Source organism: Aquarana catesbeiana, linkage group LG07 (assembly GCF_042186555.1).
Source record: "Aquarana catesbeiana isolate 2022-GZ linkage group LG07, ASM4218655v1, whole genome shotgun sequence".
Classification (NCBI taxonomy): Eukaryota; Metazoa; Chordata; class Amphibia; order Anura; family Ranidae; genus Aquarana; species Aquarana catesbeiana.
Genome location: NC_133330.1, coordinates 177358843 through 177430931, shown reverse-complemented (window position 1 = coordinate 177430931; position 72089 = coordinate 177358843).

The window sequence follows — 72089 nt, the reverse complement described above, 5'->3', positions numbered from 1 at the left end:
AACCTAATTAACATGAGCTAGTTTACTAAATCATTTACTCAGACTCAGAGATATGACCTTTAGGACACAGACTTGTGGTCACCGAGTTTCACACAGTAGTATAAACACAATAGCCGGAGCTAATTACAATTAACAATACAAACAACAATGAGTTGAATACTCTTATGCCGCGTACACACGGTCGGACTTTTCGTCTACAAAAGTCCAACGGACGCTGACGGACTAAAGCTGGCTGGTAATCCGATCGTGTGTGGGCTTCTCCGGACTTTCAACGGACTTTTTTAGCCTAAAATCCGACGGACTTTAGATTTGAAGCATGCTTCAAATCTTTACGTCGTAAGTACGACGGACCCCGAAGTCCGCTCGTCTGTATGCTAGTCCGACGGACAAAAACCCATGCTAGGGCAGCTATTGGCTACCGGCTATGAACTTCCTTATTTTAGTCCGGTGTACGTCATCACGTACGAATCCGTCGGACTTTTGTGTGGTCGTGTGTAGGCAAGTCCGTTCGTTAGAAAGTCTGCTGCAAGTCCGCTGAAAGTCCGCCGGAAGTCTGTCGGACAGGCTGTCGGACTTTTGTAGACGAAAAGTCCGACCGTGTGTACGCGGCATAAGAAGCTGTGGTAAGCCAGACTAGACTTATTTACAATAACCACATTATAGCAGACAACAAGACAGGTAGTTGGAGTTGATGATATTAGCATCTCCTCACAGTATGTGTCCCAACAGTATGAATCAGTCACTATTGCTAATATGGAAAATACAGGGTCCCCAGAGTCTGTGTGTCCTGGGGGACAAGGACCCAAATCCAAAGTAACAACACCTCAAGGGTACCCCAAATGCCAGGGCCCATAATCTGTAGGCAAGAGGCTGACATTTAGTCCTCTCCAAAAGCCTCTGTCCCGGGTGAGTCTGTCACATTTCTCCCCCATCAAAAGTTGACTAACAAGGTCCCAGACCTCCATCTGGTCTGGACATGAATTAGTCAGGCAGAGTGAACTCACAAAGTCTGTCCACATGATCGCCTTTCTTGGCTGCAAGGAATAGTTGACCTCAGTAGGTGTGGGGCAGAGGTCGTTGACTCTCTGTCCGGCTGTCAGCGCTTCAGCTGGGTGGCGTTTACCATTCCATGGCTTGGCCTGTTGCTGGGCAGAGGGGCCCACTGTCCCAGTTCCCTGAAGCTGAGAAGAAACTGTAGGTGCTAGGCAGAGGCCAGCAGCGCTCTGCCCTGTTGCCAGTGATTCAGCTGGGAGTAACAGCTCCACTACATCAGCTTGTTGTCGGAGAAAGGGGCCGACTGCCCCGGCTCCCTGGATCTCCACAGTTGTTGCCGGTGCTAGGCAGAGGTTGGTAGCACTCTGCCCTGTTGCCAGCACTTCTGCTGGGGACTTCAAATCCTCTACTTCGCGCTAACCGTTGGGGCAGGAGGCTGGATTCCTCCACTCCCAAACTGTGTAGCTGCCATTGGCGAGGTGGGCCGACTGCTTCCTCTTCCATTCCCTCATCTGGCTGCTGGGACGACATGTCTGTGGTACTGTCTCCCAGGTACACGGATCTTTGCTGGGGAGGAAAGACCGCTTCCTCTACCCTGGCCAACTGTTGGGGAGGGACGAAGAACACCTCCTCTCCCTTCTCCCCTGTATCTGCTGCTGGGAAATGATTGCCACCTTTTAATCCTGACCCCAGATGTGGGGCAGAGGTCTTGGACCTTCTGTCTGGTGACCAGCACTTCAGCTGGGGAAGTTTCCTGTAACTCCACAGATACTGCTGTTGGTGCTGGGCAGAGCACAGTGAAGTTTGGCCCTAATACCAGCTCTTCTGCTGGAGGCTCATCAGGTTGTTCTTCTTCAGCAGAAAAGTCTATCAAATCCCCTGTCTCTATAACTGGTGTCTGGGGATAGAGGTTCACCATCTCCTGTCCGTGGAACTCAGAAGATGCAATCAGTGCTGAGCAGAGCACAGTGACGTTTGGCCCTAATACCAGCTCTTCTGCTGGAGGCTCATCAGGTTGTTCTTCTTCAGCAGAAAAGTCTATCAAATCCCCTGCCTCTGCAACTGGTATCTGGGGATAGAGATTCACCATCTCCTGTCCATGGAACCCAGAAGATGCTATTGGTGCTGGGCAGAGGTTAGCAGAGCTCTGCCCTGTTGTCAGCACTTCAGCTTTGGGGATGGCAATCTCCAGATTTTCCACTGCTGATTCTCTGGCATGCTGCTGGACAGGCACATTCCTCCATCCAAGATCATCCCATGCAGACAGGATCATCAAGGTCAGTCAGCACTTGCTGCATCCACCATAAGACCTCCGCCTCCATAGCTGCGGGGGCAGGTTGGAAAAGCACACTATTACTCTGCCACATTGCCGACTCTTCAGCCAGGATTTCAGGGTTGCCAACTGGTATTTCCTAATAGTGACAGGCAAAGGGAGCCCAGCCCTGGCACTGAGCAAAGTCTAGCAGCCGTCTGTAGGTGATCTCCAGCTCCCATTCCTGAAAGGCCAGAAACTCTATATCTTCCAGTGCCCAGTGCACTTCCTGCCCTTATCCACACCTTCAGGTATGATTTTTCCCACTTTCATCATTCACTTTTTCACTTTTCTGATTCTCTTTTTGACCGCTTTAATCTCCTCTTTCTTCAGCTTCCATCTGTATTTTCTCCTCCCTCTGTTTCATTGCTCTCTTCCTTTCTCCCTTCCCTCATTCCTCCTCTCTTCTTTCTCCTTCTTCCTAGATTTTCCTCCTCTCCTCTTTTCATTCCCCCTTTTTCCCTTCCCCCTCTGTTTCATTATCCGTTTTCCTTTTCCTTTTCCTCTCTGTCTTTTTTTCTTTTCTTCTTTTTTCCCCACTTATTCCCCATCTTACATTTTTTTTCCTCTCTAATGTCACACTCAATTTAATTTAATTATCCACACTCACTCCCTACACTTGGTTGTTTTTTTAGGTTGGAATCCTTTCCATTTTTTCCCTCCTCTCCATGAGGTAACTTTCACCACCCCTTCATTCTGTTCCCCTACACTGCTCCAGTCTGGGGGGCTCTCTGCGATGGGGTTGCCGCCGGGATATGCCCCCTCAGCTTCGGACCCTGGCAATCTGGTTGGTTAGGCGTGTGGGGCCACGCTTCCTCTGCGCATACGTGCTGTAAGTCCATGTTTTAAGTGAAAAATGAGAAAGGTATGTTCCACCACTACCCATTTTGCCTTTCAAATGATTCAATACTGCTATCTCCCCTATTCATAGGTGGTTACTACGGTTATGCTCCTGATGAGTGACTATAAGGTCCCGAAATGGCATAGAGCTTACAACTACCGTTATGTGCACACAATGATCAATCCATGAGTATGAACGTTAATAATTTCTTGTATATTTATGTTTGTAACAGAAATCTTGTCGGAATGTATTTTCTTGATGACTACAGATAATTCTTATAGAGCTATGTGCCAACATATGTAGAGCTATGTGCCTAAATATGTAAATATATGAATTCTTGTATCATTTTATAAATAAATCACATTCTTATTCAATTCATACTTCTGCTCCCTTGTGCCTCATTCAAAGTCCTGCACCTGTTCTCTCCTAATTCTATTATTTGACCAGGATGGAGGAGGGGTTTTGAACGGCCCCACTATCCTCATGCAAAGTCCCAAAATGCATTTTTTTATCCTCTTAGATTAAACTAAATAGGGATGGAGACACAAGGTCGCATTCATGAGTATCATATTTTGTTTTATTTTGCATTTTATTTTTCATTCAATATTTCTATCTCAATTGCCCATTTCTCATATATTATATAAAGTTTATTTATTAACTATTCTGATTCCTCTTATTGAACAAATATTGGGTTATTAATTGATTCGTTTTATCCTCTGAAATGCTGGGGCTCTCCTTGTGTGTGCGTTTGGGTGGCTCTGGCCGCTGCTTGTCCTGGCCGGCTATTCCTTGCTATGTCCTGAAGCTGCGACGCGCACTGTGACTTGATCCCCCCACCCCTTTCCTTTTAACTAGGACGGGCGGGATCCTCCCCACTGCGCGTCAACATCATGCTTCTCGCGCCGGCTGTTTGGTGTCCTCGTGGCGCCTTATAGCGGCAGCTTGAGACAACACTCTCTAGCGCTTGGTGGGCTCGTTGGCAGACCTACGACCGGCCAGTCTAGATGTCTAGCTGGCTGAATCAGGGCGCTTCCCAGCCCCCCTTTGGGCAGCTGGTGCCTGACGTTGGGGGCTCTTTCCTTGGCGGCGACCCCCGCGGTGTCCTCTCCCAGTTTGGGATCCCACCTGCTGCTTTTCCCCACCACTCACTTGCAACCACAAGTCTGCCGGCAGTCCTGCCCTTATCCACACCTTCAGGTATGATTTTTCCCACTTTCATCATTCACTTTTTCACTTTTCTGATTCTCTTTTTGATCGCTTTAATCTCCTCTTTCTTCAGCTTCCATCTGTATTCTCTCCTCTCTCTGTTTCATTGCTCTCTTCCTTTCTCCCTTCCCTCATTCCTCCTCTCTTCTTTCTCCTTCTTCCTAGATTTTCCTCCTCTCCTCTTTTCATTCCCCCTTTTTCCCTTCCTCCTCTGTTTCCTTATCCGTTTTACTTTTCCTTTTCCTCTCTGTCTTTTTTTCTTTTCTTCTTTTTTCCCCACTTATCCCCCATCTTACATTTTTTTTTCTCTCTAATGTCACACTCAATTTAATTTAATTACCCACACTCACTCCCTACACTTGGTTGTTTTTTTAGGTTGGAATCCTTTCCACTTTTTCCCTCCTCTCCATGAGGTCACTTTCACCACCCCTTCATTCTGTTTCCCTACACCGCTCCAGTCTGGGGGGCTCTCTGCGATGGTGTTGCCGCCGGGATATGCCCCCTCAGCTTTGGACCCTGGCAATCTGGATGGTTGGGCATGTGGGGCCACGCTTCCTCTGCGCATACATGCTGTAAGTCCATGTTTTTAGTGAAAAATTAGAAAGTTATGTTCCACCACTACCCATTTTGCCTTTCAAATCATTCAATACTGCTATCTCCCCTATTCATAGGTGGTCACTACGGTTATGCTCCTGATGAGTGACTATAAGGTCCCGAAACGGCGTAGAGCTTACAACTACCGTTATGTGCACACAATGATCAATCCATGCATATGAACGTTCCTAATTTCTTGTATATTTATGTTTGTAACAGAAATCCTTGTCGGAATGTATTTTCTTGATGACTACAGATAATTCTTATAGAGCTATGTGCCAACATATGTAGAGCTATGTGCCTAAATATGTAAATATATGAATTCTTGTATCATTTTATAAATAAATCACATTCTTATTCAATTCATACTTCTGCTCCCTTGTGCCTCATTCAAAGTCCCGCACCTGTTCTCTCCTAATTCTAGCACTTCCGAGATGTTCAGTAGCCCTTCTCTGAAATCCATGATTTCGTCCAACTGCCACTCGAAATCACTCCCAAAGTTAGGGTCCCCTGTCAGCTTCACATACAACAGTCCCAGGCCACCGTAGCTTAAGCCTTCCATTGGGCTGCTTGGGATATATGCCACCGGAGGGCTCTGTAGCTCTCATCCAGCTTCATCTCTGCCCAGACCAGCCTGCTTAATTCAGCTGTCTGCTCCTTGTGCGTTTTTTCTCCCAAAAACAGCACCCGCAATCCATACTGTGAACGGTACCTTTCCTGGATGGAGGGGAGAACTTTTCCCTGGTGTCGCTGCTCACGGGCTAGCGCTTCTTTCCAGAGTTTGCAGCGAATAGAATCAAACCATCCCAGCAGGACCTGCTCTGGTACTGGTCCTCCGTGCTGTATCTGCATCTCTCGCAACCTCCTTCTGAATTCCTCTTCCATGGCGGCTGGTGTCTGTACCTCTCCTCTCCTGCTATCTGGACCTTGGATCCAGGTGGAAGTTTTAATGTCCCAGACTGCAGGAAGCGTCCCGCTGCTTGCCACCAATGTCACGGAACGTCCCACACTCCGCTTGAGTGCTTCCGACAGTATACCACTTCCTCCCAGTCTAGATATAGATATCAGATATTCCAACCGCTCATAAGCACAAAACAAGATGAGACTTGTTTCACTACTAACATGGACTGTTTTTATTAGAACCAAAATTACAAGTCTTTATATACCGTTAGAGGAGGTTCCCCCCTCCTGCTCATATTACTCTAACAATACAACTGTAACCTAATTAACATGAGCTAGTTTACTAAATCATTTACCCAGACTAGGTGACTCAGAGATATGACCTTTAGGACACCGAGCTTCACACAGTAGTGTAAACGCAATAGCAGGAGCTAATTACAATTAACAATACAAACAACAATGAGTAGAATACTCTTAGAAGCTGTGGTAAGCCAGACTAGACTTATTTACAATAAACACATTATAGCAGACAACAAGACAGGTAGTTGGAGTTGATGATATTAGCATATCCTCACAGTATGTGTCCCAACAGTATGAATCAGTCACTATTGCTAATATGGCAAATACAGGGTCCCCAGAGTCTGTGTGTCCTGGCGGTCAAGGACCCGAATCCAAAGTAACAACACCTCAAGGGTACCCCAAATGTAGGTAAGAGGCTGACATTCAGTCCCCTGCAAAAGCCTCTGTCCCGGGTGAGTCTGTCACAGTCATGATTAGCTGTGGGTGATTACAAGGCTTACTTTGGTTGGAGTCCATAGTGCAGAGATGTATGCTCACCCTTGCAAATACACACAGCCCACATTAAATAGGTAAAAGGCTATCTGGGCTTGAAATCTGAGCACAGGGGCTTGACAGGGAATTTATCAAAGGATTGTCGAGGTGAAGCCGTAGTCAGGGATTCCAGAAGTCAGATTTAACAATGAACAGAGCCGGGGTCAGTCTTGGAACACTGAAACTTGAAAATAAGAATACAGGAAACCAGGAACCTTTGGCAATACAAGAGACAAAGAACTGACACAGTTCTTAGGGTGAGGCAATGTTTTATAGCCAGCTGATTTGATAAACTGCCTCAGCTGAAGCAGGAGTGACATGTGCTAATTGCAAAGCAAGATCCAGAGTATAGCCCTCAGTGCTGCATGCAGGACAAGGCATAGCTGGAAACCAGGCTGAATAATGAACTGAGGTGTGGCTCAGAGGTAATAGAGCAGGAGCAGTACACAGAAAATCCTGGGTTCACTACCTCCTTGAGCCACTTGGGGCATGACCACACCTGGCTGTTTGCATGGCACGGTAGAAATTGTGACAGTTCCACCCCTTAGAAATGCCCTCTGGGTGTGAACAGGTAGTTTGTCATAGGCATCCATGCCATATGTACAGTCTTCATCTAGTTCATGAGGCAACAATGCACTAACGGTAGTGTTAGAAGACCTTTCCTTATTCCCTTTGGGCATTGTTGCTTTTGAGGTTCTTGCAGGGGAGACATTCATCACTTGCAAAGCTTTTTCAAACATCTCCAGTTCCTGCTTACAGACTATGGTGCCATTCGAGGCATACATGCAGCCAGGTGGTAGAACTTCCTTGGCAGGACAGGATGATGTTACTGCACTTACCACTATAGAGCTTGGGATAACTACAGAAACTGGTTTGTTGTCAGAAGGTTGCATAGTTGCCTCTAGGCCATATGGTAAGCGCTTCTCAGGGGTATTGGTTTCGGGTTCCTGACGGACACTAGTATCGTTAACCACCGTAGTCTGGATACCCACTTGTGTCATTGAACATGGACAGGTCTAACAGCAACCTTGGCAATTTACGGGCTGATAAGCAGGGATAGCAGGATGGATCCTAATAGTACCCACTTGAAGAACCTTTGGCCAAGGTGGGCGAGTTGAGCGAGTTGGGCAGAGAGAGATAAAGTGCCCTCTTTCTCCACAAAGACCACAGCCTCTCCTACGCTCTCTTTCACCTTTAGACAGCTTGGACTGAAGGACGCCGATCTTCATGGGTTCCTCATCTTCCAGGGTAGGTGTGTATACAGTATCTCATAAAAGTGGGTACACCCCTCACATTTTTGTAAATATTTTATTCTTTTCATGTGACAACACTGAAGAAATGACACTTTGATACAATGTAAAGTAGTGAGTGTACAGCTTGTATAACAGTGTAATTTTGCTGTCCCCTCAAAATAACTCAACACACAGCCATTAATGTCTAAACCACTGGCAACAAAAGTGAGTACATCCCTAAGTGAAAATGTCCAAATTTGGCCCAAAGTGTCAATATTTTGTGTGGCCACCATTATTTTCCAGCACTGCCTTAACCCTCTTGGGCATGGAGTTCACCAGAGCTTCACAGGTTGCCACTGAAGTCCTCTTCCACTCCTCTATAATGACACTACGGAGCTGATGGATGTTAGAGACCTTGCTCTCCTCCATCTTCCGTTTGAGGATGCCCCACAGATGCTCAATAGGGTTTTCTGGAGACATGCTTGGCCCATCCATCATCTTTATCCTCAGCTCCTTTAGCAAGACAGTGGTCATCTTGGAGGTGTGTTTGGGGTCGTTATCATGTTGAAAAATTGCCTTGTGGCCCAGTCTCTGGAGGGAGGGGATCATGCTCTGCTTCAGTATGTCACAGTACATGTTGGCATTCATGGTTTCCTCAATGAACAGTAGCTCCCCAGTGCCAGCAGCACTTATGCAGCCCCAGACCATGACACTCCCACCACCATGCTTGACTGTAGGCAAAACACACTTGTCTTTGTACTCCTCACCTGGTTGCTGCCACACATACTTGACACCATCTGAACCAAATAAGTTCATCTTGGTCTCATCAGACCACAGGACATGGTTCCAGTAATCCATGTTCTTAGTCTGCTTGTCTTCAGCAAACTGCGGGCTTTCTTGTGCATCATCTTTAGAAGAGGCTTCCTTCTGGGACGACAGCCATGTAGACCAATTTGATGCAGTGTGCGGCGTATGGTTTGAGCACTGACAGGATGACCCCCCACCCCTTCAACCTCTGCAGCAATGCTGGCAGCACTCATATGATGCTGAGCACATGCACTCAACTTCTTTGGTCGACCATGGTGAAGCCTGTTCTGAGTGGAGCCTGTCCTGTTAAACCACTGTATGGTCTTGGCCACCATTCTGCAGCTCAGTTTCAGGGTCTTGCCAATCTTCTTATAGCCTAGCCATCTTAATGTAGAGTAACAATTCTTTTTTTTCAGATCCTCAGAGAGTTCTTTGCCATGAGGTGCCATGTTGAACTTCCAGTGACCAGTATGAGAGAGTGAGAGTGATAACACAAAATTTAACACACCTGCTCCCAATTCACACCTGAGACCTTGTAACACTAATGAGTCACATGACACCGGGGAGGGAAAAATTGGGCCCAATTTGGACATTTTCACTTAGGGGTGTACTCACTTTTGTTGCCAGTGGTTTAGACATTAATGGCTGTGTGTTGAGTTATTTTGAGGGGACAGCAAATTTACACTGTTATACAAGCTGTACACTCACTATTACTTTATAGCAAAGTGTATTAACTTTTGTGAGATACTGTATATCCTCAGGAGCATCTAGGCTTTGTGGCTTTAGAGCTTCATAGCTTGGCACGTACTGGAATGGCTTGAAGTAGTATCTGTACAGGGTATTCCTGTTCCTGGGTCCCTGTAGGCCACGTGAACTAGGAGCAGACTTGGGAACCCTGGTTTACTTTAAAACTGTAATGTGAGAGTCCAGGGCAAACATGAATGCTTCTCAGCTGTCCAAAACTGGACTCCTTTCCTGTAGTAGTTGATGAGCCCATGTTATGATTTGCCCAGTAAGCAGGTTGATGGTAGCACGGACCTTTATATAATCGATGGCATATGACCAAGGCTTAAGAGCAAACAACAGCTTGCAATCCATCCTAAAACACAAGAAGGATGCACAACTACCGTCAAACCTCTGTGGCATCACAACAAATGGTTCAGGACATGCTGGTTCCGGGGCTGGGCGTACTGTAGTTTGAAACAACAGGACTTCTTGCTGCAGCTCTGAAACGGTCTGGCCCAAGCTGGAGACTTTCTGAGCAAGGGAGATGAGCATCTTGAACATCTCTGCGGACTCCATGAGGGTCAGTTCATTATGTAATGGCTTACCTTGGTTGGAGTCCATAGTGCAGAGAGTCCACCCTTGCAAATACACACAGCCCACATTAAATAGGTAAAAGGCTATCTGGGCTTGAAATCTGAGCACAGGGGCTTGACAGGGAATTTATCAAAGGATTGTCGAGGTGAAGCCGTAGTCAGGGATTCCAGAAGTCAGATTTAACAATGAACAGAGCCGGGGTCAGTCTTGGAACACTGAAACTTGAAAATAAGAATACAGGAAACCAGGAACCTTTGGCAATACAAGAGACAAAGAACTGACACAGCTCTTAGGGTGAGGCAATGTTTTATAGCCAGCTGATTTGATAAACTGCCTCAGCTGAAGCAGGAGTGACATGTGCTAATTGCAAAGCAAGATCCAGAGTATAGCCCTCAGTGCTTCATGCAGGACAGGGCATAGCTGGAAACCAGGCTGAATAATGAGCTGAGGTGTGACTCAGAGGTAATACAGCAGGAGCAGTACACAGAAAGTCATGGGTTCAATGCCACCTTGAGCCACTTGGGGCATTATCATGCCTGGCCATTTGCATGGCGTGGTAGAAACCGTAACAGGGAGCTGGTAGCTTCTTATTGCTTTCAGTGGAGGTTCCATGTTCAGCCAATTGCAGGAACCCCTGGGTTCTTGCATCTAAATGGAGAGCGGTTGCATTTGCAGGCGTGAATGTGCCTTTTAGAAAAGTCTGCTGTGCTGTTTTGGACTCTCCTCCCAAACTTTAACAGTTTGTGATCCCAAATGAAGAGTGTGTCTTTGCATGTTGCAGCTTTTACCTGACAGGGCAGTTGAACAGAAATTGATTAGTAGATCAACTTCTGTTCAACCACAGTGGTTGCACGTAGATCAAATTTGGCCGGTGCCTGCTGAACCTCTTAAATTTCGATCCATGTATGGCCAGCTTTGACCACAGCATATCAGTACTGCTTGGATAAGAAAAAGGGAGTGGATTGCTTAAGACTTTGTCCTAAAAAGATTAACGGTAATTACAAAGGTATCATGTGTAGGGATGAGTCGAACACCCCCTGGTTCGGTTCGCGGCAGAACATGCGAACAGACCAAAAATTTGTGCGAACGCGCGAACCCTGTTAAAGTCTATGGGACTCGAACGTGAAAAATCAAAAGTGCTAATTTTAAAGGCTAATATGCAAGTTATTGTCATAAAAAAGTGTTTAGGGACCTGGGTCATGCCCCAGGGGACATGTGTCAATGCAAAAAAAAAGTTTTAAAAACGGCAGTTTTTTCTAGAGCAGTAATTTTAATAACGCTTAAAGTGAAGCAATAAAAGTGTAATATTCCTTTAAATATCGTGCCTGGGGGGTGTCTATAGTATGCCTGTAAAGTGGCGCATTTTTCCCGTGTTTAGAACAGTCCCTGCACAAAATGACATTTCTAAAGGAAAAAAAGTAATTTAAAACTGCTTGCAGCTGTAATGTAATGTTGCCCCCCCAGCCCACTACCGGGCCCTTTGGGTCTGGTATGGATATTAAGGGGAACCCCACACCCAAATAAAAAAAAGGCGTGGGGCCCCCAGGCCCTATAAACTCTGAACATCAGTATACAGACAGTGCCTGGGTTACAAACAAGATAGAGACTGTAGGTTTGTTCTTAAGTTGAATCTATTTGTAATTTGGAACAGGTACATTTTTTAAGTGTAGCTCAAGCCCAAATATCTATTTTTAAGCTTTTTGTATAATATAGGGCAGGGTTATCACCCCTGTAGCATTTTCTTTGCTGTCTGAGCCCCTGTTCAGAAGATTTCACCTCACTTTCTGTCCCAATGACAATTGGACTTTGAAAATGTTGGGTTATTAGGGAAACAAGGATTGGTGATAAAGCATCAATGGAGAGACATTTTTTCCCATAATAACTCTTACAGGAGAGAATTTCCCTTCCTAGGGATAGATTTCCTCTCACTTCCTGTTGTCTCCCTCCGTTTGTAAGTAGGAGTCGTTTGTAAGTCGGATGTTTGAAAATAGGGGACCGCCTGTATATACTATACGGCCTGCCCTATGCACTCTACGGAAAATTGGGCCTTAGGTGTTGGTGGTACCAGAACACTGTAAGCCCTCACAGTTACTCTTGGTGGGCGCTGGAACAGGCCCTGAAATATTGAAATATGCGAAATATTATATCAAGAATTATAATTACATGCCCCTGTTAAACAGGGGCAGAAATATTGGGCCTTAGGCGGTGGCACAACACTGTAAAGCCTCACAGATACTCTTGTTGAGCGCAGGAACGGGCCCTACAAAATACAGTGTAGTGCGGTGTTGCAAAACAAAATATACATCATGTCCAGAAGGCCACCAAGGAGAGGCAGACGTTCTCAGGCCACTAAAAGAGGGCAAGCAGGCTCTGTGTCTACAGTCAACAGTGCTGGTCATGTATAGGGATGAGCCGAACACCCCCCCGGTTCAGTTCTCACCAGAACCTGGGAACGGACTGAAAATTCGCATGAACGTTAGAACCCCATTGACGTCTATGGGACTCAAATGTTCGAAATCAAAAGTGCTCATTTTAACCACTTGCTTACTGGGCACTTAAACCCCCCTCCTATCCAGACCAATTTTCAGCTTTCAGTGCTCTCACACTTTGAATGACAATTACTCAGTCATGCAACACTGTACCCAAATGATTTTTTTGTCCTTTTTTTCATACAAACAGAGCTTTATTTTGGTGGTATTTGATCACCTCTGGGTTTTTTATTTTTTGCGCTATAAATGAAAAAAGACCGAAAATTTTGAAAAAAAACGAATTTTTCTTAATTTCTGTGATAAAATTTTGCAAATTAGTAATTTTTCTTCATAAATTTTGGCCACAATTTATACTGCTACATATCTTTGGTAAAAATAACCAAAACTTTGTGGAAATTATTTGTTCTGTGTGAAAGTTTTAGAGTCTACAAGCTATGGTGCTATATATGGCCTATCTCATTTCCTGAGACCCTAACAAGCCAGGAAAGTACAAATGCCCTCCAAATAACTGCTTTTTAGAAAGTAGACATTTCAATGTATTTAGTTAGAGGCATGGTGAGATATTTGAAGTTGTATTTTTTTCCCACAATTCTCTGTAAAATTTAGATTTTTTTTTTCCCCACAAAATTGTCATTGTAATAGCTTATTTCTCTCACATGGCATGTGTATACCACAAATGACACCCCAAAATACATTCTGCTACTCCTCCTGAGTATTACGATACCACATGTGTGGGACTTTTTCACTGCCTGGCCACATACAGAGGCCCAACATGCAGGGAGCACCATCAGGTGTTCTAGGAGCATAAATTACACATCACATTTCTCAACCACCTATTACACTTTTGAAGGCCCTGGAGCACCGGGACAATGGAAACATCCACAAAATGACCCCATTTTGGAAAGCTTACACCCCAACGTATAATCTATGAGGCATAATTAGTCTTTTGAATGGTTTATTTTTTTCCAGAAGTTTTTGGAAAATGTGGAAAAAAATGAAAACGCATTTTTTTTTACAGAAAGTTGTCCGTTTATAAGATATTTCCAACACATAGCATTTAGATAGCAAAAATGACACCCCAAAATACATTCTGCTACTCCTCCTGAGTATTATGATACCACATGTGTGGGACTTTTTCACTGGCTGGCCACATACAGAGGCCCAACATGCATGGAGCACCATCAGGTGTTCTAGGAGCATACATTACACATCACATTTCTCAACCACCTATTACACTTTTGAAGGCCCTGGAGCACCAGGACAATGGAAACACCCACAAAATGACCCCGTTTTGGAAAGCTAACACTCCAACGTATAATCTATGAGGCATAATGAGTCTTTTGAAAGGTTCATTTTTTTCCAGAAGTTTTTGAAAAATGTGGAAAAAAAATGAAAACGCATTTTTTTTACACAAAGTTGTCTGTTTACAAGATATTTCCAACACATAGCATTTAGATATTAAAAATGACACCCCAAAATACATTCTGCTACTCCTCCTGAGTATTACGATACCACATGTGTGGGACTTTTTCACTGCCTGGCCACATACAGAGGCCCAACATGCATGGAGTACCATCAGGTGTTCTAGGAGCATAAATTACACATCACATTTCTCAACCACCTATTACACTTTTGAAGGCCCTGGAGCACCAGGACAATGGAAACACCAACAAAATGACCCCATTTTGGAAAGCTAACACCCCAACGTATAATCTATGAGGCATAATGAGTCTTTTGAATGGTTTATTTTTTCCAGAAGTTTTTGGAAAATGTGGAAAAAAATGAAAACGCATTTTTTTTTACACAAAGTTGTCCATTTATAAGATATTTCCAACACATAGCATTTAGATAGCAAAAATGACACCCCAAAATACATTCTGCTACTCCTCCTGCGTATTACGATACCACATGTGTGGGACTTTTTCACTGCCTGGCCACATACAGAGGCCCAACATGCATGGAGCACCATCAGGTGTTCTAGGAGCATAAATTACACATCACATTTCTCAACCACCTATTACACTTTTGAAGGCCCTGGAGCACCAGGACAATGGAAACACCCACAAAATGACCTCATTTTGAAAATCTAACACCCCAACATATAATCTATGAGGCATAATGAGTCTTTTGAACGGTTTATTTTTTTCCAGAAGTTTTTGGAAAGTGTGGAAAAAAATGAAAACGCATTTTTTTTTTTTTACACAAAGTTGTCAGTTTATAAGATATTTCCAACACATAGCATTTAGATAGCAAAAATGACACCCCAAAATACATTCTGCTACTCCTCCTGAGTATGGGGATACCACATGTGTGAGACTTCTACACAGCCTGGCCACATACAGAGATCCAACATGCAAGGAACACCGTCAGGTGTTCCAGGGACACATAGCATGCACATACCAAGAATTACACCACAAAATATATTATGCTGAGCAAAGCGTAAACAAAAGATTACCTGTGGTTGTAGTAGCACAGTTGTACACAGGAGGATAGCACTGGTCCAGGCAGCAGGCAGGGACTTGGTCAGCAGCGGCGAACACAATTGTCCAGGCAGTAGGCAGGGTTACTGTCCATATAAAGTCCAGGGTCAGTGCAGGCAGAGATATTGTCCGCAGTGCCAAAAATATTGGTCCTGGTAGTAGGCAGGTCCATGTGGTGTGGTCAGTGCAACAGGCAGAGGCATGACGGCAGTAAGTCCTACAGGCAGAAGTAGGGCCTCGTTCAGGACAGAATGGGGACAGGGGTAGAGGCTTCTCCCACCCAAATCTCTTTGAAGCCTCCGAGTCTCCAGACCTTAATCTAGGATTGAGAAAACAAAAAAATTGTTTTCTTCATCCAGAAAAACAATTCTGGAGCCCCTCACATATGTGAGACCCCTGTGTTGAATCCCACTAGTCCAGTATCAGGGTACAAGATCAGTCCAAGAGGCAGGCAAATATCATGGTCAAACAGTCCAAGGTCAGTTCCAGATCAGGCAGATGTATGTACAGAATCGTTAGGCAGAAGCATGGTCGAATAACAGTCCGGAGTCAGTTCCAGATCAGGCAGAGGTATGTGCAGAATCGTTAGGCAGAAGCATGGTCGAATAACAGTCCAGGTTCAGTTCCAGATCAGGCAGAGGTATGTACAGAATCGTTAGGCAGAAGTGTGGTCAAATAACAAGCTAGGGTCAGTTACAGAGGAGGCAGTGGCATAAGGGTAAATTGCAGGAACGGAGGCTTACGTTTACCATATTTCACTAATAATTTAGTGAAGTATGGTAACGGCGAAAACATTCACCTACGCAGAGGCCTGGTTCAGAAGGACATTGTGCACAATAAAAAGATGTGTCTCTTCTGAATCCTGCTCTGGTACACATCTTACATTTTTTTTGCCATCGTTGGCCTGTTGGTTTGGGAGGGATTTTATCGGGAAAGTGGCGTTCGGAGAGTCGACTTAGAACATCTGATCGGATATTTTCTGGTGGGCCGTTCGGGAATATAAGGGCAGTGAAAACTTCCTCCTGGTAGCCAAGGAAGCGTTTGGGGTTTTGGGTGGAGTTATGATCAATTACATATGAATTGTAGATGGCCAAATGAAAAAAATTAATTGCGACTTTCTTATACCAATGGTATGTCCGTCTTGTGGCAAGGTACGGTTCCAGCATCTGGTCATTCAAGTTGACTCCCCCCATAAACAAATTATAATCATAGATGCATTTAGGTTTCTGTATGGCGCCATTTCTTCTGGGGATTTCCATGAAGGTATCATCGTGGATTGAAAACAACATGTACACATCTCTTTTGTCCCTCCAATTCACTGCCAAAATCTCATTGTTTCGTAGACTTGCCGTTTTTCCTTTTCTCAATTTCTTATTGACCAGACTTTGAGGAAAGCCCTTCCGGTTCTTTTTTACGGTACCACATGCAGGCGTCTTCTTCCGATGAAGTTTGTGGAACAGGGGCAGAAATGTGTAGAAGTTGTCTACATACAGGTGGTAGCCTTTCTCCAGTAGGGGGTATGTGAGGTCCCAAACAATTTTCCCGCTTGATCCCAAGTAGTCTGGGCAATTAGGGGGTTGCGGCTGGGTGTCCTTCCCTTCATACACTTTGAAGGCATACATGTAACCTGTGACTCACATAATTTGTATACCTTCACCCCATAGCGGGCCCTTTTACTGGAAATATATTGTTTTATTTTAAGCCTGCCACTAAACTTAACAAGGGACTCATCCACACATATGTTTTGGTCCGGGGTAAATAGCTGGGGGAATACTGCAGAAAAATAATTTTAAAGTGGCCGAATTTTGAAAAGCCTGTCATAGTTTGGGTCATTTCAGGGAGGGTACTGGGTATTGTCATTGAAATGCAGAAACCTCATTATCATGAGGTATCTGTTTCTGGGCATTACCTTGGAGAATACTGGCATGTGGTGGATGGGGTGGGTTGACCAATAGGTCATCAAAGTGTTTTTTTTTTGTGAGTCCCATATTAAATGTGAGCCCTAAAAAAAACCTTCAACTCCTCCACCATTAGGTCTCTCCACTCATAGGGACGGGCATAATAGGACATTGGATTATTCAAAATAAATTGCTGTTCATAAAGGTTGCACTGAGCCACAATATTTGACAGCATGTCCTCGGTAAAAATTAAATTAAAAAAATTTATTGGGGAAAAATTCTCCGTGTCCACCTGGACTCCTGGCTGGGCAGTGAAAGGGGCAATGTTGGCTTCTCCTGAATTAGGAGGAAGCAACAAGGGGTTCTGCAGGGCATAGGGAAGGCTGGCATGGGTCCTTGGCCTTTCTTGCCGAGGCACTGCGGTGCTGGTGGATGGCACTGCGGTGCTGGTGGATGGCACTGCGGTGCTGGTGGATGGGACTGCCGTGCTGGTGGATGGCACTGCGGTGCTGGTAGATGCCACTGCCTCCTCACCAGAACACCTTCGTTTGGCGGGCCGAATATCTTCCTCCTCTGAGTCACTCAGTGTTCCACTACTGAGGACTGGCTCATAATTTATGTCCGACTCAGAATCGGAGTCGGAAAGGGAATCCAAAAAAGAGAGCTCCCCGTTGCTCTTGTCGGCCTGGGACAGTATTTGGTACGCCTCCTCGGCGGAAAAGCTTCTTTTGGACATGGTTGCTAAGCCTGCACTGATGGGCACTGATGGGCACTGATGAGGCAGCACTGATGAGCACAGATGGGCACTGAGGTGGCACAGAGGGGCACTGATGAGGTGAAACAGATGTGCACTGATGAGGTGGAACAGATGTGCACTGATGAGGTGGAACAGATGTGCAGATGTGCACTGATGAGGTGGCACTGGTGGGCACTGATGAGGCGGCACAGGTGGGCACTGATGAGGTGGCACAGGTGGGCACTGATGAGGTGGAACAGATGTGCACTGAGATGGCACAGATGTGCACTGATGAGGTAGCACAGATGTGCACTGATGAGGTGGCACAGCTGGGCACTGATGGGACGGCACAGATGGGGTGGCACATATGGAGTGGCACAGATGGGGCGGCACAGATGGAGCGGCACAGATGTGCACTGATGAGGCGGCACAGATGGGCACTGATGAGGCCGCACAGATGTGCACTGATTGCACAGATATGCACTGAGGCAGCACAGATGGGCACTGATTGGCACAGGTGGGCACTGATGAGGTGGCACAGGTGGGCACTGATTGTGCAGATGTGCAGATGGACACTGATCACCACTGGGCAGAAAGGTGGGCACCGATTGGCACAGGTGGGCACCGATTGGCACAGGTGGGCACTGTACTGATGGTGCACTGTACTGATGGGGCACTGTACTGATGGGCACTGTACTGATGGGCACTGTGGGCACTGTAGGCACTGTAAAAACGTTATTGAAATTCACAGATTGCTGACAGTTTCTCTCTCTCCTCACACGCTGTCTCTGTGTGAGGAGAGAGAGCCGGCAATGAGAGATGATCTCAAATGTTTACATTTGAGATCATCGCTCATTGGCCATGGCGATCATGCTGTAAATGGCCGCTGTGATTGGCCATTTACAGTGATCTGTGATTGGCTGTGTCGAAGGGACACGGCCAACACAGAATTTCCCCGATGTGCGCTCATGAGCGCGCACGGGGAGCAAGGAAAGGGGAGGCCGTCATATGACGGCCTCCCGGGAATTGACATCCGCGCTGTAGCCGTCATTCGACTACGGCCGGATGTCAGGTGGTTAAAGGCTAATTTGCATGGTATTGTCCTAAAAAGGGTTTGGGGACCCGGGTCCTGCCCCAGGGGACATGTATCAATGCAAAAAACTTTTAAAAACTGACGTTTTTTCGGGAGCAGTGATTTTAATGATGCTTAAAGTAAAAAAAAAAAAGTGAAATATTCCTTTAAATATCATACCTGGGGGGGGGTGTCTATAGTATGCCTGTAAAGTGGCGCATGTTTCCTGTGCTTAGAACAGTCCCTGCACAAAATGTTATTTTTAAAGGAAAAAAAGTCATTTAAAACTGCTTGCGGCTTTAATGTAATGTCGGGTCCTGGCAATATGGATGAAAATCAGTGAGACAAACGGCATGGGTACCCCCAGTCCATTACCAGGCCCTTTGGGTCTTGCATGGATATTAAGGGGAACCCCGCATCCAAATTAAAAAAGGAAACAGCAGTATACAGGCTCTGTACTCTGAACAGCAGTATACAGGCGGTGCAAACAAGATAGGGACTGTAGGTTTGTAGTTAAGTAGAATCTGTTTGTAATTTTGAACTGGTACATTTTTAACGTGTTTAGCTCCAGCCAAAAAATCTATTTTAAGCTTTTTGGAAAACATAGGGAAGGGTTATCAACCCTGTGACATTTGTTTTGCTGCCTGTGCTCCTCTTCAGAAGATTTCACCTCACTTTTTGTCTCAAACAAATGTTTTTTGAAAATTTGGGTTTTTTTGTGAAACAAGGATTGGTGATAAAGCATCACTGGAAAGGAGAAACGTTTTTTCCCATATTAACTCTTACAGGAGTGAATTTCCCTTCCTAGGGGAAGATTTCATCTCACTTCCTGTTGTCTCCTTCTGTTTGCAAGTAGGAGTCGTTTGTTAGTTTGATGTTTGAAAGTAGGGGCCTGCCCTATATACTCAGCAGAAATTTGGGCCTTAGGTGTTGTTGTGGCCACAACACTGTAAGTCCTCACTCGCTCTTGGTGGGCGCAGAAACGGGCCCTACTGTGAAATATTAGATCAAGAATTGTAATTTCATGCCCCTGTTGGACAGGGGCTGAAAAATTGGGCCTTAGGCACTGGTGCTGGTGCCACAAAACTGCAACCCCTCACAGATACTCTAGTTGGAACACAGGAACGAGCCCTGCTGCAAAGTATTGCATCAAAAATTGTAATTACACGCCCCTGTTAGACAGGGGCTGAAAAATTGGGCCTTAAGCACTGGTGCTGGTGCCACAACACTGCAACCCCTCACAGATATTCTAGTTGGAACACAGGAACGAGCCCTGCTGCAAAATATTGCATCAAAAATTGTAATTACACACCCCTGATAGACAGGGGCTGAAAAATTGGGCTTTAGGCACTGGTGGCGGCGCCTGGAACCAAAAATGTTCTTACAAGCTATCAGTGTGATCATTGAGGAGGAAGAGGATAATTACTCAGGATAGTCACTCAGCATCAGCATAGGCAGTCTTTGAAGGAATCTGAGATTTAAAAAAAAATTATTTGGTTTCATCAGCATCAGGTGCTTGGTAGCTGGTGGTGATCCAAGACTGATTCATTTTTATGAAGGTCAGTCGATCGACCGAGTCGGTGGACAGACGCACCCTGTGATCGGTTACAAAGCCTCCAGCAGCACTGAATGTGCGTTCCGAAAGAACGAAGGATGCAGGACAAGCCAGTAGCTCAATTGCATACTGTGCAAGCTCTGGCCAGTGATTCATCCTCAAGACCCTGTAACCCAGAGGATTTTCGGTGGGAAAGGTGTCCAAGTCAGATCTAGCCCCTAGGTATACCTGCACCATGTAAAACAGACGCTGGTGATGGTAGCTGGAACCGATCATACCTTGGGGCTGCGGACTAAAAAATTGTCTGAACGCATTGGTCAGATGGCCACCTTCTCCACCGCTCCTTCTTTGACTGACCGAAGCCTCAGCAACACGTTGTCCAGAAACAGGAGATTGTAACCTCCCAGTCTCTGGGAAAGCGTTGCACAGACCTTTCTGCAAGGCCTCCCGAAGATATTTCATCCTCTGCTCCCTCTGCGATGGCAAGATAAGGTCCACAACCTTACCCTTGTAACGTGGATCAAGGAGGGTTGCCAGCCAGTATTGGTCCTTCTCCTTGATACCACGAATACAAGGATCCTTACGCAGGCTTTGCAGGATCAGGGAGGCCATGCAGCATAGGTTTGCTGAGGCATTCGGTCTGGAGTCCTCTGGGTCACTAAGGATGACATGGTCCGCAGCCACCTCCTCCCAGCCACGTACAAGTCCATGTGTTTCTTGGGACTGATCCGTTAAAGACTGCTGCTGATGCTGAGTGCCAGGGTCCACCTCTATACTGACACAATCCTCCTCCTCCTACTCCTCTTCCTATGTGATAGGCGGGCAATGTGCAGGATGAAAAAATTCGTTTAGTTTAGTTTCGTTTCGATTCGTTATTTAACTTAATTCGTTTAGTTAAATTCGTTGCATTCATTACATTCGTTTTCGGAATTCGTTTCGTTTCGTATTTGAATTCGAATAAATTCGTCCGCATTCGAAAAAATTCGACCGTATTCGAAAAAAACTATCAAATTCGAAAAAATTCTAACACATTCGAAAAAAACTGTCAAATTCGAAAAAATTCTACCACATTCGAAAAAAACTATCAAATTCGAAAAAATTCTACCACATTCGGAAAAAACTATCAAATTCGAAGAAAACTGTCAAATTCGAAAAAATTCTACCACATTCGGAAAAAACTGTCAAATTCGAAAAAAATTCTACCACATTCGAAAAAAATTGGGCCTTAGGCACTGGTGCTGGTGCCACAAAACTGCAACCCCTCACAGATACTCTAGTTGGAACACAGGAACGAGCCCTGCTGCAAAGTATTGCATCAAAAATTGTAATTACACGCCCCTGTTAGACAGGGGCTGAAAAATTGGGCCTTAAGCACTGGTGCTGGTGCCACAACACTGCAACCCCTCACAGATATTCTAGTTGGAACACAGGAACGAGCCCTGCTGCAAAATATTGCATCAAAAATTGTAATTACACACCCCTGATAGACAGGGGCTGAAAAATTGGGCTTTAGGCACTGGTGGCGGCGCCTGGAACCAAAAATGTTCTTACAAGCTATCAGTGTGATCATTGAGGAGGAAGAGGATAATTACTCAGGATAGTCACTCAGCATCAGCATAGGCAGTCTTTGAAGGAATCTGAGATTTAAAAAAAAATTATTTGGTTTCATCAGCATCAGGTGCTTGGTAGCTGGTGGTGATCCAAGACTGATTCATTTTTATGAAGGTCAGTCGATCGACCGAGTCGGTGGACAGACGCACCCTGTGATCGGTTACAAAGCCTCCAGCAGCACTGAATGTGCGTTCCGAAAGAACGAAGGATGCAGGACAAGCCAGTAGCTCAATTGCATACTGTGCAAGCTCTGGCCAGTGATTCATCCTCAAGACCCTGTAACCCAGAGGATTTTCGGTGGGAAAGGTGTCCAAGTCAGATCTAGCCCCTAGGTATTCCTGCACCATGTAAAACAGACGCTGGTGATGGTAGCTGGAACCGATCATACCTTGGGGCTGCGGACTAAAAAATTGTCTGAACGCATTGGTCAGATGGCCACCTTCTCCACCGCTCCTTCTTTGACTGACCGAAGCCTCAGCAACACGTTGTCCAGAAACAGGAGATTGTAACCTCCCAGTCTCTGGGAAAGCGTTGCACAGACCTTTCTGCAAGGCCTCCCGAAGATATTTCATCCTCTGCTCCCTCTGCGATGGCAAGATAAGGTCCACAACCTTACCCTTGTAACGTGGATCAAGGAGGGTTGCCAGCCAGTATTGGTCCTTCTCCTTGATACCACGAATACAAGGATCCTTACACAGGCTTTGCAGGATCAGGGAGGCCATGCAGCATAGGTTTGCTGAGGCATTCGGTCTGGAGTCCTCTGGGTCACTAAGGATGACATGGTCCGCAGCCACCTCCTCCCAGCCACGTACAAGTCCATGTGTTTCTTGGGACTGATCCGTTAAAGACTGCTGCTGATGCTGAGTGCCAGGGTCCACCTCTATACTGACACAATCCTCCTCCTCCTACTCCTCTTCCTATGTGATAGGCGGGCAATGTGCAGGATGAAAAAATTCGTTTAGTTTCGTTTCGTTTCGATTCGTTATTTAACTTAATTCGTTTAGTTAAATTCGTTGCATTCATTACATTCGTTTTCGGAATTCGTTTCGTTTCGTATTTGAATTCGAATAAATTCGTCCGCATTCGAAAAAATTCGACCGTATTCGAAAAAAACTATCAAATTCGAAAAAATTCTAACACATTCGAAAAAAACTGTCAAATTCGAAAAAATTCTACCACATTCGAAAAAAACTATCAAATTCGAAAAAATTCTACCACATTCGGAAAAAACTATCAAATTCGAAAAAAACTGTCAAATTCGAAAAAATTCTACCACATTCGGAAAAAACTGTCAAATTCGAAAAAAATTCTACCACATTCGAAAAAAATTGGGCCTTAGGCACTGGTGCTGGTGCCACAAAACTGCAACCCCTCACAGATACTCTAGTTGGAACACAGGAACGAGCCCTGCTGCAAAGTATTGCATCAAAAATTGTAATTACACGCCCCTGTTAGACAGGGGCTGAAAAATTGGGCCTTAAGCACTGGTGCTGGTGCCACAACACTGCAACCCCTCACAGATATTCTAGTTGGAACACAGGAATGAGCCCTGCTGCAAAATATTGCATCAAAAATTGTAATTACACACCCCTGATAGACAGGGGCTGAAAAATTGGGCTTTAGGCACTGGTGGCGGCGCCCGGAACCAAAAATGTTCTTACAAGCTATCAGTGTGATCATTGAGGAGGAAGAGGATAATTACTCAGGATAGTCACTCAGCATCAGCATAGGCAGTCTTTGAAGGAATCTGAGATTTAAAAAAAAATTATTTGGTTTCATCAGCATCAGGTGCTTGGTAGCTGGTGGTGATCCAAGACTGATTCATTTTTATGAACGTCAGTCGATCGACCGAGTCGGTGGACAGACGCACCCTGTGATCGGTTACAAAGCCTCCAGCAGCACTGAATGTGCGTTCCGAAAGAACGAAGGATGCAGGACAAGCCAGTAGCTCAATTGCATACTGTGCAAGCTCTGGCCAGTGATTCATCCTCAAGACCCTGTAACCCAGAGGATTTTCGGTGGGAAAGGTGTCCAAGTCAGATCTAGCCCCTAGGTATTCCTGCACCATGTAAAACAGACGCTGGTGATGGTAGCTGGAACCGATCATACCTTGGGGCTGCGGACTAAAAAATTGTCTGAACGCATTGGTCAGATGGCCACCTTCTCCACCGCTCCTTCTTTGACTGACCGAAGCCTCAGCAACACGTTGTCCAGAAACAGGAGATTGTAACCTCCCAGTCTCTGGGAAAGCGTTGCACAGACCTTTCTGCAAGGCCTCCCGAAGATATTTCATCCTCTGCTCCCTCTGCGATGGCAAGATAAGGTCCACAACCTTACCCTTGTAACGTGGATCAAGGAGGGTTGCCAGCCAGTATTGGTCCTTCTCCTTGATACCACGAATACAAGGATCCTTACACAGGCTTTGCAGGATCAGGGAGGCCATGCAGCATAGGTTTGCTGAGGCATTCGGTCTGGAGTCCTCTGGGTCACTAAGGATGACATGGTCCGCAGCCACCTCCTCCCAGCCACGTACAAGTCCATGTGTTTCTTGGGACTGATCCGTTAAAGACTGCTGCTGATGCTGAGTGCCAGGGTCCACCTCTATACTGACACAATCCTCCTCCTCCTACTCCTCTTCCTATGTGATAGGCGGGCAATTTAGACATGTGCAGGATGAAAAAATTTGTTTCGTTTAGTTTCGTTTCGATTCGTTATTTAACTTAATTCGTTTAGTTAAATTCGTTGCATTCATTACATTCGTTTTCGGAATTCGTTTCGTTTCGTATTTGAATTCGAATAAATTCGTCCGCATTCGAAAAAATTCGACCGTATTCGAAAAAAACTGTCAAATTCAAAAAAATTCTACCACATTCGGAAAAAACTATCAAATTCGAAAAAAACTGTCAAATTCGAAAAAATTCTACCACATTCGGAAAAAACTGTCAAATTCGAAAAAAATTCTACCACATTCGAAAAAAACTATCAAATTCAAAAAAAATGTTACTACATTTGAAAAAAATATTAAATTCGAAAAAATTCGACCGTATTCGAAAAAAACTATCAAATTCGAAAAAATTCTAACACATTCGAAAAAAACTGTCAAATTCGAAAAAATTCTACCACATTCGAAAAAAACTATCAAATTCTAAAAAATTCTACCACATTCGAAAAAAAACTATCAAATTCGAAAAAAATTCTACCACATTCGAAAAAAACTGTCAAATTCGAAAAAATTCTACCACATTCGAAAAAAACTATCAAATTCGAAAAAATTCTACCACATTCGAAAAAAACTGTCAAATTCGAAAAAATTCTACCACATTCGAAAAAAACTGTCAAATTCGAAAAATTTCTACCACATTCGAAAAAAACTATAAAATTCGAAAAAAACAATAACTGAATTTGAAAAAGTAAACTATATATAACCATTTTGCGAAATTTGAAATTCGTATAGAATGAAATCGAATTCCAATAGAAAAGATTAGGATAGAATAGAAAGTATAAAAGAATAGCATAGAAAAACAATAGATCAGAATAGAAAAAGATATAATATATTGTATTCTAAGCTTTTCTATTTGAATTCGAATTCATTCTGTACCAAATTCCAATTTTGGAAGATGGTTAAATATATATATTATATTTTTTTTCTATTCTGTTCCATTGTTTTTCTATGCTATTCTTTTCTATTCTATTCTAAACTTTTCTATTCGAATTTGAATTAATTCTATGCGAAATTCGAATTTCGGAAGAGGGCTTCTAAAATTAGAATTTCGTATAGAATGAATTCGAATTTGAATAGAAAAGATTAGAATAGAAATAGAATAGACTAGAAAAACAATAGAACAGAAGAGAATAAAATATAATATATATATTTTTTTCTATTCTGTTTCATTGTTTTTCTATGCTATTCTTTTTTATTCTATTCTAAACATTTCTATTCGAATTTGAATTCATTCTATACGAAATTCGAATTTCGGAAGATGGCTTCTGAAATTCGAATTTCGTATAGAATGAATTTGAATTTGAATAGAAAAGAATAGACTAGAAAAACAATAGAACAGAACAGAATAAAATATAATATATATATTATATCTTATTCTATTCTGTTCTATTGTTTTTCTAGTCTATTCTTTCTACTCTATTTTAATCTTTTCTATTCAAATTAATTTTATACGAAATTCGAATTTTGGAAGATGGTTTTATATATATATATATATATATATATATATATATATATATATATATATATATATATAAAATATTTTTTCTATTCTGTTCTATTGTTTTTCTATTCTGTTCTATTGTTTTTCTGTTCTAGTCTTTTCTATTAGAATTCGATTTCATTCTATTTCATTCTGTTTCTGTATAACCATTTTCGGAAATTCAAATTTCGTATAGAATGATTTTGCATTCAAATAGAAAAGATTAGAATAAAATAGAAAAGAATAGAAAAGAATAGAAAAACAATAGACCAGCATAGAAAAAAAATAAAAATAAAAAAAATATATATAAATATATATACCGTATTTATCGGCATATAACACGCACTTTTTTCCCCTTAAAATCAGGGGAAAAGCATGGGTGCGTGTTATACGCCGATCCCTTGCGATCCTGAGCTGACAGATCTTCAAAATCGCTGACCGCGATTTGAAAATGGCGCCGAAATACACAGAGCCGGTCCTCGGCTCTTCTCGGCCACTTTTGGCTTCACTCGAGTGCCGCCTGAACCTAGCCGAGTGTACTCGGCTAGGTTCGGATAGCTCCGCTCACAGTCACGCCCATCCCGGGCGGGACTACGAGTGGAGCCGAAAGTGAACGAGAGCCGCCGAGAAGAGCCGAGGACCGGCTCTGTATTTTGGCGCCGGCGGCACCATTTTCAAATCGCGGTCGGCGATTTTGAAGCTCAGGATCGCAGGGGATCACAGGATTTTCAAACTGCGAGCTGCAAGGCTGCACTGGGAAGGCTGCACTGACAAGGCTGCACTGACATGGCTGCACTGGGGCAAGGCTGCACTGAGAAGGCTGCAATGATGGGCATTTAAATGTAAGTTTTTTTCCCTTAAACTTCCCTCCTAAAAGTTTTTTTTTCCTTAAAATTCCCTCCTAAACTTGGGGTGCGTGTTATACGCCAGTGCGTGTTATACGCCGATAAATACGGTCATTTTTTTGTATTATTCTCTTCTATTGTTTTTTTATGCTTTTCTTTTCTATTATTTTATATTCTATAATAGTCTTTTCAATTCAAATTTGATTTCGGTCTATATGAAATTCGAATTTTGGAAGATGTTTTATATATATATATATATATATATATATATATATATATATATATATATATAAATATATATAAAATTTTCTATTCTGTTTCATTGTTTTTCTATGCTATTCTTTTCTATTCTATTCTAAACTTTTCTATTCGAATTTGAATTCATTCTATACGAAATTCGAATTTCGGAAGATGGCTTCTGAAAGTGGAATTTCGTATAGAATGAATTCGAATTTGAATAGAAAAGATTAGAATAGAAAATAATAGACTAGACAAACAATAGAACAGAATAAAATATAATATATATAATTTTTTGTATTCTGTTCTATTGTTTTTCTAGTCTTTTCTCTTCTACTCTGTTCTAATCTTTTCTATTCAAATTCCAATTCATTTTATAAGAAATTCAAATTTTGGAAGATGGTTTTATATATATATATATATATATATATATATATATATTATACATATACATATATATATATTATACATATACACACACACACACACATATATATATATATATATATATATATATATATATATATATATATATATATATATATATATATATAAAACCATCTTCCGAAATTTGAATTTCTTATAATATGAATTCGAATTTGAATAGAAAAGATTAGAATAGAGTAGAAGAGAAAAGACTAGAAAAACAATAGAACAGAATAGAATAAATTATGTATATTATATTTTATTCTGTTCTGTTCTATTGTTTGTCTAGTCTATTATTTTCTATTCTAATCTTTTCTATTCAAATTCGAATTCATTCTATACGAAATTCCACTTTCAGAAGCCATCTTCCGAAATTCGAATTTCGTATAGAATGAATTCAAATTCGAATAGAAAAGTTTAGAATAGAATAGAAAAGAATAGCATAGAAAAACAATGAAACAGAATAGAAAATTATATATATATATATATATATATATATATATATATATATATATATATATATATAACATCTTCCAAAATTCGAATTTCATATAGACCGAAATCAAATTTGAATGTAAAAGATTAGAATAGAATAGAAAATAATAGAAAAGAATAGACTAGAAAAACAATAGAACAGAATAGAAGAAAATATAATATATATATTATATTTTCTTCTATTCTATTCTATTGTTTTTATAGTCTATATTTTTTTATTATTTTCTGTTCTAATCTTTTCTATTCAAATTCGAATTCATTCTATACGAAATTCAAACTTCAGAAGCCATGTTCCGAAATTCGAATTTCGTATAGAATGAATTTGAATTTGAATTGAAAATAATATTATAGAATATAAAATAATAGAAAAGAAAAGCATAAAAAAAAAAATATATATATATATATATATATATATATATATATATATATATATATATATATACATATTCTATTGCTTTATTATTTTATATTCTACCTTATTGTTTTTTTTAGAAAAACGTTTTCTATTTTTTTTTAATTTGATTATGTTTTCGAATTCGATTCGAATATGTTTTCGAATATGTTTTCGAATTCGATTCGAATATGTTTTCGAATTCGATTCGAATATGTTTTCGAATATGTTTTTGAATTCGATTCGAATATGTTTTCGAATTCGATTCGAATATGTTTTCGAATTCGATTCGAATATGTTTTCGAATTCGATTCGAATTCGTTCGTTTTTTTTCGGATTCGTTTAAATTCTTTACTTTTGTCATTCGGAAATTCGGATGCATCTGAATTTCCGAATAATGAAAAATTCGTCCGAATTTCGATTCGGAACGAAACGTAATGCACATGCCTAGCGGGCATGCAGGAACGCTGTCTGGATAAAAGGGGCCTTGAGAGCTAAGGAAGTCCTCCTCTTCCTGCCTCTGTTCTGCCTCAAGTGCCCTGTCCATTATTCCATGCAGTGTGTGCTCCAACAGGTGGACAAGGGGGACACTGTCACTGCTCACCATCCTCGTGGCTTCCTCAAATGGTGACAGGACAGTGCATGCATCCCTGATCATGGCCCACTGGCGTGGGGAAAAAAAACAAGCTCCCCTGACCCTGTCCTGGTGCCATAGTCGCACAAGTACTCATTGATGGCCCTCTGCTGCGTGTGCAGCCGCTGCAGCATGGAAAGGGGAGGGACACATGCTGAGAAGATATAGAGTGCTGCACACCCCGATAAATGTCAAAAAGAAAAAGAAGATATCCCCCATGGGGTTTTTAGGCAGCAAGAAGTTATAAAAATGATAAGCTGTGACTTGAAAAGGTTTTTATTTTGTAGGACTTAACCATGATGGTTAAAATAAGAGCTGTGCTGCAGGAGATAACACAAATGAAGCTGGCACAAATTTATACAATGTTCAAGCGCTATAATAGGATAATAAAGTTGACACGTTTCGACCCCGTTAGGTCATCTTCAGAGGATTCAGGCGCTGTAACAAGATTTACGTATTAAAATTTATGAGTGTAACCATAAAAATGTGATATAATATATATATGTTTAACAGTATAATTACCAATCCCATTGTGTTTGAACAGTTTCTCCTGAGCCTAAAATTCTCCGAAGTCTCCCCCACCGGGTCCCGGCAGGGGTCCCTGGCCGTCCACCACGTCAACAGGGGGAAGAGGGGGGCTAATCGTCCATGCAGGTGCAGCCGCTGCAGCATGGCCAACGTTGAGTTCCACCTGGTGGGCATGTCACAGATTAGGCAGTTCTTGGGCAGGTTAAACTCCTTTTGGAGGTCTGCCAGCCGAGCACTGGCATTATATGACCAGCAGAAATGCACACAGACTTTCCTGGCCTGCCTAAGGACATACTGTAAGCCCGGGTACCTGCCCAAGAACCGCTGCACCACCAAGTTAAGGACGTGAGCCAAACAGGGCACATGGATCATTTGTCCCTGTTGGAGGGCAGAGAGGAGGTTGGTGCCATTGTCGCAAACCACCATTCCTGCCTTAAGTTGGCGTGGTGTCAACCACCTCTGAACCTGCCCCTGCAGAGCTGACAGAACCTCTGCCCCAGTGTGGCTCCTGTCCCCCAAGCACACCAGCTTAAGCACCGCATGGCATCTTTTGGCCTGCATACTTGCGTAGCCCCTTGAATGGCTACAGAACACCACTGGTTCTGAGGACAAAGCACAGGAAGAGGGCATGGAGGAAGAAGAAGAGGAGGGGGTGGAGGAGAGAGGTGTGTCACAATCATTAGTAGTGGCATTTTGGAGGCGTGGTGGCAGAACAACCTCCAACACTATTGCACCTTGTCCTGCATCCTTCCCAGTTGCCAGCAGAGTCACCCAATGCGCGGTGAAACTTAGGTAACGTCCCTGTCCATGCCTGTTGTACCATGAGTCAGGGGTAATATGTATCTTACCACTGACCACCCTGTCCAGCGAGGCCAAGACATTGCCTTCCACATGCCGGTAGAGAGCCGGAATCGCCTTCCATGAGAAAAAGTGGCGTTTGGGTACCTGCCACTGAGGAACCGCACATTCCACAAACTCACGGAAGGGGGCAGAGTCTACCAACTGAAAAGGCAGTAGTTGAAGTGCTAGCAATTTTGACAAGCTAGCATTCAACCGCTGGGCATGTGGATGGCTGGGAGCGAACTTCTTTCGGCGGTGCAGCAGCTGAGGTAGGGAAATTTGCCAGATACAATCTGACGTCGGTGTACCGAAAGCAGATTGCCCACAAGTACACACCTTCATTCCTCTCAGTGCAGGTCTCAGAGAGGACTGAAGGTATAGTGGGGTTGGAGATCTCAGCTGATGAGGAGCAAGGAGAGGTCCTCTTTGTTCTTTGGTGTGGGTCTTTTAGATACGCTTGCCAATGAACTGCATGGCAGGTCAACATATGTCTGGTCAAGCATGTGGTGCCCAAGCGGGAGATGTTTTGGCCACGCGAGATACGCTTGAGACATATGTTGCAAATAGCAGCGGTGCGATCTGATGCACTGGTCTCAAAAAAGGCCCACACCAAAGAACTTTTGGAATAACGCACAGAGACAGCAGCACACTGCACATGCGGAGCTTTGGGGTGTGATGCAGTCAGTGTGCTGCCCTTAGGCTGGCCCCTGGAGGGCATCCTGCCTCGTTGGTGATGTGCCTCCTCCTCCTCTCTCCTATCAGGCACCCACGTTGAGTCAGTGACCTCATCATCCCCTCCCTCCTCATCACTGGAGCAAACCTGGCAGTATGCTGCAGCAGGGGGAGCATGACTGCCATATTGCTGTCCTTCTTTGGCACCCCCTCTGTCCGTGCTCACGTTACTGCCTTCATCTAGCTCAGTATCATCATCAGAGCCTTCTAAATGCTGGGCATCCTCCTGGAGCATGTACCCAACACTGTGGTCAAACAGTTCGAGGGACTCCTCAGGAGGACATGGTGGGGCTAGGGAAGGAGTCACTGATGCCATTGAGCCGAGGGAAGAGGCCGCGTTGGCAGCTGCTTTGCCAGACAAAGTACCCTGAGCATGGGTGAGAGAGGATGAGGAGGATGAGGATGGCTTGGTCATCCACTTGACCAAGTCTTCCGCATGTTGCGGCTCAACACGGCCAGCTGCCGAAAAAAAGGCCAAGCGTGTCCCAGGGCCACGTGCTGATGAGGATGCACCAGGACCAGCACTGTTGCCTCTAGACACAGAGCGTGCTTGCCCTCTTTTATTGGCTTGTGACTGTCTGCCTCTCCTTGTTGGCCTTCCAGACATACTAATGGCCTGTAGCTGCACTAAGCTGGGATATATATATATATATATATATATATATATATATATATATATATATATATATTGATACTGCAGCTAGCAAAATCAACTGCCTGCCTGTAGTATGAGAATACCACCAACCTTCGACAGGTAGCTTTAGGTGAACACTGTGCAGAGCTCGCAAAAAACTAACTTGTAGCTTATTTACCTGCCTGCGGTAGTGATAGGATCAGGAAAACACCACCAACCTTCTACAGGTAGCTTTAGGTGAACACTGTGCAGAGCTCGCAAAAAACTAACTTGTAGCTTATTTAGCTGCCTGCGGTAGTAATAGGATCAGGAAAACATCACCAACCTTCTACAGGTAGCTTTAGGTGAACACTGTGCAGAGCTCGCAAAAAACTAACTTGTAGCTTATTTAGCTGCCTGCGGTAGTGATAGGATCAAGAAAACACCGCCAACCTTCGACAGGTAGCTTTAGGTGAACACTGTGCAGAGCTCACAAAAAACTAACTTGTAGCTTATTTAGCTGCCTGCGGTAGTTATAGGATAAGGAAAACACCACCAACCTTCCACAGGTAGCTTTAGGTGAACACTGTGCAGAGCTCGCAAAAAACTAACTTGTAGCTTATTTAGCTGCCTGCGGTAGTGATAGGATCAGGAAAACACCACCAACCTTCGATAGGTAGCTTTAGGTGAACACTGTGCAGAGCTCGCAAAAAACTGACTTGTAGCTTATTTAGCTGCCTGCGGTAGTGATAGGATCAGGAAAACACCACCAACCTTCTACAGGTAGCTTTAGCTGAACACTGTGCAGAGCTCGCACTACACTAACTTGTAGTTTTAGCTGAACACTGTGAGGAGGACGCACTACATTAACTTGTAGCTTTAGCTGAACACTGTTCAGAGGACGCACTAAACTAACTTGTAGCTTTAGCTGAACACTGTGCAGAGGTTGCACTACACTAACTTGTAGCTTTAGCTGAACACTGTTCAGAGGACGCACTACACTAACTTGTAGCTTTAGATGAACACTGTGCAGAGGTCGCACTACACTAACTTGTAGCTTTAGCTGAACACTGTGAGGAGGATGCACTACACTAACTTGTAGCTTTAGCTGAACACTGTGCAGAGGTTGCACTACAATAACTTGTAGTTTTAGCTGAACACTGTTCAGAGGATGCACTACACTAACTTGTAGCTTTAGCTGAACACTGTGCAGAGGTCGCACTACACTAACTTGTTGTTTTAGCTGAACACTGTTCAGAGGACGCACTACACTAACTTGTAGCTTTAGCTGAACACTGTGCAGAGGTCGCACTACACTAACTTGAAGTTTTAGCTGAACACTGTTCAGAGGATGCACTACACTAACTTGTAGCTTTAGCTGAACACTGTGCAGAGGTCGCACTACACTAACTTGTAGCTTTAGCTGAACACTGTGAGGAGGACGCACTACACCAGCTTGTAGCTTTAGCTGAACACTGTGAGGAGGACGCACTACCCTAACTTGTAGCTTTAGCTGAACACTGTGCAGAGGTCACACTGAACTAACTTGTAGCTTTAGCTGAACACTGTGAGGAGGACGCACTACCCTAACTTGTAGCTTTAGCTGAACACTGTGCAGAGGTCACACTAAACTAACTTGTAGCTTTAGCTGAACACTGTGAGGAGGACGCCCTACACTAACTTCAGCTTTAGCTGAACACTGTGCAGAGGTCACACTAAACTAACTTGTAGCTTTAGCTGAACACTGTGAGGAGGACGCACTACACTAACTTCAGCTTTAGCTGAACACTGTGCAGAGGTCGCACTACACTAACTTGTAGTTTTAGCTGAACACTGTGAGGAGGACGTGCTACACTAACTTGTAGCTTTAGCTGAACACTGTGCAGAGGTCACACTACACTAACTTGTAGTTTTAGCTGAACACTGTGAGGAGGACGCACTACACTAACTTGTAGCTTTAGCTGAACACTGTGCAGAGGTTGCACTACACTAACTTGTAGTTTTAGCTGAACACTGTGAGGAGGACGCACTACACTAACTTGTAGCTTTAGCTGAACACTTTGCAGAGATCGCACTACACTAACTTGTAGTTTTAGCTGAACACTGTGAGGAGGACGCACTACACTAACTTGTAGCTTTAGCTAAACACTGTGCAGAGGTCGCACTACACTAACTTGTAGTTTTAGCTGAAAACTATGAGGAGGACGCACTACACTAACTTGTAGCTTTAGCTGAACACTGTGCAGAGGTCGCACTACACTAACTTGTAGTTTTAGCTGAACACTGTGCAGAGGTCGCACTACACTAACTTGTAGTTTTAGCTGAACACTGTGAGGAGGACGCACTACACTAACTTGTAGCTTTAGCTGAACACTGTGCAGAGGTTGCACTACACTAACTTGTAGTTTTAGCTGAACACTGTGAGGAGGACGCACTACACTAACTTGTAGATTTAGCTGAACACTTTGCAGAGATCGCACTACACTAACTTGTAGTTTTAGCTGAACACTATGAGGAGGACGCACTACACTAACTTGTAGCTTTAGCTGAACACTGTGCAGAGATCGCACTACACTAACTTGTAGTTTTAGCTGAACACTGTGAGGAGGACGCACTACACTAACTTGTAGCTTTAGCTGAACACTGTGCAGAGGTTGCACTACACTAACTTGTAGTTTTAGCTGAACACTGTGAGGAGGACGCACTACACTAACTTGTAGATTTAGCTGAACACTTTGCAGAGATCGCACTACACTAACTTGTAGTTTTAGCTGAACACTGTGAGGAGGACGCACTACACTAACTTGTAGCTTTAGCTGAACACTGTGCAGAGGTCGCACTACACTAACTTGTAGTTTTAGCTGAAAACTATGAGGAGAATGCACTACACTAACTTGTAGCTTTAGCTGAACACTGTGCAGAGGTCGCACTACACCAACTTGTAGCTTTAGCTGAACACTGTGAGGAGGACACACTGCCCTAACTTGTAGCTTTAGCTGAACACTGTGCAGAGGTCACACTAAACTAACTTGTAGCTTTAACTGAACACTGTGAGGAGGACGCACTACACTAACTGTAAATAGTCTATCTGCCTGACTGTGGTACTAATAGTATCAAAAGGACACCAGCAATTTTCTTCAGGTAGCTATAAATACTGTAACAAGACAAGCCTGCCTGTCAGTGGGAAGATAACAGGAACGGATCTAGCTAAACTGAATACAGTGTATATATATATATATATATATATATATATATATATATATATATATATATATATATATATATACACAACACCTGGAAAGCATATATATACACAATACACTGTAAGTGCAGCTAACTCACTGACTGTCCTGCCTAATCTAGCTAACTCAAATGAAATGACACTGTCTCTCTGTCTATCTAAACATGCTGGAACACACTACACAGGGCCGCCGTACAGGCGGCCTTATATAGTGTGGGGCGTGTTCTAAACCCCCTGAGCCATAATTGGCCAAAGCCACCCTGGCTTTGGCCAATTACAGCTCTCTCTACTGACGGCACAGTGATTGGCCAAGTATGCGGTCATAGTGCATGCTTGGCCAATCATCAGCCAGCAATGCACTGTGATGCCGCAGTGAATTATGGGCCGTGACTCGCCACACGAATTTGGCGCGAATGGCCCATAACGTTCGCAATTCGGCAAACGATCGAACAGCCGATGTTCGAGTCGAACAATGGTTCGACTTGAACGTGAAGCTCATCCCTAGTCATGGACATGGTGCATCCTCTGTCGGTGGCCGTGGGGCACACTTGTCCTTTTTTTTGCTGCTGGCCATGTTATTGAGCCAGAACATACAGAAGAGTTGGTGGAGTGGATAACAAAGCCGTCCTCATCCTCCTCATCCTCTGTCACCCAGGCTCAGAGTAGTTTTCCTTCCTATGCAGCTGCAAAAGCGGCCTATTCCACTGGCTCCTTGTCCACAGTCACTCCTTCCGTAGCCCAACCATCATGCACAGAGGAGTCCCCCGAACTATTCAACCACAGTGTCGGGTACATGCTGCTGGAGGATGCGCAGCATTTTGAAGGGTCCAATGTTGATTCCCAGGTTGAGGAAGGGAGAAACGTGAGCCTAGAAAGAGGGGGTGCCCAAGAAGGACAAGAAACTGGCAGTCATGTTCCCCCAGCTGCAGCATAGTGCCAAGTTTGCTCCAGTGACGAGGAGGGAGGGGATGATGAGGTCATTGACTCTACTTGGGTACCTCATAGAATAGAGGAGGAGGAGGCACAACTCCAACGAGGCAGGATGTCCTCTAGGGGGCAGCTTAAGGGCAGCCACGCTACTGCATCACACCTCAGAGCTCCATAGGTGCAGGGCACTGTTGACTCCCTGCTGATTTTGAAAAGTTCCTTGGTGTTGGCCTTTTTGGACACGTGTGCAGCAGATCACACCGTTGCTGTTTGCAAGCTATGTCTGAAGCGGATCAAGCGTGGCCACAACAGCAGCCACTTGGGCACCACATGCTTGACCAGACATATGATGACCTCCCATGCAGTCTTTTTCCTGTATACTATATTTGAGATTTAATATCTCTCAGATATGATTTGGGTTAAATGAGAGTTCTTTGACCATGAGTGAAAGCTTTAACACAATAACAACATTTATTGGTGAGTAGTTGAAAGTCTATCTAATACACAACCATCTATCTATAGTCTACACCAAGGAATAAAATATTAGGTTAAAATAAGAGAATTACATGAAGGAGTACAGAGTATATTCCTGAAAACATTAATCTGCAAACATATTTAGTTACAAGTAAAATGCAGACCTTTCCCATAATTACCCTTTGCACCAAGGTTCCATTGTGATGGTTGCACTCCCATAAAAGTTTGTGTTTCCCTCCCATCTAGTCTGTGTATATCACTACATGCTGATGCTTCATTGGTTGGCATAGCGTGGCTCTGATTGGTGAGCTTCCCTATTCCTGGTTAAGGACTGGCTACATCTCCAATCCCTATACTTTGCATAAATCAGCCTCCTTTAATGCAAATCCTTGTGACTATTCTGAGCAGGAGCTTAACTTGAATTTTCCCGGGAAGTTAAGTATTGATTACGGGTTGGCCTCCCTTCATTGCATATCCCAGCATGGGATCCTTTAAAGTGATTATGTGTAAAACAATGAGGTTTGGATCCCATTATTTGTATACACAAGCCTAGGCACTGACTTGTCTGGTCTATCAGAGATTTCTGTGAAGATAATATGTTCCCCCCTACATAGATAAAAGCTAAATTAAATATATTAATTAAATATACATAAATTAAATATAAATTAAATATATTCATAATTAAATATCCGTTGGCAACAGCACTTGAAAGACTCACATCAAAGAAAAAGGTGGACTTCTCCTTGCTCCTCATCTGGAATCTCCAACCCTACTCCAGTCCTCTCAAACCCTGCACTGAGAGGAATGAAGGTATAGCAATAGGTGTCCCAAGTACTTGAAGCCAATCTGCTAGCAGTACACCACCATTTGATTTTAGCAGGCAAATTTCCCTACCCCAGTTGCCAAACCGTAAAAATAAATTCGGTCCCAGCCATCCACATGCTCACAGTCTGAATGCTAGCTTGAATGCCAGCTTGGCCAAATTGCTAGCACTGCAACTACTGCCTTTTCAGCTGGTAGACTCTGCACCCTTTTGTGAATTTGTGGAATGTGCTGTACCTCAGTTGCAGGTTCCAAAATGCCATTTCTTTTCATGGAAGGCCATTCCAGCTCTCTACCGGCATGTGGAAGGCAATGTTTTTGTTGGACAGGGCGGTCAGCAGTAAGGTGTATATTACCACAGACTCATGGTCTAACAGGCATGGGCAGGGATGTTACCTTTCCTTCACGGTGTACTGGGTAACTCTGCTGGCAGCTGGGAAGGATACAGGGCAGGGTTCAGTATTGTTGGAGCTTGTTCCCCCACCACGCCTCCAAAATGCTAGCTGCGATTCTACCACAGCTCTCTCCTCCACCCCTCCTTTTCTTCTTCCTCTATGGCCTCTTCTGCAGATTTGTTCTCTGAACCAGTGGTGCTCTGTAAGCATTCAAGGAGCTACGCAAGCACTCAGGCAAAAAGATGATATGTGGAGTTATATAGTTACATAGTAGGTGAGGTTGAAAAAAGACACAAGTCCATTAAGTCCAACCTATGTGTGCGATTATTTGTCAGTATTACATTGTATAAATGTTGCGGTCATTCAGCTGCTTAACTAATAGTTTCTTGAAACTATCGATGCCCCCCGCTGAGACCACCGCCTGTGGAAGGGAATTCCACATTCTTGCCACTCTTACAGTAAAGGACCCTCTACGTAGTTTAAGGTTAAACCACTGCTTAGGGGACAGGAGCCACACTGGGGCAGAGATTCTGTCAGCTCTGCAGAGGCAGGCTCAGAGGTGGTTGACGCCATTCCAGCTTCAGTCAGGAATGGTTGTATGCGACAATGGCACCAACCTTCTCTCCACCCTCCGACAGGGACACTTGACCCATGTTTGGCACACATCCTGAATTTGGTGGTGCAGCAGTTCTTGAGCAGGTACCCAGGCTTACCCAAGCTTACAAGATCTCCTGAGGCCAGAAAAGTCTGTAGTCATTTCCAACGGTCATACAATGCTAGTGCTCGGCTGGCTCACATTCAAAGGGAATGCAACCTGCCCACCAACCGCCTCATTTGTGACATGTACACCAGGTAGAAGTCAACATTGGTAGAAGTCAACGTCTAATGCTGCAGCTGCTGTACACACAGCAGAGGGCCATCAATGAGTACCTGGGTGAGTATGGCACCAGGACAGGTTCAGGGGAGCTTGAGCAGAGGATGAAACATCTTCAGGAGGCCTTGAAGAAAGTTTGTGCAATGCATTTCCAGACCCTGTGAGGTTACAATTTCCTGGTGCTGGACAACGTGTTGCTGAGGCTTCTGTCAGGTCACCTGGGGCCAGGTGACAGATGCATATCATTGGGGTCAGGAGTGCACTGCAAAGGTAGTGGACCCTACGGCTGGCTGCTGTGGATGGGAGTCTAGGCGGTTAAGGAAGGCAGGTCCGCCGGCACGCCAACATGGATCCCACAGGGGCTAGAGCGTAAGATTCCCCAGGGCATGGAGTCTAAGAGCCAGCAGGTGTTCACCAGAGCCTCTAGTGGTGAGGATGGACTGGGCTGCAAAAGGCTCCAGGTCACGATCCCCAGGGTCTCCCAGCTCATGCCCACAGTAGGCTACAGGAGGACAGAGATAGTAGGGGAATAAGCCAAAGGTCAGGGTGACTAGCAGACAAGGATAAACATAGAACATGCCAAAGGTCAGGGTCACAAGCAGGCAGGGACAGTCGAGAACAAGCCAAGATCGGTAACTGGAATCAGACGTAGAAGACACAGCAAGATGCACCTGGAAGCTAAACGCACAAAGTTTGATCAGCAAGGCAGGCTTGCAGTGCACAGGTTAATATAGAGTTCCCTGATAGGGGCTGGGGTGGAGCCATGCTTTGAGGAGAGATGATTTAAGTAGCCAGGTGAGAGTGGCAGGCCTCTAAAGGTGAACACATGGAGGAGAGGTGAGCTGACAGACAAAGATTACTGCATAACCATAACAGCTTTGTTCAGTCAGAGGAAGAGCAGTGGAGAAGGTGGCCAGCTGACTGATGCCTTTAGACAATTTTGCAGTCCTCAGCTACAAGGTCTGATCAGTTCTGCATTACATGGTGCAGGAATATCTAGGGGCAAGAGCAGACTGGGAGACCTTTCCAACAGAGCATCCACTGAGTTACTGGGTCTTGAGGATGGACCACTGGCCAGAACTTGCTTAATATACAATTGAGCTACTGGCCTGTCCTCCTCCAGTGTTGTTTCTGAAGGCACATTCAGTGCTGCTGGAGGGTTTGTAATGGATCATAGAGTGCGCCTGTCCACAGACTCCCTTGATAGACTCACATTCATAAAAATGAATCAGTCTTGGATCAGCAGTAGCTATCAAGCACCTGATTCTGATGTAACTGATTGATTTTTATATGGATGTGGGATCCCTTGAAGACTGCCTATGCTGAGTGACTATTCTATTCCTCCTCAATCTTCATGATGCTAGCTTCCAACAATATTTTTGCCTAATGCCGCGTACACACGGTCGGACTTTTCGGCTACAAAAGTCCGACGGCCCATCCGACAGACTTTCAACGGACTTTTGGCGGACTTGCGGTGGACTTTCTAACGAACGGACTTGCCTACATATGATCACACAAAAGTCCGACAGCCTAGTACGCGGTGACGTACACCAAGTCCGACGAGACTATAAAACGGAAGTTCAATAGCCCGTACGACACCCTTTGGGCTCCTTCTGCTAATCTCGTGTTTATCTCGTGTTAGTAGAAGTTTGGTGAGAGACGATTCGCGCTTGTGAGACTCGTATTTTTCAGTTCGTTTTAACTGTTGTTCAGTCTGTGCTTGTGAGGTTTGTATCTGCTTTTCAGTGCGTGCGGTCAGTTGGCATTGAGCAATCTTTGTTTTATTGTCCGCTCGTTGCTAATTTTCAGGTCACTCTTCACAGGCCTTGCTGTTCTTCGGTGTGTTCTGTTAAGTGCGTTCTGACCAGCCGACCGTTTTGAATCCATGTTACCTGTACGTACTCGTCGTTGAGCTCGTGCATTGTATGTGCTTGGTGCTGTAGTTCATTCTTCAGCCCAAGACCAGTCCATGAACAGGGCGAGGAGGAGTTTATGGATGAAGAATTGGTTGCTCCAGCGTGACCAGTTCTGTCACATGCCTTTGCTCCTAGAGATCCGTGAGAATAATCCTGAGGATTTCAGGAACTTTCTCCGGATGACAGACCCCGTTTTTGACCGTTTGGTGGCTTTGCTCACCCCTTATATCAGCAGGCAGGATACCTGCATGAGGCAAGCCATCACTCCGGAGCAGAGGCTAGTCGCCACGTTGCGGTACTTGGCGACAGGGAGAAGCCTGCAGGACCTTAAGTTCTGGACAGGCATCTTCTCCCAGGCTTTGGGGATCATTATCCCAGAGACCTATTCTGCCATCATTCAGGTCCTGCAGAAGGAGTATATTAAGGTAAGATTTTTATCCTTTATTAGCATCACATGTTATTTTATTTAATGTTTGATAATGTAATGTATTTCTTAACTCAAACACTACTTACCATCATTGCAATATAGTGTGAACGTCCCCTTTTTGTCCTCATGCATGCTGTTTTTTTTCTGTTTTTTTTTTGTCCTGCATGTATATTTGCCTTCACTAACCTCCCCAGCATGCAATGCTGGGCACATATCCACCTAGTCTACTCACTTTGAATGTGTTTTGTCAGCTGCATTGTAGTTTTATTCCCCTAAACTCCATCCAAATAGTGTGTGTGTCATTAATTCAATTTCCAATCCCCCCCCTAAACTCCACCCAAATAGTGTGTGTGTCATTAACTCAATTTCCAATCCCCCCCTAAACTCCATCCAAATAGTGTGTGTGTCATTAACTCAATTTCCAATCCCCCCCCCCTAAACTCCATCCAAATAGTGTGTGTGTCATTAACTCAATTTCCAATCCCCTCCCCCCCTAAACTCCATCCAAATAGTGTGTGTGTCATTAACTCAATTTCCAACCCCCCCCCTAATAATTTGCTCTAATGTTCTGAGGTGTTGATTTTAAAAAAGCAAATATATGTTGCACTTTGCAAAATGCATTTGCACTCTGCAAGTGCATTTGCTCCAGGGCTTTAGTAAATGAGCAGAATCTCTGCTGATTTCCATCATCCAATCATGTGCAAGCCACAAAGTTTAGGGATTAATTGACCTTGCATGTGATTGGGTACTTCTTGCAACATGAAGCCTTTTTACCTTACCTCATTTACTAAGCTGTGGAGCAAATCCACTTGCAGAGTGCAACAACTGAACTTTCCCAATTGCACAGTCTTGTAGCCTTTAGTCAATCAAACCCTGCGTGTCCTTAAACTTATTTTATAATTTCACCACCCCCTAAAATGTATGTGCCATCAGAAGTGGTGAGCAATCTGATAAGTGTGCCTTTCCATATTATTTATTCAAGAAGATTTCTAGTTTTTAATGTTATACTGATGCTGGGCAATATTGTTTTAATAAGTGTAATGTTCTTGCAATGTTCTTTGCACAATTACTGATTTTTGGTTTCTTGTTTGTTTCCCCAGTTTCTGTCAACACCACAGGAATGGCAGACTGTGGCATCCAATTTTACCACCCGTTGGGACTTTCCCAACTGTGGAGGGGCTATAGATGGGAAACATGTCCACATCGTGCCACCACCCCATTCGGGGTCATACTATTTTAATTATAAGGGGTTCCATAGTATTGTCTTAATGGTGGTGGTGTCGGCACAATATGACTTTATGTATGTGGATGTGGGGAAGAATGGCCGGATGTCGGATGGAGGAGTATTTACCCAGACGGAGTTCTACCAGCGTCTCCAGAGTGGTGGCCTGGGATTGCCACCTGATGCGGATAACGTGGAAGGACTCCCCTTTGTCTTCATAGCAGATGAAGCCTTCGCTCTGAGCAAGCACCTCATGAGGCCATTCCCCCAAAGGACCCTCACCCCGGAGAGGAGGGTTTTTAATTTCCGGCTGGCCAGAGCGAGATGAGTTGTTGAGAATGCTTTTGGGATTCTGGCCAGCCGGTTCCGCCTGTTTCAGACATCGATAAACCTTGCGGAATAAGTAATGGATACTAGTGCGCATACACAAAGGGATTTGTAAAAACCAGTAGTAATACTAAAAATCAATATAGCACAGGTTAATCAAATAAATAGTAGCTGCCACAAAAAAAGTGTTCACACACCAATTGACTAGATGATTAAATAATGAATAGTGGCGCTAAACTAAGTGCTATATATGTGCAACTCTCACCATACCAAGAAGATCCAATAAACAAAGCTCCAGGTATAAACACAGTCTAACCGATTAATCTTCCACCAATATTGTGCAAGCAAAGGTCACAGAAAAAAAACAATATTGCATCAATCAATGAATCAAATACTGCCATGAAATCCCTCTAATAAGGATCGTGGGAGAAGTAATTCCCAAACAACTGATTTCATTGTTTCCAAATAATAGAGATTAATCAAAGTAGATAAATAAAAATAAATTTGTAAAAAAATTTTTGAAAAACAAAATATAGAATATAATTTTTTTTTTTTTAAATTAAAAAACTGGGGAAAGAACCAAATCAAATAATCAATATTAAAGTTTGAAAAATTAATTTACCATAATAAATATAAAGTATGACGGGTATCAAACCCCGTTAAGGTGCCAGAATATCCTCACACAAATGATCAAAGCATAAACAAATATTGCAAAAAAGTGGATATTTTAAAATAATGATAATAGTAATAATCTATAGTTTATGACGTGCATACATCCAAAAAGTGTGACATTAAATCATCCCCAACTACATAACACTATGATAATAATAGGTGCATACAGATCAATAAGTGTAGCATTCAATTTGCAACTACTAGTTAACCCAGCAGCCAATTCAATAAACAAATAAAGATATGAAGTAACTAAATGTGACAGAGTGAATTCCTCCAAATGTAGCAAGTAACTGTGAGAAAATATAAATAAGATAATATTTAGCATAAAAAGTCCATGAAAAGAGTCCCATACACAGTTAAATCCCCAATCGTGACAATTTAAATAAGAAGATGTGTCCACGATAGATTCCTCCAGGTGCAGCCAGTAGTGAAATAGTGTGATAGTTCCCCCAGCCTCTCACCTCACGGCTGAATACCAACAGCCAAAGCAGCATACCATGACCCAGGCAGCTCCCGATCTCCCCGATGACGGATCCCTCCAGGGGGTCACCCGAACTCTGCATCCAGAGACCTCAGGCAAGATCCGCTCCAAGAATAAAGAAAAGGAAGGGCTCCATAGTGTAATCAATAAAATATCTTTATTAAAGCCTCTGAATCACTTACATAAGGCTCCAAAAACAGCGATAACAGGATGGTAACCGTTCACTGCTCACCGATCCCGGCCGTGATCGGGAGCCGAGCAGTCAAACAACTCGCCTCTCTCCTCCCTGACGCGTTGCGTGACTGACACGTCACTTTCTCAAAGGGTGAATGAAAAAAAGATGTGTTTAGAAATATGCAGCCATACATAGATTACCTTATCATAAGCTGGTGTCTCAGACACTGACCTGGTGGGGTGCTCATGTCGCATACTTCCGAAACATATTCGGGGGTGGCGCTGTTGCTTGATTCAAGCACAACCAGATCACCTAAAATAGAGTATAAAGTTTTATTTAAAAAATATGCAGCCATACATAGATTACCGTAAGCTGGTGTGTCAGACACTCACCTGGTGGGGTGTCCATGTTGGCCACCTCTCCTTCCTCCACATCCTCAGTGGGGCTTGGACTGATTTCCCAATTTTGTTGTTGTTGCGGTTGGGCGTGACTGGGTCATCTTGTCTTTTCTCCCCTATGTGAAGGAATCCAAAAATATACTTACCACACAGATATTTTAGTACATAGTAATCTTAAAACATTGTAGTGAAGTAGTGTACAAATTGTCTGTTTTTTTGTAGAGTTCCTAGTTTAATACATTTTACAAGTTTTTAAAGACAAATATATATATATATATATATATATATATATATATACACATATATACATATACAGAGAGAGAGAGAGATTTAAAATATAGATAGATACATTAATAAAAGATATAGATCTGTATATATGTAACAAGGTTTATTAAGATCGTTTCAAACAATAGAAACTCGTACATTAAAGAAAAGCACATGGAGCAGTATACAAGGTAATAAACAGAATATGAACACACAACAAGTACTTACTTTTTTTAAGCACTTTACAGATCCGTCTGTACTTATCCGGCTCCCGGAGTTTGAGGTCGGACCATCTTTTCCTAATCTGATCTTTGGATCGCTGTACCCCAAAAGAAAGATGTAATGTCTTCACCACCTTCGCCATTATTTTTGCTTTTCTAAAATTAGGCCAGGTATACGGTCCATACTTCCCATCATAGTCATTTTTTCTCAGAATTGCTACCATTTCCACCATCTCTTTAAAGGACATATTGGAGGCCTTAAATCTCTGCTTCCCAGATCTGGACGTTCTGGCCTCTGGGCTTTCATCGCTACCTGAGGTAGTACACACCTGATGTGTCTCTGCCATTGTTCATCCCACTACACACCGTACAAAGAATGGGCGGAGAATCTTCGTTAAACTAGAACGTCAGGGGCAGGCGGAGTTTCACACATGCGCAGTGTATAAAGAGAGGTATTACGCATGTGTCGTACGTACATTCTGTGCGTAAAGACAAGGGGCGGAGATTATTCGTTAAAATAGAACGTCAGGGGCAGGCGACGCAGGCGGAGTTTCACACATGCGCAGTGTATAAATAGAGGTATTACGCATGTGTCGTACGTACGTTCTGTGCGTAAAGACAAGGGGCTTAAAATATGCGTAAAGAAAAAGAACGTCAGGGGCGGCAAAGCAGGCGGAGTTTGACGCATGGGCAGTGTATAAACGTTCTTACGTATTGTGTCGTACGTACATTTTGTTCGTAGTTGATAGTGGACCGGGACGCTAGAAAACAAAGGTAATTTTACATTTTCAAATTTTGTAAATACTTTTTTGCAAGCAGCCTATATGGCTTGACAGATTGATGAGGCCTATGTTGGGATAAGATGATGAGGGTTTAGCAGAAACATAAGTGTTGTTTGTCTTGTGTCTTTATCTTTTACAGAAATTATGAATGCTAAATTTAAGGAGCCTGAATTTCTGACAGCTTTTATCGATCAATACAGAGAGATGAGGAATCTGTGGGAGGTCAAACACCCTCAATATTATCTGAAACATGTAAGGAAGTCAACACTGGAGAGACTTCTGACATTTGTACAGACGTACATCCCAGAAGCAATGATAGAGATGTTGTTATCGAAAATTGGGATCTTGAGGAACATGTATAAGAGGGAGCATAACAAGATCCAGAATTCCCTGAGATCAGGAGCATCAGCAGATGATGTATATGTACCCAGGCTGTGATACTACAATAAACTACGTTTTCTTGATGACCAGATTGAAGCCAGGGCATCACTTTCAACCCTTCCCTCCACCCTTCCCTCCACCCTTCCATGCACTCTTCCATGCACCCTTCCCTCCACCCCAGCAGAGGCTGATGAGGACTAAGCTGGGTCTTCCATCCTGGAAGAACCGGATGTGACCATCTGGAGTCATTAATAAGTAAATTAATTTCTCAAATATTTACTGTCCTAATATTAATGATGTTAACTAGATGTTATAATTGATTAAAAGAATTTTAGCCAAAAAATGATGTATACATATCAATTGACAGTAGTGGCTAAATATGTTTGTCACCAGCTTTACAAAATTATGGTGTCTGATTTCTAGACTCTTTTATTAATAGATGTATTAACATTGAATTTACAAGTCATGAGAAGCAAATTGTGTGTCATTGATAAACCAAAAACAAACAACTAAAACTCTGTCCCTTTTTTATACACAGGATGAGGTCAGCCAGGAGGAAAGTGGGGAAAGTTGCAGGCAGGAGGAGGCCGGGCCCAGGGACAGCTAGGCGGAGGCCGGACCCAGTGTCATCCAGGAGGAGGCAGGACCCAGTGTCATTCTGGAGGAGGCAGGACCCAGTGTCATCCTGGAGGAGGTCGGACCCAGTGTCAGGCAGGAGGTGGCTGGGCCCAGTAGGAGCCTGACCCAATCCCAAGTGGCTCCCCTCCGCCTTCCTACAAAAAGGGCCAGGAAGGGGACGGTGACATGGGAGTCATCCCTGCGCCTCATGCAAGAGGCCACCAATTTTTTGAAGAGCCCACCCGAAGCTGAAGAGGCCTATTGGTGCTATTTAGCCAGCAGGCTGCTTTAAATGGAGTGGGGCCAACGCCTCATTTGTGAAAAACGTTTTGCAGAAATGATACACAAGGGGCTGAACGGCGAGCTAACTGCCAACACACAAATACATGAGGCAGCACCCCCTCCTCCTCCTCCTTCTCCTCCTGCCACAACTCAACCACCAGACCCACAGCCTCCAAGGAAGGCTGCAGGGAAGGCTGAAGGGAAGGGTGCAGAGCAGCGTGGAGGGAAGGCTGTAGGGAAGAGAAGAAAGTGATGACCTGGGTTCAGTCTGGTCTGACAGAAGACGTAGGCTGTTGTAGTACCACAGTCTGGGGACATCTATATCATCTGCTGCTGCTATTGATCTCTGGGATTCCTGGACCAGATTGTGCTCCCTCTTATATGGACTCCTCAAGATCCCAATTTTCTTGTCCACAGACTTTTTCCAGTGTTGACTTCCTCTTTATTTTCTTTTTACCATAAATAAATGGATATTTTAGTTTATGAAAAGACTTTATGTGTTTTAATTAACATCATTGATTTAGAGACAATGTCAAATTAACAAGGGACAACAATCTCCTTGAGGTTGCAAAAACACCCAAAAAAAAAATATAATGTTCTAGCGGTAACTTAAAAAACTAAAAAAATATATATACATAACCAAAAAGGGTTCTTTTGTGTTAACTTTATATACAAAGAAAAAATCAAAATACAAAAATAAATGGTTCTTTGTGGTAACTTAAAACAAACAATATTAAAACAAAAAATAAATAAAACAAATATGTACTTGTGTTCAATTTAAGAACTACAAAAATCAAAATAAAAATGGTTCTTTGTGGTAACTTTACAAACACACACAAAAATAAAAAAATTAGATAAAGCTAAAATAATTTCAACAAGAATCATAAAAAAAAACAGGATAAAATCTACAATAAAAGATGACTCCCCCAAAAATAAAAAATGTAAAAATTAGTATTAAGTATGGAGATATGGCTTTTCAAAAAAAATACTATATCATTCATGAGATCAAAGTGAAAAAGAATCCAGAAATCAGTTTGGGAGAACTCTGTGTGAATAGGAACAGCAAAACATCTTCGTTTTTATAGCATTATTTTAAAGAAGACATTAAATGCGCTGCATTCAACGATCACAGAATTTGCAGCGTGAGGAATGTGCTACCTACAAAACGAACACTAGTTTTACTAGACTGAGTGCTTCCGTTTAGTTTTTGCTTCTGAGCATGCGTTGTTTTTTTGTCCGCCAAACTAGCATACAGACGACCGGATTTTGGGGTCCGGCGGAGTTACGATTTGAAGCATGTTCCAAATCTAAAGTCCGTCAGATTTGCGGCTGGAAAAGTCCGCTGAAAGTCCAGGGAAGCCCACACACGATCGGATTGTCCGCCGGACTTAGTCCGTCAGCGTCCGTCGGACTTTTGTAGCCAAAAAGTCCGACCGTGTGTACGCCCCATAAGGCCCAATTTTTCTGTCCCTGTTTAACAGGGGTATGTAATTACAATTTCTGATCTAATATTTCACAGCAGGGCCTTTCCTGTGCCCAACAAGAGTATCTGTGAGGGGTTACAGTGTTGTGGCATCACCACCACCAAATGCCCAATTTTTCTGACCCTGTCCCAGCAGCAGAAAAAAAGGACAAGCAAGCCCCACGGCCATCTGCAAAAGATGCACCATGTCCATGACCAGCACTGTGGGCTGTAGACACAGAGACTGCTTGCCCTCTTTTAGTGGCCTATGAGCATCTGCCTCTCCTTGGTGGCCTTCTGGACATGATGGGGATTTTGTTTTGCAACACCACACTACACTGTATTGTGTACTGTGTACACCACCAGAAAAGTAGTAGCAACTGCACTATGGGTGCACGGTATTGTGTACACCACCAGAATCTTATAGCAACTATGGGTGCACTGTATGTATTGTGTTCTGTGTACACCACCAGAAAAGTAGTAGCAACTGCACTATGGGTGCACGGTATTGTATTCACCACCAGAAGTCTAATAGCAACTATGGGTGCATTGTATGTATTGTGTACTGTGTACACCACCAGAAAAGTAGTAGCAACTGCATTAGGGGTGTACGATATTGTGTACTGTGTACACCGCCTGAAGTATATTAGAAACAGTACACCAGGAACGGTCTGCAGTGAGATATAGCTAAACTGTATGCAGTGGATATATATATATATATATATATATATATATATATATATATATATATATATATATATATATATATATATATATATATATATATATATATATATATATATATGACATTGGGGGTTATTTACGAAAGGCATATCTACTTTGCACAACAAGTGCACTTCGAAGTGCACTTGGAAGTGCAGTCACTGTAAATCTGAGGGGAAGATCCAAAATTAGGGGAAGCTCTGCTGATTTTATCATCCAATCATATACAAGCTAAAATGCTGTTTTTTATTTTCCTTGCATGTCCCCCTCAGATCTACAGTGACTGCACTTCCAAGTGCACTTTAAAGTGCACTTGAAGTGCACAGTGGATTTGCCTTTCATAAATAACCCCCTATCTGTATATATATATATATATTAACCACTTACCAACGGGCCCATAGCCGAATGACGGCTGCAGGGCGGTTGGATAACTCTGGGAGGACGTACTATGACGTCCTCCCAGAATTCCCCTCTCGCGCGCCCCCTGGGGCATGCACCCGAACACATCCGTGACCGCCGGGTCCAGAGGACCCGGCGCATCATGGATCCCCGTAAATGGCCGCTAATCGCGGCCGTTTACCATGTGATCGCGCCATCAAATGACGGCGCGATCACATGTAAACAGACCGGCGTCATCTGATGATGCCGGTTCCTCTCCTCCCCTCCTGTGTACCGATCGGTACACTGTGAGCGGGGAGGGGGATGGATGGATGTCTGCAGCGCTGTGGGCACTACACATACAGCCCACAGAGATATCCATCCATCCATCCATGCTCAGCCATCCCTCACTGCTATGCAATGCTGTGCAATACTCTGCAATACCCCCACAATACTCTGCAATGCTGTGCAATACTCTGCAATGCTGTGCAATACTCTGCAATACCCCCACAATACTCTGCAATGCTGTGCAATACTCTGCAATGCCCCCACAATACTCTGCAATGCTGTGCAATACTCTGCAATGCTGTGCAATACTCTGCAATACCCCCACAATACTCTGCAATGCTGTGCAATACTCTACAATGCCCCCACAATACTCTGCAATGCTGTGCAATACTCTGCAATGCCCCCACAATACTCTGCAATGCCCCCACAATACTCTGCAATGCCCCCACAATACTCTGCAATGCCCCCGCCATACTCTGCAATGCCCCCGCCATACTCTGCCATGCCCCCGCCATAATCTGCCATGCCCCCGCCATACTCTGCCATACCCCGCCATATACCGCCATACTCCGCCATACCCCGCCATACTCCGCCATACTCCGCCATACTCCGCCATACCCCGCCATACTACGCCATACCCCGCCATACTCCGCCATACCCCGCCATACTCCACCATACCCCGCAATACCCCGCCATACCCCGCAATACCCCGCCATACTCCGCAATACCCTGCCATACCCCGCCATACTCCGCAATATCCCGCCATACTCCGCCATACCCTCTAATGCTGAGCCATGCTCAGCTGTACTCGGCCCCTGTATGTGGCCAGGCTGTGGAAGTCTCACACATGTGGTATCGCCGTACTCAGGAGGAGCAGGAGAATCTATTTTGGGGTGTCATTTTTGGTATGTACATGTTATGTGGTAGAAATATTGTATAAATGGACAACTTTGTGTTAAAAAAAAAAAAGCGTTTTAACCACTTCCCGCCCGCCGGCCATCATACAACGTCCTTGACTTTGTGCGGAGATATCTGAATGATGGTTGCAGCTATTGGCATCATTCAGATATCAGCTTTTTCAGCCGGCGATTCCCTACACCATGAGAATGATCATAGCAGCTGTTCCACTGCTTGATCGTTCTTACGGGAGGCGAGAGGGGATGTCCCCCCCTCCCGTGCTTCTACCGACTCACCGCTACGATCGAAGCCAGAATTGTTTTTTTTTTTTTTAATTTCAGGCTTCCCAGCCTAGAGGTGAGATGTGGGGTCTTATTGACCCCATATCTCACTGTAAAGAGGACCTGTCATGCCATATTCCTATTACAAGGATGTTTATATTCCTTGTAATAGGAATAAAAGTGGTCAAAATTTTTTTTTTTGGAAAAAAGCATTAAACTAAAATAAATAAAGTAAAATGAACAATAAAAAAAAAAAAAATTTTTTAAAGCGCCCCTGTCCCTGTGTGCTCGCATGCAGAAGCGAACGCATACGTAAGTCCCGCCCACATATGAAAACGGTGTTCAAACCACACATGTGAGGTATCGCTGCGATCGGTAGAGCGAGAGCAATAATTTTGGCCCTAGACCTCCTCTGTAACTCAAAACATGTAACCAGTAAAAAATTTTAAAGCGTCGCCTATGGGGATTTTTGAGTAGCAAAGTTTGGCGCCATTCCACAAGCGCGTGCAATTTTGAAAGGTGACGTGTTGGGTATCTATTTATTCGGCGTAACTTCATCTTTCACATTATGCAAAAACATTAGGCTAACTTTACTGTTTTGGTTTTTGTAAAGCACAAAACAGTTTTTTTTCCAAAAAAAACGCGTTAAAAAAATTGCTGCGCAAATGCCGTGCGAGATAAAAAGTTGCAACGACCGCCATTGTATTCTCTAGGGTCTTTGCTAAAAAAACATATATAATGTTTTGAGGTTCTATGTAATTTTCTAGCTAATAAATGATGATTTTTACATGTAGGAGAGAAATGTCAGAATTGGCCTGGGTGCTCCAGAACGCCTGAAGGTGCTCCCCTGCATGTTGGGCCTCTGTATGTGGCCACGCTGTGTAAAAGTCTCACACATGTGGTATCGCCGTACTCGGGAGTAATAGCAGAATGTGTTTTGGGGTGTAATTTGTGGTATGCATATGCGGTGTGTGAGAAATAACCTGCTAATATGACAATTTTGTGGGAAAAAAAAAAAAAGTAAAAAAAAAACCTTGATTTTGCAAAGAATTGTGGGAAAAAATGACAACTTCAAAAAACTCACCATGCATCTTTCTAAATACCTTGGAATGTCTTCTTTCCAAAAAGGGGTCATTTGGGGGGTATTTGTACTTTTCTGGAATTTTAGGGTCTCAAGAAATTAGATAGGCCGTCAGTACTTCAGGTGTGATCAATTTTCAGATATTCGCACCATAGCTTTTGGACTCTATAACTTTCACAAAGACCAAATAATATCCACCGATTTGGGTTAATTTTACCAAAGATATGTAGCGGTATAAATTTTTGCCAAAATATATGAAGAAAAATTACTAATTTGCAAAATATTATAACAGAAATGAAGAAAAATTTATTTTTTTACAGATTTTTCGGTCTTTTTTCTTTTACGGCGCAAAAAATAAAGAACCCAGCGGTGATTAAATACCACCAAAAGAAAGCTCCATTTGTGTGAAAAAAAGGACAAAAATTTCATATAGATACAGTGTTGCATGACTGAGTAATTGTCATTCAAAATGTGAGAGCACCAAAAGCTGAAAATTGGTCTGATTAGGAAGGGGGTTTAAGTGCCCAGTTGTCAAGTGGTTAAATACACAGCGGCTAACTGAATCACCTGCCTACCAAAAGTATATTGGAAACAGTACACCAGAAATGGCCTGCAGTGAGACATAGCTAAACTGTATGCAGTGGATATATATATATATATATATATATATATATATATATATATATACATACAAGACTATCTGTATATATATTAACCTGTTCCTGACCAGCCGCCGCAGCTGTACTGCGGCAGAATGGTACGGGCAGGCGAAGCGCCGTAATGCTACGTCGGGCGTGCGGCTGGTGGGTAGGCGCACACGGGCCCCCCCTCGCCTGCTGCGACAATCAGATTCAATCAGGAACCGATCAATCCCCAGGCCAATGATTTCTGGCCTGGACCTGGTGATCGGTCCTGGCGAATGATATCCTTCCCCTGTCTGTGTAACTGTAAACAGTGACAGGGAAAGTGAGGTCATCTCCCTCATGTCAGTCTTTTCTGTTCCAGACCAAGAGGAGCGAGCATCAGAAAAGTGAGTTGTACCAACACTACACTGACACCAGGTCACGTAGGCACACATTCACCCCCCGATCACCACCTGTCACTGTGTCACCCAGTACAGCAATCAGATTTTTTTTGATTGCTGTATTAGTTTCATTAGTGACACTAATCAGTGTTAGGGTAATTAGTCTTAGGCCCAGATAGGACTAGGGACCCCCCCCAATAAAGGTTTAACCCCTTGATTACCCCCTGTCACCTGTGATCACAGTATAAGTGTCACGGGTGATGCAGTTTAGCTAGTTATTTTTTTTATAGGGTCAGGGCACCCGCTGTATTTTACCCAATAAATGTTTAATCCCCTGATCACCCGGCGGGTGATCAAAGTTAGGTTTTAGGGTCAGATAGGGTCTGTGTCGCCCCAGGCAGCGTCAGGTTAGTAATAAAGAAAAAATCTCAGCACAACGGACTAGGTGCTAAATGAAGAGTTGGAGGGGGTTAATAGAACTGCTGCCTCTACCAATTACTACCACTAAGTGGAGTAATGACATATGATAAAAAACAAAGTAGATATGGCTCTGTTCTACTGCTAACACATAGTGGTATAAAAATACATAGGGTGCTTCCTTTGGAGAATCCTAGAGACTAAGAAGATATTACACCGTGTACTGATAAGTGTTACCAATGTGTATCAATTGTGTATTGTCAAATAAACCAAACCAAAAATTACTTGAACACTGTGGTTTTGCATTAAAACTAAACAAAGTGAGTGATTCCTGGTGTAAAAGGTCAGTATATATAATATCCGTTAAGATAAAGGATAAAACACTAAACAAAATTGTGATACATGCTGAAACAATCTAAGGTGCAATTGCAATAAATATGCTTGCATGAAACTTTCCACAGTGCTAATTATTAAACACCACCAAACGAGTAGATTTCCCAGATCTGCATTACTATATTGTCCATTTTAAATAAAACAAATAAAAAAAATCATCGAAAAGCCAAAATTGCTGGATAATAAAAATAAATAAAAAATAAAAATAAAGAATGAAAAAAATTGAATTAAAATAATAATAATAATAAAATTGAAATTAAAATGAATTATAAATATAAAGTATAAAATATATTTCCCCCATTCACTGGCCAACCCGGAATTCAGGTGGAAACAGTTGATTTTACGTCACTTGATTTTTATTCACTGTTTTTCACCGAAGATCTCTATAGATCTATTGTGGACCAAAGCAATTTGTATGCTGGTCAATACATCGCCGCTAATCCCCAGCTGACCCTTGCCAGAGATTGGAGACCAATTATGGTCTCTGAATTTAAGACCTTTCTGGGCCTATCCCTCCTCATGGGCTTAACTAAAAAGAGTGAGTTGTGGTCATATTGGTCCACTGACCCAATTCACCATATGCCCATGTTCTCTGCCTCCATGACCAGGACACAATACGAGCAGATCTTGTGGTTCATGCACTTCAGTGACAATGAACTCTGTCGTCCTCGGGGTGATCCTGAATTTGATTGGCTCAACAAAATTTGGTCCCTCGTAAACCACTTCAAGCAACATTGTGCAGCCTTGTTTACTCCCCATCAAGTTGTCTGTGTTGATGAGTCCCTGATAAAGTTTTCTGGCCTCTTGTCATTCAAACAGTATCTTCCCAGCAAGCGTGCCAGATACGGGGTCAAGATGTATAAGCTCTGTGACAGGGCCATAGGCTATACATATAGTTTTATGGTTTACGAGGGAAGCGATATTCACGTAGAGCCGCTGAACTGCCCTGATTACATAGGAAGCGCTGGCAAGATTGTGTGGGACTTGGTGTCACCCTTTTTCGGAAAGGGGTACCACTTGTATGTGGACAATTATTACACAAGCGTGCCACTTTTTAGTCACTTGTTTGATCATCAAATTGGTGCATGTGGCACCGTGCTACCTAATCGCCGGGGCTTTCCTCAGTGGCTTGTAGATTCCCGTCTTAGGCTGGGGGGAGAGAGTCTGCTTGAGATGTAATAATTTGATCGCTGTGAAGTGGAGGGATAATAAGAATATTTTCGTTCTTACCTCCCTTAATGCAGACACGACTGTCCAAATTACTACGGCGACTGGTGTTGTGGAGAAACCCCTCTGTGTCCAATATAACCAAAATATGGGAGGGGTGGACCTCAACGACCAGTTGTTGGCACCGTACCTAATTGCTGGTAAGGCCAGACGCTGGTATAAAAAAGTGTCTGTATACTTATTTCAATTGGCTTTGCTGAACGCTCATGTGCTATACATTCAGCTTCAGGATGAACTGGATCCTTCCTTAAATTCCAGGAAGAGATCATCAGAGCCCTTCTGTTTCCAGATGGTGCTCTGGCCCAACTTCTCAGTGCAAATGAAGTAAGCCGGCTGCATGAGAGGCATTTTCCGCATGTCCTCTCTGGTACCCCTACCCAAAGAAACCCCCAAAGAAGATGTTGTGTCTGTAGAAAGTGCGGATTTAGGCGTGACACCCGCTTTTATTGTCCCTCCTGTCCTGATCAACCTGGTCTTTGCATTGGTGACTGTTTCGAATGCTATCACCCACTAGCTGAGTATAGCATAGGATACAGCACTACACAGTCATAGGCACACATACACAAGGTCTTGGGGTCTCGAAAGATGTGATGGCCATCACATTTTGAGAGACCCTAATGTGCAATGTTCAGTTTATAGTTTTTTTTTACAGTTTTTATAAAAGTGAAAAAAGTGAAAAAAAAAAAAAACACACACACACAAAAACACAAAAAAAATTTAAAATAAAAAAGCGAAAAATAGTTGTGGTTGCATTTTTCTTCTCTCTCTCTCTATTGTTCTCTCTCTTATGTTCGCTCTCTACTTTCCACTCTACTGTTCGCTTACTATTGTTCTATATCTATTGTTCGTTCTCGGTTTTATTTTTACTATGTTTTATTGTATTTGCTTTGCAGGTATGGTATGTTATACTGTAATGTTTGTTTTATTGTTAACCATCATTTGCTTAGCAGGTACGCCATTCAGCTGCAGCGCAGATTTATTTATCTTGACAGCAACAGCGTTTGCTTCCATGATAGATAAAGCCATGACTCCAGCGCTGTAGGAGGTGATTTCACCACCACAGTTAAAAAAAAGAGCTTATATGCTGAAGCATGGGGGCAGCAGGGGTGGAGGAGCGATTTGCTCCTACCTTTTGGGGCGGATGCCCCCATGCTTCGGTATATATATATATTTTAGGCACAGATTGCGTTAAAAAATGTTTTTATTTTTTACTATTTTTTTTGTATTTGCTTTGCGGGTATGGTAAGTCTTACTGATACACTGTAATGTTACTTTGTTTTATTGTTAACCATCATTTGCTTAGCAGGTATTCCATTCAGTTGCAGCGCGGATTTATTTATCTTGACAGCAACAGCGCTTGCTCCCACGATACATAAAGCCATGACTCCAGTGCTGTAGTAGGTGATTTCACCACCACAGTTAAAAAAAAGAGCTTATATGCCGAAGCATGGGGGCAGCAGGGGTGGAGGATCGATTTGCTCCTAACTTTTGCGGGCGGATGCTCCCATGTTTCGGCATATATAAATGGTGCATGTATGCCCATCATTAGAAGTGGGTGGATGAAGGGAGGTATTCTAATGGTGGGCATACCCACCAATCAATCTCTTTTTTTCATTCAGCCCACAGGCTGTATGATAAAAAAACATTACAATAATGCCCAACAAGGACCAGCAACTTACTGGTATGTTGCTGGGCTTTGAGTGGTTATACCAGAATGATGCCTGCGGGTTTAGGTATCATCTTGGTATCATTCATTTCAGCCAGCGGTCGGCTTTCATGTAAAAGCAATCCTAGTGGCTAATTAGCCTCTAGACTGCTTTTACAAGTAGTGGGAGGGAATGGGAGGGAATGCCCCCCCCCCCACCGTTTTCCATGGTTTTCTCTGGCTCTCCTGTCCCAACAGGGAACCTGAAAATGCAGCCGGTGGTTCTGCTAGCTGACCATAGAGCTGATCAGAGACCAGAATGGCTCCAATCATCTCTATGGCCTAAGAAACAGGAAGCTACAAGCATTTCATGACTTAGATTTCGCCGGATGTAAACAGTGCCATTGGGAAATTGGGAAAGCATTTTATTACACTGATCTTGGTGTGGTCAGATGCTTTGAGGGCAGAGGAGAGATCTAGGGTCTAATAGACACAATTTTTTTCAAAAAAGAGTACCTGTCACTACCTATTGCTATCATAGGGGATATTTACATTCCCTGAGATAACAATAAAAATGATTTAAAAAAAATAAAGGAACTGTTTAAAAATAAGATAAAAAGCAAAAAAAAAAAAAAGCACCCCTGTCCCAGCTGCTTTTGCGCAAAGGCAAACGCAAGCGTCGGTCTGACGTCGTATGTAAACAGCAATTTCACCATGCATGTGAGGTATCACCGTGAAGGTCAGATCGAGGGCAGTAATTTTAGCAGTAGACCTCCTCTGTAAATCTAAAATGGTAACCTGTAAAGGCTTTTAAATGCTTTTAAAAATGTATGTAGTTTGTCACTGATGCACGTTTGTGCGCAATTTTAAAGCATGTAGTGTTTGGTATCCATGTACTCGGCCTAAGATCATCTTTTTTATTTCATCTAACATTTGGGCAATATAGTGTGTTTTAGGGCATTAAAATGAAAAAAGTGTGTTTTTTCCAAAAAAAATGTGTTTGAAAAATTGCTGCGCAAATACTGTGTGGAAAAAAAAAAATGAAACACTCGCCATTTTAATCTGTAGGGCCTTTACTTTAAAAAAATATCATGTTTTGGGGTTCAAAGTAATTTTCTTGCAAAAAAAAATATTTTTTCATGTAAACAAAAAGTGACAGAAAGCGCTTTGTCTTCCAGTGGTTAGAAGAGTGAGTGATGTGTGACATAAGCTTCTAAATGTTGTGCATAAAATGCCAGGACAGTTCAAACCTCCCCCAAATTACCCCATTTTGGAAAGTAGACACCCCAAGCTATTTGCTGAGAGACATGTTTAGTCCATGGAATATTTTATATTTTGCCACAAGTTGCGGGAAAATGACAAACTTTTTTTTTTTTTTTTTGCACAAAGTTGTCTCCAAATGATATATTGCTCCAATATGCCATGGGCACATGTGAAATTACACCCCAAAATACATTCTGTTGCTTCTCCTGAGTACGGGGATACCACATGTGTGAGACGTTTTGGGAGCCTGGCCGCATACAGGACCCCGAAACCCAAGCACCGCCTTCAGGCTTTCTAATGCCCTGTACACACTATAGGATTTTCCAACAACAAAATCCATGTTTTTGTTGTTGGTTCAAACTTGTCTTGCATACACACGGTCACACAAAGTTGGATGGATTTTGAAAACATGGATTTTGTTGTCGGAAAATCCTATAGTGTGTACAGGGCATTAGAAAGCCTGAAGGCGGTGCTTGGATTTCGGGGTCCTGTATGTGACCAGGCTCCCAAAAAGTCTCACACATGTGGTATCCCCGTACTCAGGAGAAGCAACAGAATGTATTTTGGAGTGTAATTTCACATATGCCCATGGCATATTGGAGCAATATATCATTTAGAGACAACTTTGTGCAAAAAAAAAAAAAGTTTGTCATTTTCCCGCAACTTGTGGCAAAATATAAAATATTCCATGGACTCAACATGCCTCTCAGCAAATAGCTTGGGGTATCTACTTTCCAAAATGGCGAAATTTGGTGGGGGTTTGTGCCATCTTGGCCTTTTATGTCCTTCAAAACTGTGATAGATAGAGAGGAGTGAAATCAAAAATGTACACCCTTAAAAATCCTGAAGGCGGTGCTTGGTTTTCGGGGCCCCGTACGCAGCTAGGCTCCCAAAAAGTCCCACATGTGGTATCCCCGTACTCAGGAAAAGCAGCAGAATTTATTTTGGGGTGTAATTCCACATATGCCCATGGCATGTGTGAGCAATATTTCATTTAGTGACAACTTTTTGTAAAAAAATGTTTTTGTCATTATTCAATCACTTGGGACAAAAAATAAAATATTCAATGGGCTCAACATGCCTCTTAGCAATTTCCTTTCCAAAATGGGGTCATTTGAGGGGGGGGGTTGTACTGCCCTGCCATTTTAGCACCTCAAGAAATGAGATAGGCAGTCATAAACTAAAAGCTGTGTAAATTCCAGAAAATGTACCCTAGTTTGTAGACGCTATAACTTTTGCGCAAACCAATAAATATATGCTTATTGACTTTTTTTTACCAAATGCATGAGGCTGAATACATTTTGGCCTAAATGTATGACTAAAATTGACTTTATTGGATTTTTCTTATAACAAAAAGTAGAAAATATCATTTTTTTTCAAAATTTTTGGTCTTTTTCTGTTTATATCGCAAAAAATAAAAATCGCAGAGGCAATCAAATACCATCAAAAGAAAGCTCTATTTGTGGAAAAAAAGGACACAAATTTTGTTTGGGTACAACATTGCATGACTGCGCAATTACCAGTTAAAGCAGTGCAGTGCCAAATTGTAAAAAGTTCTCTGGTCTTTGGGCAGCCAAATGGTCAGGGGCTGAAGTGGTTAAATACACTGAAGTTAACTGAATCACCTGCCTGCGTGAAGTATATTAGAAACAGTACACCAGGAATGGCCTGCAGTGAGATATAGCTAAACTGTATGCAGTGGATATATAAATATACAGGACTATTAAATACACTGCAGCTAACTGAATCACCTGTCTGCCAGAAGTATATTAGAAAGAGCACACCAGGAATGGACTGCCGTCAGATCTAGCTAAACTGGATACAGTGGATATATATATATATATATATATATATATATATATATAGATAGATCTATCTATCTATCTATCTATATATATATATAGATATATATATATCTATATATATATATAGATATATATATATATATAGATAGATAAATCTATATATATATAGATATATATAGATATAGATATATCTATATCTAGGATATATCTATATCTATATATATCTATATAGATATAGATATAGATATATATAGATATATCTATATATCTAGATATATATCTATATATCTAGATATATATCTAGATATATAGATATATCTATATATATCTATATATATATATATATTAAATACACTGCAGCTAACTGAATAAGCTGCCTGACTGCTCAGTCTAAATGATACTCTCTCTCCGTCCATGCCATCAACACACTACACAAGGCCAACATGCAGGCAGCCTTATATAGTGTGGGGCGTGGACTTAGTCCCAATGAAGTGAGAAGAAATCCTGGATAGCTGCACTCTTTGATAAGGACATCTTTATTGAAGTAAAATCCAACAATACAGTCAAAATGCAGAGGAGTACAGGGTAATAGACTGCTAACGCTTTTCACATCATTTGGATGCTTATTCGTAGCTAAAGAGGGATAGTAACAGTGTGATATAAATAGAAAAGTAAAAAAGGAGGTTGGAGTATGAGCGCCGGTAGAGCAACCAATCACCGCGCTGCATAACAATCCCACCCTCTCAGTGCAATTAAAACGATTGAATAATCCCATTATAAAACCCACACCTGCAGAATGGGGAGAAAAAACATCCACTAGAAAAAAGGGGGCAGGTATTGGATGCCATATCTCCCCACAGCAGGTAAAGCCGCAACAATGGAGTAATTTAGAGTAGTAGAAGTACCAGAGAATGTTAAAACATAAAGCCATAGAACCATAGGATACCGCACTGACACACACATAAAACAAAATGTCAAAAAGTATGAACAGAGTATACATAAATGTGTGCGAACGCAATCCCTATATGGCATACATGGACATTCCAAAGTACTATAGCAACCCAACCCAAGAAAAAGTGTACATAAACAGTCAAATAGAATAAACATGAATAAACATGAGTTAACATATATATGTGTAATGAAAATTAAATCTAAAATAGGTTACCAACTACTCTAGTTAAATAGCTACAAATGTGTCAAACATGTAGTGTCTCATCCAAACAAATGCCGACAGTGGTGTCAGATAAGTCTTACTTCCTGAAAGGAAAAACAGTAAAAAACAAAAAGACACAGGAGTGGATTAAACGTCAGATGAACCACAAAAGAGTAACTATCCATTGTTATTAGTATTGAATTCTCATTATAATATCTTATTGGCTATGCGATTGATCACAAAAGAGTAACTATCCATTGTTATTAGTATTAAACTCTCATTGTAATATCTTATTGGCTGTGCGATTAATCAAGAAAGGACAAAAGAGCCTAACGAAAGAACTGCTAGGTAAGTACAGTTTCCACGTGAGCCAACATAGTGGCAGACTATACTGCAACAGATATACAGAGACCATGAGTCTCACTCCGTATGTTGAAATGAAGCAAGAGCACAAATGGAGATCATGATGAGAATAATAAAAAAATAGTAACGATAAAGCATGTTATATTATATTAGGAGCCAATATACACACTTAGCACCTATAATGGACAGAGAAAAGAAAAATATAGAGAGAAGCTTAATTGGTATAAATGCATGACAGGCACACACAGATGTAATAAAGAGACTATAGGAATTGCATGAACCAAAGCCTAGACCTACACAACCGAAAACAGAAAAGCAAAAGGAAAATTAACAATGGGACAGCCTTACTGTATTGAACCATAGGTTTAAAGACACAAAAGTCTCACTTAGAGTGCTGCAGAATGTCGCAGCTCACCATAAGAATTAAAACTTGCAAAAACGGAACCGAAAGGCAAAAAGACAAAATTTACCATAAGACAACCTTACTGCTTTATACCATACATTTGGAGACTACGGAGTCTCACTTAGAGTGCTGCAGCATATCACAGTTTGCTATAGGAGAAATGAGACCGTGACTTCATATATCTAGCTGAGTGAAATGATATAGTACACCCTGCTATAGATAAAAAATTAAAAATCATAGCCGCTGAAGCAGATATAGTCCCAAAGTTCTATGGAAATTAAACAAACAAAAACAAATAGAGACTACCACAATCAAAAACACAAAAACAAAAAAACAGAAACACAGAAAGGATTAGCAAAGGGAAAACCCCATTTGCATCCTGCTGTGCACCTGGAGACAGAGAAGTCTCATTCAAACTGCTAAAGGATGCCGCTATTGCTATAACGTGGAACTGAGACCACAACTTGATGTGTCAAGATCTAGGAGTTAAATTTCTATACCTCACTATAATATATGATGATGCAGATACCTATGGCTCATTATAATTTGTAGACGGGGCAGGAAGGAAATAATGTATCTTTCTGATGGTAAACATACAGGAATTAGGAGAACTGATTTATATTTATTAAATCCTAGGTGGGAGACTATTGGGGATGTGAATGACAGAAATTTAAGGTGAAATATCTACTATAAATAAGACAAATGAACTCGTACTGGATCATTCATAAAAATGTGACACATCCCACTCGAAATTGAGCCAGAGGGGTCATCTAGTGTTAAGAGAGAAAATCCATTGGACTTCACGCTTGCATAATATTCTAAATTTATCACCCCCCTAGGTGGTGTCCTAATTTTGTCAATGCCTTGTATAACAAGACAAGATGTGTCTTTTTCATGGACGTCGTTCCAATGTCGTGCAAACGTTTGTGGCATGATCTTTGTCAATGTCATAGAGATGGTCATACAACCAGTCTTTGAGTCTGCGTGTGGTTCTCCCTACATATTGGATAGAACATGTAATGCATGTGATAGCGTATATTACATAACGTGTATTGCAATTGACAAAAGAATTAATTTTGTGGGATTTCCCTGTAGACGTTGATGTAACAGTTTCCCCACCTTTGATAAATGGACAATAATTGCAGTTACGAGCACCACATTTAAATGTGCCTTGGAATGATAACCAATTACTGGATTTATTTTTGCTGGAAAAAAGGCTGGGTAACAAGAGGTTGCCAAGGGATGGTGCTTTTCTGGAGACACTACGGTTACCCTTAGCCAAAACTTTAGAGTAGATGGAATCGTTAGACAGGACCGGGAGATACTTGGTGACTATTTTTTGTATCTTGTGAAATTTCACACTGTAAGGTGTGGAAAAGGTGGGAATGAAGAAGGATTTCTTATGGGACCCAGGGTCCTTCCTATCTTTAATTTTGTCCATAAGGAGTTGGTGACGAGGTGTCTTTCTGGCTATAGACAGGCCTTTGTTGATAGTAGCTGTGGAATATCCTCTATCCTTAAACTTAGGAACTGCCCAAGTGGGATGTTCCTAATAGTGTGTCCAGGGTGATTGGAATCGGCTCTAAGAAGTGTGTTACCCGCACTAGGTTTTCTATATAGGTTAGAAATGACCTCAGAACCGTTTGCTGTAAAAAGTACATCCAAAAACTCAATGGACAGCGGGTCCATTTTGCAAGTGAATTTTAGATTCAAGTTATTGTCATTTAGGTAAATAAGCCATTTATCAATCTCAACCAGTGGATCGGACACAATGAACAGCAGGTCATCTATATACCTACAGTAAAACACCGTATCTACTCGACGGGGACTATCAACCCCAAAAATGCGGAGCCTCTCCCACCACCCCATATAGAGGTTAGCCAGGGATGGTGAGAACTTAGCACTCATGGAGGCACCGCATTTCTGGAGGTAGTACTCCCCATCGAACATAAAGAAATTATGTGTAAGTAAATATTCTAAACACATGATGATAAACTCTTGCAAAACCAGAGAAAAAAGACCAGATCTTTCTAGAAAGAAGGCCACGGCCTGAAGGCCTAGGTTATGTGGAATGGAGGAGTACAAGCTAGAAACGTCACAAGTAATCCAGCGAAAATTATTCTCCCAAGACACCCCTTCCAGTTTGGACAGAAGCTGGTGTCACGTAAATATCCTGGAAGGTTAATCACCAAGGGTTGTAGCTGCTGATCAACCCATTGGCCCGAACGTTCATTCAGAGAGTCAATACCAACTACAATCGGTCTTCCCATGCGTGGTGAAAGGCCCTTATGCAGCTTAGGGAGATGGTGGAAAATGGGCATGACCGGAAATGCAGGAATGAACATCTCTTTATCTTTAGGAGTGAAGATGCCTATGGAAACAGCTCTATCCAGAAGGCACGTAAGCTCTTTTTTGAAGGGTTCGGTAGGATCACCCTTGAGTTTATGGTAAGTGGAGGAATCTGACAGCTGGCGTAGGGCTTCTTCTCTATATGAGGAGGCGTTTAAGATCACCACAGCCCCCCCCCTGTCTGCATTTCTTATTACAATGGAGGGGTCTTTGTGTAGACTGTTGAGGGATTTTTTCTCGTCAGCAGTGAGATTCCCAGAGCTGTTATGAGCAATATTATTCGCAAGATGTACCAAATCTTTCTCTACCAATTTCTGATATGTGTCCATATCTTTCCCTCTGGAGTTAATGGGGTAAAAGTCAGATCTCATTTTAAAGGATACTGTGTGACACTTGGTATTATCTGCTGGTACACATGGACTTGATTCGATAGCTAAATCTAATAGGTCTACTGACGTACATACATCAGAAAACAAATTAGGAAAAAATGTTGACTCACCAGCTGGCAGAAGATTCTGTTGTGGAGTAACTTGATTTGACTGTGGGGTGGTTTGGTCGCCTTCATTCTCCGTAAAATGTTTTTTTTTCAAAGAAGTTTATTGAAAATTCTCATGAATACAGGGTATAATCAACATGTAGATTACATATTACATAACAATGTTCAGAAATGAAAACATACATATTAATGAGGCAGGATATCCTGTACTCTTCAACAAAGGATGTGTGCGCTACCTCTCAAGAGGAGGATACATTGAAAGGCACAATTTCAACTAGTGTCAGTAGGTAGTTATCCATGCCAAGCAAACTATACTCTGCACTTGATCACCCGAGAACCATCCACCCCTTGTGAGGGAACTTGCTGTGGATGGGGGGGCGACCAGGTACCTTTGAAGTTAGGTCGGGCATGGGACAATATGTGGAGATCGCTAAGTCAGTTTCGTTGCAGATTAAAGAAAGGGGTGTGCAAACGGCGGGATGAGGTGAGGAGGGAGAGGGGGGTGTGATGGGGGAGGAGGGTGATGGGAGGAGGGGGGGGTGTTACAAGGACGTGATCAAAGCATGTTCTTACTGTGTACCCAGGGGGTGCAGTAGTACATAGAGTGTTTGAACTGTGGTGATAGCAGGGGGAGTGTGTAGTAGCCCTCCCGGGGCTAGTGGGTTTCACGTCCGGTGTGGACGACCTGGGATGTCAAATAATTGGCAATTCGGTGAGATGAGGTTGCGGGTGGTTAGATCTTAAGGACGAGGTGATGAGGTGGGGGGATGTGTATCCTGGGGTGTGGATTGTTTGTAGTGGAGCCAGCACGCCCAAGTGTTGTGGAATTTGGACGGGTTGTCTTGGGCCTGATTAATAAGGTTTTCCATGTCTGCGATTTTGTCAACTCGATTGATCCAGTCTTGTATTGTGGGGGGGTAGTGGTCCTCCAAAGGAGTGGGATACAGAGGTTGGCAGCATTGATTAGATGTAGTGTGAGCGATTTTTTTATAGGAACCTAGTGAGGTCTTGGTGTGGTGAAGGAGGTATTGTGCGGGAGAAAAATCCGGCGTGTAGGTAGTGATATACGAGATTAAGTGGTGGATCTCCCGCCAAAAAGGTTGGATGATGGGGCAGTCCCACCAAATGTGGAGGAGGGTGCCGCGCGCTGAATTGCATCTCCAACAGGTGGAGGGTACCATCGGGTGGAAGTGGTGCACTTTGTCTGGGGTCCTATACCATTTGGAAAACAGCTTATATCTGTTTTCCTGGGTCGTGACGTTGATTGAACCTTTATGCAGGAGAGTGAAGATTTGGTCCCATTCAATGGGACAGAGGTCTATAGAAAGGTCAGACTCCCATTGTCGAATTAGCCTGTCTTCCTTAATTGCATAGTTCGAGTGTAGGAGAGAGTAGATGGAGGATATTAGATGGTGCTGAGGTTCCGTACTAGAGCAGATGAGTTCAAAGGGTGAGAGATCCGTATGCCAGTAAGTAGTTTGTTTGTGGGAGGAGAAAAAGTGTCGCAGTTGGAGATATTTGAAGAAAGGGATATCGTAGTCTGGGAAGGAGAGTAGGAGTTCGTCGTATGGTAGGAGGGAACCGTTGCGAAAGAAACTTTGTGCTTTGGCGTTGAACGCACGTGCATTAAGAGTGGGGTCCTTGAGTGTGAGCCCGGGTGGAAATTCCGGATTGATGTCTAGGGGCGTCATAGGACCAGTGGAAGGGTTGATTGTGAGTGTTCTGCTGGTTATTTTGAATATGGTGAGAGTGGTTCCAATGAGGGGATGTGTTGTGTATTCTTTGGGGATAGATGCAGTTCCTATCCATGGTGCGTTCCGAAGTGGTAAGTTGGCAAAGGAGTCTTCTAAAGCAATCCAATCCTTCGAGGGATGGTGAATATGCCAGTCTACTGCCCTGGTTAGGTGACAGGCCCAGTAGTATTTTTGAATATTTGGGAGCCCTAGGCCTCCCAAAGGTTTAGGTAAGGTCAGCCTATCCCAGCAAAGACGTGGGGGTTTAGAAGCCCAGATGAAGAGTCTGCACATGTGTTGATATGATTTGAAGAAAGAGGGCGGTAATTTTATGGGGACGGCCTGAAGGAGGTAGAGGAGTCTGGGGAGGACATTCATTTTGATAATTGCGATTCTACCCATCCAGGAAAAGGATCCCAAATGCCATTTCTGCAGATCACCTTGTATTGATGTGAGTGCTGTTGCGAAGTTGCTCGCGTACAGGTCCTTCAAACTTGCAGGGATCTTAATTCCCAGATAGGATATGGCTTGTTTTTCCCAACTAAAAGGAAAATTGAGTTTGCATTGGGATACCGTAGTGTGGGGCAGGGTGATATTGAGGGCTTTGGATTTTTCAAAATTAATTTTTAGATTGGAAATAGCCTGAAAGTGTGAGAAGTCGGCCAGCAAGTTGGGGATGGTGGTGATGGGTTCGGTCAGGAATAGTAAAATATCATCGGCGTAGGCGGCCAGTTTGTATTGCTTGCATTTAATATCTATGCCTTTAATGGAGGGATTCTCCCTGAGTCTACGGAGTAGAGGTTCCATGGTCAGAATAAAAACTAAAGGTGACAAGGGACAGCCCTGTTGGGTTCCATTGGATACAGAGAAGGCGTCCGACAGGATACCATTAACTCGGATTCTTGCCGTGGGGAGAGAGTATAGGGCCATAATCATCTGCAGCATGCGGGGTGGAAGGCCTATCGCCCGTAACGCGGCTTCCATGTAATCCCAGGCCACCCTGTCAAACGCCTTCTCTGCATCAAGGGAGAGGAAGAATCCCGGGGTGGAGGTAGTGGAGAGCCAATGATGAATGTTCAGCGCCTTTGTGGTGTTGTCCCGGGCCTCCCTGCCCGGGACAAAACCAGCCTGATCTAGCAATATGAGGTTTGGGATAAGGGGTAGGATGTGATTCGCTAAGGTTTTGGCGTATAATTTAACATCTACATTGAGTAGTGATATTGGGCGATAGTTTGATACCAACGTGGGATCTTTGCCAGGTTTGGGGATAAGGGTTACATGTGCTTCTAGAATATCCTTGTGGGATGGTGAGTCAGGGGTGAGATTGTTGAGGGCTTTGGTGAGGTTGGGGATCAGTAAAGTCAGGAATGTTTTGTAGTAACTGACCGATAGTCCATCTGGGCCAGGACTCTTGCCCGTTTTCATTTGTTTCAGTGCTAAAAGGATTTCCTCCGTAGAAAGAGGTTGGTCTAAGTTTTGGGAGTCGTTTAAGGAGAGGGGAGTGGGGCTGTATCGCGCTAAAAAGTCAGAAATGGCGGTCGTGCGGTCCGTGTGATTCGCAAGGAATTGTGTTTTTGGGAGGTTATAAAGGTCAGAAAAATATCGAACGAATTGGTCCAAGATTTCTTTGTTAGAGACCGCTACATCACCTGCTGGACGGCGTATTTTATGGATCGTCTGTGACGCCTTCTTGGATTGGAGAGCTCTCGCAAGGAGTTTGCCGGCTTTATTACTGAATTCATAATAAAGCTTTTGCGTTAGTGCAAATTTGCGTTTTAGAGTGCTGTTGAGCGTCTCCAGGAGTTCTCCTATGGCTTCAGTGAGAGCAGCCAGAGCTGACGTCTCCAGTGATGCCTTGTGGGCCTGTTCTAGCGTACGAATGCGTGTGGTTAATTCAGTGATACGTGCGTTTCTATACTTGTTCCTTTGTGTGGCTATGGCTATCAATTCACCCCGTACAACGCATTTGTGTGCGGCCCAGATGACTGATGGTGTAGTGGTCTCAGAGGAGTTTTCAGTAAAGTAATTTGAGAGGCAGTCAGTCACACGTTGTGTGTTGATTGGGTCTGTCAATAGGGAACCGTCTAGTCTCCAAATGGGGTTCTTGGGGCGCGCTGTGGGTATAATGAGAGTCATTGAGATGGGGTTGTGGTCAGAGAGGATGGATGGATCAATAGAGGCTTTGGTTAAATTAGTCAAATCGTTCTGGGATAGAAAGAAGTGGTCTAATCTACTATATTTGCCGTGCGGAGCAGAAAAGAAGGTAAAGTCCTTCGTTGTGGGGTTCAATGTGCGCCACGTGTCGTGGAGCAGTAAATTGTGTAGTTGTAGTTTAATAGCTTTGAGTGCCCTGTAAGTCAGGGAGGAGGTACCGCTTGATGTGTCCATGGAAGGGTTGAGAGCGACATTAAAGTCGCCGCCAACAATCAATGTGCCAGACTGGAAGCTAGTGAGGTGTTGAAGAGTGGAGCGGAAGAAGGATACTTGTTTGGTGTTTGGCGCATATATGTTGGCTATCGTGAGATGTTTACCATAGATGGAACCCTTGAGAAAGAGAAATCTGCCCTGGGGGTCTCTCTGTACTGCGGTAACTGAGAAAGGGCAATGTTTCGAGACCAGAATGGATACGCCCTTTGATTTTGCTTCATCGTTGGAAGAGTGGAATACTGTGGGGAAGTAGTGGTCCGTAAGTTTTGGGATTGCGTCAGTTCGGAAGTGGGTTTCCTGTATCAGTGCTATCTGGGTCTTTGATTGACGTAGGCAGTATAAGAGTTTGGACCTCTTTTCAGGAGTGTTAAGCCCCCTAATGTTGAGCGAGCAGAGTTTGATGGAGTTAGTTGAAGGTTGCACGTTTGAGTCGCGGGGATTGATGGTGTTCATGGGCATCGTGGGGTAGGTGGGTTGTAAGGATAGAGGGAAATTGGGAGAAGGGAATCACCGCCGGGCTGGGAAGGAGTCGTGACACGTCAGTCACTGGTGGGGAACCGAAGAGGTGTGGAGAGGGATGTCCACAACCTCAGTGAGGATGGGTATCGGTCGAGTACAATGTACGGCCAGAACGCGGGCACCCTATGAAGGTACCGCTCCCTGATCTGCACCTGTTTTGGGGTTGGTCTAACGCAGGACAGTGAGGAGAGTGCGCAATCAAATGCAATCAAACTGGAGCTAAAACTATAAATGAGATAAAAATAAAAGTAAAAGTGGGTATCGTTACCTGCCGCCACAGGATGGTAGTTAGTATGGTAGAAGGTATGACTTAAGCATATATGGTGGAGAAATAGCGATTGAAACCTAGATGCAATAATTATATGGGGGGATAAATGGTTGGACAGGTGGGTGTAATCTAATGAGATCAGCTGTCCCTCCCAGCCTGGGTGCGTTAAAATTAAGGTGTAATAATGTAGCCCCCCCGGTAAGTTCGCGGGTGGCTGGTGCGTCTCGTAGCCAGGCTTGGAGGGAGAGCCGGTCTTGCGGCATGGATAACAGGTAATACAATAGTACATACGTGAGAACGCTGATGTGAGCTAGAGAAAGAGGCCCTATAGGTTACCAGAGTTGTCACATCATTCTACACAATTATAACTGCCAGTATCAAGTGCCATTGAAGCTAAACAAGTTGCCAGACTATGACAGCAAGGCTACTATGAACATCTAAAGAAGCGTCCTAAGACGTTAATGCTCGCCTGGTGAGGCCAAGATGAAGAAGTACCCAGAGGGGACGACATAGCTTATGCAGGCCGTGGGTGTACCTCACTGCAAGTACCTCGTCCGTTGATCTGTGCAGTAAGGCATTCTGGGGTACGAGTGGGTCGACCTTTCAAAAGTGCTGCCTCTCTTGATTGCAGTCAGATGACCAGTCGCGGAGTGTGCGGTGCGGTCGTAATTAGCAGTGTTCGTGTGCTTTTCCTTTGCTGAGTATGATCCGGCGAAACTGCAGGGCTCGTCCATCAGCGTTGTAATGGAAGGAAGTGGATCACACAGTTGGTATGGTCCGTTACGTCAGATGGGAAGTCTCGCGGCGTTGTGCGGAGTCCGGCGTCGGATCAGGAAGAGAGTGGCACCCAGCTTGACGTCATCTCTTCAAGGGGTGTGGTTTTGAGTCCTCTGGAATCCTGGTAAATGTAGTAGAGGGCTGGGTAGTTGTTGTTGGGCAGACATCGAGGATAGTGCGAGGAGTTTGGTCCAATGGGGAGAGCTTCCGTTTAAGGATTCGCTCAGTGGTGGCTCGGTAGTTCAGGAGCTGGGTGTGAGAGGGTGTGGTCATTCGGCCTGCGGTTAACTGAGAGACCTCGTCGCAGATTGACACTCGTGTGACCACTCAATTTTGTGCTGTAGAGCGCTAGGGTAAATCAACTTGGTGCAGGACAAAGTGAAAAACAAAAATAAAAATACAGGGTAACTGAGTCCAAAGGGAACAGTCAGTTCAACGACCCAAAATAGAGGGGTCTCTTGTGGCGTGTCATTCAGAGGGGGCCAACCGAGAGAGAAAAAGGGTACACCATATGACCTTTTCAGTGGCCCCGGCGGGCTCTCCTGGACTGAGGGGGTTCAGGTGAGACTGGAGCCCTGTTGCGGTGGTAGTCTGCCCTGTAGTTGTGAGCAGAAGGAGAGTGTCTCCTGCGAAAGCTGGAAGTCTGAGTCTCCATAGGGGATTCCCGTTCCGTAGCGTTATGGAAGCTCTGAGGGCGGAAAGGAGCGTACCAGTTTGGCACCTGCATCATTGGAATGCCAAGTTGATCACAGAAGTGTGGCAGATCCTCGGGCACCTTTAAGAGGGCAGAGCGGCCCTGGGAGGATGCGGACAGGCAAAATGGGAATTTCCATTTGTAAGGAATGTTCCTCTCCCTCAGGACGTCCAGTAATGGCTTGAGGTCTCGCCTGTGCTGTAGTGTGATGCCTGACAAATCCTGATAGATTTGAATGGGAGCGCTGCCGTGGAGGATTTGCTGCTGACCCCTTGCTTGCTTGAGAATTTCCTCTTTTATTTTATAGTCCACCAGGCAGCAAATAATATCGCGTGGGGGATCATTTTCCCTGCCTTTAGGGCGCAGTGCCCGGTGGATCCTGTCCATTGGAATGGGGGTCTGGGGAGGCCTGTGAAGGAGGTTGTTGAAAATGGCAGTGACAGCAGGGGTGATTTGATCGCCTTCTATTGCTTCGGGCATACCGCGGATCCTGAGATTGTGGCGTCTGCCACGGTTGTCAAGATCCTCGATGTGCCTTTGCATGTCACGCAAGTGCAGCGTATGTGAGTCGATGGAGGAGGCGGTGGAGCGAAGGGCTTTGTCATGGCGTTCCGTCACTCTTTCCACTACGTTCACCCTGTCTGTCAGGTCCCGCATATCGAGCCGCAGCTCTGAGATGGCTGCGGCCAGGGTTTCCTTAATTTCGTCTGCAATGGATCGAAGATCTTGTAGGTAAATCGGTGTTTGTAGCCCAGGTTCAAGGGATATCCCTCCTCCGTGAGGGGGACCAGGAGGAGAGGTATTCTGAGGCGGGATGAGTAGTGGTGTCGGTTGTGCCTGGGAGCAGGAAGGCCTGTTCTGTGAGGACGCCATATTGCTCCTGGTGTTCCGGAACATCTCCGGGATATTATGTCTCTGGGACCCTGGGGGAGCCCTGGGGGAGCGGGAACGAGAGGCGGAGGAGGATCGGGAAGCCGTCCCCATAGCGTGGCAAGATTTTTGGTGCAAATACCTTCGGTATTAGTCGGTTTGTTCCCGTGGCGGCAGGAGCTCTGGATTCAAGCGTCTCTCCTCATGCCAGGTCAGGCCACGCCCCCCATTCTCCGTAAAATAATGTTTTTGTAGTGTCAAAGTCCGTACGAATTTGTTAACATCAAGAATAGTACTGAACAAGTCAAAGTGGTTTGTGGGGCAAAAATTCAAGCCTCTAGACAACAGAGAGATATCTGAAGTGGATAGGGGGCGAGATGAAAGATTGACTACGTTAAGAGTGTCCATTATTTCCGGCCTCGAAGTTGGTACCG